At 55.5% G+C, this 68,498-nt stretch overlaps 3 protein-coding genes across 8 annotated transcripts in view; all 3 read left to right on the forward strand.

Moving 5' to 3' along the window:
- Nucleotides 1-6,178: 6,178 nt before the first annotated feature.
- On the forward strand, nt 6,179-36,495 carry Epha8 (EPH receptor A8). 3 transcript variants are annotated; one of them, XM_063235721.1, is made up of 17 exons: nt 6,179-6,298; nt 11,160-11,224; nt 16,157-16,820; nt 22,838-22,993; nt 24,929-25,264; nt 28,333-28,457; nt 28,522-28,684; nt 29,797-29,890; nt 30,536-30,603; nt 31,378-31,542; nt 31,656-31,841; nt 32,087-32,148; nt 32,680-32,889; nt 33,572-33,721; nt 33,801-33,991; nt 34,225-34,398; nt 34,562-36,495. In XM_063235721.1, exons 1-17 carry the CDS (start codon nt 6,205-6,207, stop codon nt 34,674-34,676), a joined length of 3,018 nt encoding a protein of 1,005 aa, XP_063091791.1. In that variant the 5' UTR covers nt 6,179-6,204; the 3' UTR covers nt 34,677-36,495. The 3 variants fall into 3 exon arrangements, 2 of the variants coding, with proteins under 2 accessions (XP_063091791.1, XP_063091792.1); XR_010042993.1 differs by lacking the exons at nt 31,656-31,841; nt 32,087-32,148; nt 32,680-32,889; ... (2 more) ...; nt 34,225-34,398; nt 34,562-36,495 and having other exon boundaries at nt 28,333-28,444; nt 31,378-31,466; XM_063235722.1 differs by lacking the exons at nt 28,333-28,457; nt 28,522-28,684; nt 29,797-29,890; ... (7 more) ...; nt 34,225-34,398; nt 34,562-36,495 and adding an exon at nt 25,763-28,323.
- A 23,903-nt stretch (nt 36,496-60,398) lies between these two features.
- Nucleotides 60,399-63,321, forward strand: C1qa (complement C1q A chain). 3 transcript variants are annotated; one of them, XM_023565706.2, is made up of 3 exons: nt 60,399-60,536; nt 61,393-61,589; nt 62,530-63,321. In XM_023565706.2, the coding sequence occupies exons 2-3, from the start codon at nt 61,430-61,432 to the stop codon at nt 63,102-63,104; spliced, it is 735 nt and encodes a 244-aa protein (XP_023421474.1). In that variant the 5' UTR covers nt 60,399-60,536; nt 61,393-61,429; the 3' UTR covers nt 63,105-63,321. The 3 variants fall into 3 exon arrangements, with proteins under 3 accessions (XP_023421474.1, XP_003471185.2, XP_063091793.1); XM_003471137.5 differs by having other exon boundaries at nt 60,495-60,695; nt 61,423-61,589; XM_063235723.1 differs by lacking the exon at nt 60,399-60,536 and adding an exon at nt 60,774-60,826.
- A 2,495-nt stretch (nt 63,322-65,816) lies between these two features.
- C1qc (complement C1q C chain) overlaps nt 65,817-68,498 on the forward strand; it is a 3,776-nt gene continuing 1,094 nt past the window's right edge. Inside the window, exons 1-2 of one of the 2 annotated variants that reach the window (XM_003471338.5) lie at nt 65,817-65,973; nt 66,174-66,355. In XM_003471338.5, the coding sequence (XP_003471386.1) occupies nt 66,187-66,355 (169 nt within the window). In that variant the 5' untranslated portion in view covers nt 65,817-65,973; nt 66,174-66,186. Of the gene's footprint in view, nt 65,974-66,173; nt 66,356-67,855; nt 68,409-68,498 lie in introns of those variants that run through there. The other variant, XM_023565705.2, reaches the window with a different exon arrangement.

Consider the following 68,498-nt stretch of genomic DNA (forward strand, 5'->3'; position numbering starts at 1 on the left):
AGGAAACTGAACTCTGGTTCCATATTTGCTGCTAGCTGTGCAACCTCAGAGAAGCGGCCTCCTCTCTCTGGGCCCAGCAGTCATCAGCCTCTTCGCTATACGTACATCCCGCACAGGCCGTCCAGCTCTGCCTCCTCTGGGCCCTTCAGCCGTTTGTCCAGGGTCCTAACCCTCTGCTATGAATGGCCATCAGACTAGCAGCTCCCCAGAGCAGGTGAAGTGTCACCCATCACGGACCCCCTTCAGCAGGCCATGCAACATGCAGTGTGCAGTGGAAGGAACGGGATGGGAAAGAGACAAGCTTCCTCTTTGCCCTGTGACAAGGGGCAGGGACGGGAATCTGATCAAGGCCCCCAGACCCAGGAGCAGAGTGCAGCCATCCTGGCCTGGCTCCAGGTGTCAGCCCTGCGCCTCCCTCAGTGACGGCACCCCTGCTCCTTCCATCGCGGCCCAGCCTGCAGGGGGAAGGAGGCAGGTGCAGGTCTCTGGAGTGCCCAGCACACCAGCATGGTCCACGCTGGCATTGCCGAGTTCCCACCTGAGACCTGGCTGCACAGAGGGGAGGCAACTCCCTGCCCCCCTGCAAAATGCTGCCCACAGAACCCCACCGCACACTGTCCCCGGCACTTGGGCCTACTAACCCGTGTTCTCACACTCTCTCTTGCATGTACACACACACATGCAAACATACACACATGCACACAATCCTCTTCCTGTCTCTCATCTCTCCCAAAACCATCTGTGAATCCAGAGAGCTGCTCCTGTGTGTCAGGATGCCACACAGGTTTGTCTTTCCTGACAAGGCAGAAAGATGATTGGGTTTTTTTTTTGTCTTTTTTTTTTTTTTCATTTTTATCGGTACCAGGGATCGAACTCACGACTACCTACTTGCAAGGCAGGTGCTTATGATGCTGAGCTAAATCCCCAGCCCCAAGATGATTGTTTTTTAATATCAGGAATATTAATGCTCCCCTTTCTGATAATGATCTGTGGCCTGAGGAAGGTCTTAGGGCTGGGGCTGCAGAGGTTGGCAGAGGGTGATGATCCATGAGGTCCTTTTTCTTCACAGCCCTAAAGAGCAGGTGGTAGTGTCTCCATTTTACAGACTGAGACTGAGTCTCAGAGATGCAAACTGACCTCCCAGAGCCACGCAGCACCCAGGAAGGACCGGCCCCGGGATCTGAAGATTTGACTCCAGAGTGCAAGCTCTTTACTGCCTGTGGACAAATCTTGAGACTCCCTAGCTCCTGTGGGGAGCCATCCCCTGACTTTTCATGGGGGGCAGGTGACCCTGCCTACTCTGCTCCGGAGCTGAAAGATCAGGCCCAGCCTGGCCTCTCACTTGCCAGAGCCTCGCTGCTCTGTCCTGAGGGCCATGAGCACCTTCGCCTTCCACACAAAGGGTTAAGGGCCAGCTTTCTCCCCTAGACCACCCAGCCCGGCTTAGGGCCCCATCCAGAGTGCTCCCGGCTCCCCCCTCTTTCCCGCTCACACCAGTGGTCTTCTGCCTCAGGCAAGATTCAGTGCCTTCGCTTTGGAGCTAAGCAGATTTGAATCTGCCACTTAACACCGGTGACATCTTGGACAAGTCACATCACCCCTCCCCAACCTGCTTCTCATTTATGTAGAGATAATGTAGATAAGAATAGAACTCACTTCAAAGGATTGTTATTAAGATTAATAAGAACAGTGAATAGTCTGTCAAGTTATCCTAGATGTCGAGAGTCCTCGGAGGCCTCCCCCAGGCTCAGCAGCACCCCGAGAGGGCACGTGACCTGCCACAATGCACAGAGAACCCAGCCCTGTTTGCAGGGCCAGGTCAGCCTCAAAGGAGCCATGGCCAAACACCAAGTGCATCTCCAGGGCTCCCCCAAGCACATGGGGGGGATGTGGGATCCTGATAAGGGCACAGGTCCACCTGGACATCAGAAGATGGCGTGAATCAAGAGGTCACAGAGTGTAGGCAGGGCTCAAACAGCCAAGTGCAGACAGAGGTGGTCACAGCCACGGCCAGGGCATTTCTCCGGGGAAGGGTCCTGAGCTGAGATGGGGAATCCCAGCAGGGGACGGTGGGGAGGAGGCTGGAAGGGTAAGGAGGCAGGGCTAGGCTCCCCCGCCTGCACACTTAGGGACCTGGAAGAGCTCTGCTGGAGGCTGAGGGCGCTGGACAGGTGACCTCAGTCTTGTGCAGAATGGCCCTCTGGACTGCGGTGTGGAGAGAGGCTGCTGGGGCCCAGAGAATGTACCCTGAGACCAGCAATGAGCCACCGAAGCTGCCCATGAGAGATGATCAGGCTCCGGCCGGCTAGTGGAGGTCGAATAGTGGGCTGGAGATGGGGCCCTCGGGTCCTCAGTTGTGGCAACCCCAGAATGGGAAGTCTGGAGGATGGAAGCAGAGATGCAGCTCAGGTTTCTCATTTGTGCAGCTGGGGGAGCCTGGAGGTGAGGGCACGGGAGTAGGTGGAGTTTGGGGTGGGCTGGAGGGGGGTGAATGGAGGGGTGGGCTGGGAGAGTTTCAGGGGGGTGGTGAGTGGGAGAAGGCAGTGGGCCAGGTGAAGGAGGCCTCATTGGAGGCACTGGCTTTGTTTTTAAGGACAAGAAAGGCTTGAACTCGAAGGATGGAGCAGCCTGTCCTCCCACCCAGGCATCCTTCCGTTCTACTCTGGACTTACCAGCAATTCCAAAACCATGGAAGTGATGGATTGTGTGTAAACAGGACGAAGCAATTAGTCTGTGCATGCCCGGCCATTAATGAGCCTCTTATGTATTTATAACAACACCTCACTTACCCTCCAACCTGAGAACAAATATCCTGAGAACGAATATCGCGAGAACAGCCAGGAGTCCGCAGAGGAGCCCTCTGGGCAGCTCCCCCACTGACCACGAATGCACGCACTTGACTTGTGGGGAAATCCTCGCTCCGGACCGGCGGATTCCTGCTTTACGTGCAATTTCAACCCGCAATAACTTCTCTTAAACAGTCCACAGATGAAAAACAGCAATTTAGGAAGCAGTTGGACCCTGTCAGAAGCAGGAACCCTGCGGTACAAAGGAGAGGCAGCTGACAGCCTGACAGAGACCCAGCATCCTGCGGCCCCGAGGGCACCTCGGTCCCACACTGCCCACAGCGGTGGCTCACGCTAACCCCTCGGTGCTTTTCCGCCTCCAGTCAGTGATTCTTTGTTCCGAGTGATGACTGCACCACGGAGAAAGGGCTAAATTAAATTCAGCATTCTATGCTTAAGACTGACTTTAAATATATATTTTTTTAAATTGTAAATTTGATGTTAAGCTTGGCGCTACAGTTTCTGTAACATTCCCTTCCGTGGGAAGGGATTTGGTAATTGCCTATTTATCTGCTTCCTGGTTAGACTGAAGCTCTGTGAGAAGGGCTGGGTCTGGGATGTCTACCACCTCCTGTCGGAGCGGGGCTCAGCGCCAGAGGAGGGGCCGGCTGGGCTCCCGGAATTAGTGGGCTGATTAATAAATTAGTACTACATAGCAGGCAACACTCAGTCAACAAATACATTCTTACATTTCATTTCACTATTTCATTTTACTTTTTAATGTGGAACTAGAAAAAAAATCAGCTTACGTATGTGACACACATTACGCTTGCATCCATTTTCGATGCTCCAGTGCAGGGTTCGGAGGTGGGAAACAGGGTTTAAATATAGTGTCCGAGGTCTCGGTGAAAGTCTCCTGGGGGAGCATAAGCCACATCCTCACGCTGGCCAAGGCGCTGCCTCCTCCAGCCTGGGCTGCCTCGAGTGTAAGGTTGTGTCTTACTATCTGGGAACACAGCACCTGCCCAGCACGGTGCCTGTGCAGTACAGCCCCGCTGCGATGTGGAAAATAGCTGCGTGGGCATGTCACAGATGGGAAACTGAGGCCCCAGTGGGGAAAGGGACATGCCTCCCAGGAGGAATCCAGGCTCTTTCTAAAATCTCCACCAGCTCTGTCGCCCTCCAGGTAAAGGGCAGGGGAGAGAGATTTACATGCAAATGTAGGGACACCCCTTTATCCCTCCCATGACCAAGCCAGCTTTGTGGAGTGGATGGGGGTTTCTCCGTGGGAGTCCAGGCTCTGCTCTGAGAGCGCTGGGGGCAAAAAAGACATCCAGGGCCTGGGAAGGGGGCAGGGACAGGACTCCAGGATGGGGGAGACTTAACCATCCACCAATACCCCCCATCTTTCACACCCATCTTTTGCTTGTGCCTGGAATGGTGCACGCTCGGGGCACTGGGCAGCGCGAGCCTCCTCATCTTAGGTCTGTAAGTACCGTGCCCCGAAAGCTCACTCAGGCCCCACAGCAAGCTGTGGTGGTGACACTATCATTTTATAGCTGAGGGATTGAAGCTCCCCTAACTGCAGTGTCACACGGGGTGTATGTTCCCACTGGTGCCCGGGATGCCCCTCAGAGTGACCCCCAGCCCTGGACTTCTCAGCCTGGAGAACCTTGCAGCGTGAGCTGGCGTCCCACAGTGTGGCGTCCCACTCACAGATGGCCCATGCTGGTGTCTGAATGTTCACATTAGCTGTCACCTGTAAAAGTCAGGAGACACAATGAAAACATTCTAGATTCCCAACTGTTCTTAAAAATGCAGAAAGTGGGTTGGGGATTTTGCTCAGGGGCATAAGCGCCTGCATTGCAAGTGTGTGGTCATGAGTTCAATCCCTGGTACTGGTAAAAAAAAAAAAAGCAGAAAATTAGGCAGGCTGGAGCCCAGACCCTCTCCTGGCAGGCTTCTAGAGGGTGCTTTTCTGACTCATGTGGGTGTTTGCCACTCGGTGCCTACTTGAATCTTCTCCTTATACCTAACCCTGCCCCTTTTACAGTAACCCTGAACAGAGCTCCAGCTACCGTGTTTGGTAGCAGGAGGCTCACTACATTTCCGAGAAAGTCTGAACCGCCAGAAAGGGGCTCCTAGAGGCAGCTGCCTTCCCCCTTTTTGTGATAAGCAAAGATGCAGTGGAAAGGAACAGGCTTTGGAGCTGAGCAGGTCTGGCCCTGAGCACCTCTGACTGTACGACCCAAGCCAGCGATAGCTGAGTGTCATCTTCCTTAGCCGCTCATTCCCTGCAGAGTTGTGTGTGTGACACTTACACTACAGCAGGTGTGTGGATCACCCAGAGCAGAGTGTGCCACGTGTTCTCTGAATAGCCTTCATCACTTGATGTCACCTCCAGCCCTAGGCTCCCGGGAGCTCTCACCCCAGGAGCTGGGAGTGGGCTGGGGCAGAGGGGATCTGGAGGCGGTCAAGGCCTTACCCCTTCCCTCAGGGCATCTACTCCTCAACGTGTTGGCTCATGGATGTCCAGATGCTTAAAGGCGGCCCACAGGAGGGAGCCCTACATCCCTGTCCTGGGCCACAGCCTTCCCCAAATGAGACCCTATTTGTGGAGGTGGAACAGGACCTGGGGAAAGTCAGGGTAGCAAAAAGCAAGAAATGAGCCTCACCCTGCAGTGCACCTGCCACTGACTACCGCTTGGCTGGGTGCCCGCCACCAAGGTAAGCGCTTTCCTGGCCTTTCACTGAATTCTCACAGCAGCGCTTGGAGACAGGACTTCACAGATACGGAAGCTGAGGCTCGGAGCGGTTAAGGCGCTTGCACAAGGCCACACTGCTAGGACTTCCAGCTTGTCTGGTCGGTGAGTGAGCGCACAGGATCACTGCGCTCCAGGGCTCCTTGATCCCTGGTGCGGGTTTAGGGTTAGGTCCTGGGGCGGGGGAGGGACAGAGCCGTTTTAACCAACAGCGCCCCTGAGCCCAAGCCTCCCTGCGTCTGGCCTGGGTGCTAAACTGGCGTGTGCACGTGCGACTGTCACCTAGCAGGCATTCTGTGTGCCCGCGGGTCACGCGTGGAAGACTGCGCGTGCCGCCGGCCTCCGGGGAATCCCCCGTGGGCCCCGGATCCACGTGCGCACCGCGGGCGCGCGCCACCCTGAAGTACGAGCGGCGAGTGTGAGCGTGCGCACGTGCGGCGACGGCCCCGGGCCGGTGTCGGCGGAGCGGGCCCGCGTCCCCGCCTCGGTGCTGATTGGCTCGGCGCCGTGACGGGGCGCGGCGGGCGCGGGTGCCCGCGTGTGGCTGCGAGCCGGCGTGTGCGCCGGGTGTGCGCCGGCCGCCGGCTGCGGGGAGAGCGGGGAGCGCGCCGCCGCGGCCGAGCCCGAGCCCGAGGTGCGCGGCGCCCGCCCCGGCCATGGCCCCCGCCCGGGGCCGCCTGCCCTCCGCGCTCTGGGTCGTCACGGCCGCGGCGGCGGCGGCCACCTGCGTGTCCGCGGCGCGCGGCGAAGGTGAGCGGCGGCGGCGGCCGCGGGGCGGGGCGGGGGCGGCGAGGCCGGGGCGCGGCGCGCGCTGCCTGCGGCTCAACTTCGTTAGCCTCGACCCCGAGCTTCCTCCCCAGTGAGCACCCAGCCCTCGCCCTGGGGCAGAGGCGGCACCTGGCGGGCTGAGGGGTTGAGGGACAGAGCGATGGGCACGGGGACCCAGGGTGACTGGGGGACAGGGGCACAGGACCGAGGGCTGCGGAGCTGGAGAGAAAACTGAGGAGCCAGCAGGGGAACAGGACTGGACAGAAGACGACGGATATGGAGGGGAGAGGGGACGTGGAGAGAGGGATGGGGACAGAGGACAGAACAGGGTGGCAGTCACTAAGGAACAGAGGGACACGAGAAAGGGGGCAAAGAGGGCTGGAGGTGGAGTCGAGGGTCCAGGAACAAGACCTGCGCTGGGAGAACAGAGAACAGGATGGCTTTGGGGGACGCAGGAGTGAGGGGGCCGGGGAAGAGGGTCTTGGGAGTGGGGTGGAAGGGGACAGACCGAGGGGCCAGAAGCGGGGAGAGGGGGGAAGATGGGACACAGAGGATCTCCCTCCCCTCGGACGGACAAACATGGAGAGAGAGGAGAGGACTGGGCTGCAGGGGGCCTGGGGCAGGCTGCCCAGAGAGCAGTGTCTTGTCTGGGTCAAAGCCAGGGTGGCCCAGTCATTCAGGGGCCTGGGGGAGGTGTGGAGGATTCAGGGAGGGAGTAGGGGTGACTGAGTCCTAGGACCAAAAGTGTCCAGGAGGTGACTTCTGATGGAGAGGAGGGACAAGCAGAGCAGAGAAGGAGCACCTATGGTTCCTACCACCACCCCTTAGCCCCAGTAGGCACCCCAGGGCCAGCCGAGGATGCCACTGGTCCTGCTCCCCACACCCAGCCCCTGGCCTGACCCACAGCACTGCCCAGGAAGTCGGCTTCAGAGCTGTGTGCAGGAAGCCAGGGCTGCTGTCGGAGTCCCGAGCTGGGTTCTCACTGGTAGCAGGGAGCATCCAACCCATGCTGCTCTTCCAGCATCAGACTGCAGATCCTGCCTCACAGACAGCCCTGGGAGCTCCCGCCCTGCCCGCAGGCACACACAGGGACACACAGGCTTGTCAGGGTTCATGAGCATAGACAGGGGCCGGTGGAAACTCAGGTTTGTACAGTGCGATCCCCATCACACCTCCACGCATAGGTGCAGCAAGGTGGCCAGTGCACATGTGCACAGATCCACACGTCCATACATGCCCAGATGCATGAACATGCATCCGTGTAGGCATAGATGTGTTGCACCATGTTTATTAGGAGACCTGCAAACTTGCATTCATGCCCATAGAAATGCATGTGCACACTTGTAGTACGGATAAAATCATCACAGTCCTCAGGCCACCAGGGATTGGGGGCTGTTGCAAGGTAGCTGAGAGGCAAGCTCACAGGTGGGCAGGGCAGGACTGGTGGGTAGTGGTGAGGCCCAGTTCCTTGAGTACCAGAAGAGACCTGGGTGAGGGCAGGTGGTCTGCAAAATTGGGTGGGGGAGTGGTCAGTTTTTGGTCCAGTAGAATTCTGAAACCCACAGCAAGGCTCTGGGAGCCCAGCAGTGCACCCCGATTCCTTGTCTCAATGCTTCTCTTTGGGAAAGAGCCAGTACCTTCCCAGAATCCCAGCTGCAAGTCCCAGGCTCTCTGGGGAGGTGACTTTTTCCGGGCTCCCATGCTAAGCACAGAGCACGGGCCTGGTGGGGATTTGTCCAGGGGATGGGCTGTATTTGGTGACGAGGCAAGGTCTGGCAGGAGGCAGGCAGGAAGTCTGGGGAGAGGGGAGACATTGCCCAAGGGCTGGCTCCATGCACTGGTCCCATGTGGGACATCCCAGGTCCTTTCTGGCATTGTCTCTGGATTGGTACAGAAGCAGAGCTGGCCAGGGACACTGTTGGAAATCAGGGAGGAGTCTGGTCTCAGCTGGGGTCCAACAGAGGTCACAGTGCACAGCTTGCCCAAGTTCCCCAATGCCAGGTTGCTCACAGTGGCCCTGATGGGGTCACCGTGGGCTGGGAAGGGGTCCTGCACCTCCAGAGATGCCCTGGGTCCCATCAGGCTCACAGATCCTTATTGTTTTCTGGGGTGTTCTGTCCTCTAATTTGAGGTGATTTCCAAGGCACTGGCATGCTGGCTGACATCCCCTGGCCACCCCGAATTCTCCAGCCTCGCCATCATGCGCTGTGTCCTCGGGGAATGTAAATCAATTTAAGTATTAGTCTCAGTGAAATGGAATGGGAGAAGGTGACGGCGGTGCAGAAAGAAAGAAATCGCATAATGCCTTCCACAGTCAAACAAGGACGGCTTAGGAATTATCTGTGCTGCTCAGAGCAAGAGAGGGACTCGTTTGGCGCCCCCCAGCACAGCCCAGGCAGGCAGGCCTAGGACGCATGCCTGGGGGCATCTTTCAGATGGGGAAACCGAGGCTTGGTGGGGTTCTGGGGTTCAGTGATGTGTTTCATTGAAGGGCCCCAAGAGATCACGGCATCCTGTCCTCCTGTTTTGCAAGTAAGGGGCAAGTCTAGAGAGGGGGATTGACAAAAGGCAGGAGAGTGGCTGGCGGTAGTGACCAGACTGTCTGAAGTCCCAAGGGGACCCAGCCCCAGGCCAGGCAGGCCTAAGCTGAATGCTGTGTGGCCTTATAAACCTTCTGGCAACCCAGGGCTTCCCTGGAGAAACACCCCTCACTACCCCTGGGGAAGGGGCCACGATGTGTCCAGGCATGGGAGGGAGGGACGAAGAGGGCGGGGACAGGAAGGGTCCAGGAGGAACTGGAACAAACAGCCCTGAAATCCTATAGCCCTTCCCCACGCCAGGGAAATCGACGTTTGACTTATCTCTGGATTATCGGAACCCCCTAGCCTGCCGATGGAGAGTTGGCCACAGATGTGACAGAGCTTCCTGGAGGAGGAAAGAGCCCTGCTGGTGGAGGCCCCCAAATTGGGGTTTTCCAGGGTTGAATCGGAAATGACAGGTGTTAACTGAGGCTGCTCCCTGGTAGGGGCAGGCCTGAGCTGGGTTTGTTCCGTGCCAGGAGAAGGGGCCCTCCGGCCCTGAGACCCACATCAGGGATGTGGCTTGGGCTTGGGAGCCCATGGTGCCCACTGTCCAGCTTGGGCCCGCTGGACTGGGGGAAGCTGCAGTGCAGCCCCCTCCCCTCCCCCAGCAGCAGGAGGAGAGCTGCCTGACCCAGATTTCTCAACAGTGCCTGCCGGGGAGGGAGGGAGGGAGGTGGGAAGCCTTCTCCTCCCTGCTTGTGCCCCTAGCGTGGGGTTGGCTCAAGCAGGGGGCCTCCCTGGTGGACATTCACTCCACCCTCTGATCTCACCTGGCCCTGGGGGACCAGGGAGGAGCACAGAGTCCCTTCCTAGGTGTGCCAACCCCTCTCCAGCTGGCATCCAGGGTCTCTGACAATGGGTTGGGAGGGTAGGAGGAAGGAAGGAAAAAATCTGCAAACAAGAGCATTGTCACCCCAGATGTGCCTGAGGACACTTGTCTCCATCTCCCAGAGGGAGGCTCTGAGCTATGCACATCTCAGGGAGGACACCCAGCCTCCGGTGGGAAGGTTCCAAGAGGACCTGCTGAGCTAACCTTCTGTGACTTGCCCATGGCCGCTGATTGGGGTGCTTGGGAGCCCCAGCATTGTTTCTGGGAGGGGAGATTCATGGAAGAGAGAAAACCAGAAAGCCTGTCATGCAGTCAGCAGATTGAAAGGAAGCAGGGGCCCAGAGGTAAAGGATCTTACCCACAGACAGAGAGCAGGCAGAGCCAGTGCTGACACTGGGGCCTTGTTTTCTAAAGAGGTAGTGTAGCTTTATCTGCGTGAGCAGTTAGGCACAAGCAACATGGAGAGAGGCCAGAAGGGTGGGAAGTAAAGGAAACTAGCACTGATGGCAACCAGGCTTTATAGATGGCCTCTTAACCGTCATCTAAACCCTTAAGTATTAACCCACTTTACAGGTGAGGAAACTGAGGGTCACTTGCTAATAAGTGTCTGTGTTGAGATAAGAACTCAAGAGTGTCTGACTCTTTCTCAGCTTCATTGTTGAAACTTCAGGGGCCTTGACTGTGGGGCCTCACTAGGAATAGGCCTGCTGTTTGGACTAGCGCTCTTCAGGCAGGGTGAACTCCCCAGAGATGCCACTTTTCAGGCCCAACCTTCCAGGTGGGCAGTGATATATGTGGGTGCCACAGCAGGTGCTCAGAGCACCAGTCTTGCACCTGTGGGCTTCGAGGCAACCCCTGCACCTCTCGGCTCAGCTGTTTCACCCATTTAATAGAAATGGTAGTGCCACTTCTGTCATTGTAAGGGTCACAGAGTGTACCCAGAGATCCTCTTGCAGAGCCTAGCATGCGGTAGGTGTGCGCTAGAGGCAGCTCTTGTCTTTCTAGATCCTTCCACATCTCTGTGCTTAGTAGGTGCAAGGCACCACCAGGGGGTCAGAGAGGATCCTATAGCAAAGCACTGGAATGCCATTCGGCCACTTAAGAGAGACGAGTCAGGTCATCCTCATGGCCCCAGGAGACAGGGACCACGCTCAGGGGAGGAAACAGAGCTCGGCATGTGAAGCCCCACACCACACAGCTCCCGTGTAGCTCCTGTGTGGGGTTCTGCAGCCCAGCCCAGAAGCCTGAGTCTGGGCAGCTTTATCCTGGTGGGTGGAGGAGGCGGGGCCAAGTAAGACTCCCTCTCCTGGCAGCAGGTTAGTGAGCTGCTGTGTTGGGGGCTGGGCACAGACCCACGCGGTGGCCTGAGCTGTCCCTGTGGGCTGGGAAGAGGGTTGCATGGCCTGACGCCCTCCTGTCTCCTCTTTTACAGTGAACTTGTTGGACACATCGACCATCCATGGAGACTGGGGCTGGCTCACGTATCCGGCTCATGGGGTGAGTGAGGGGACAGCGTCACACCTCTGTGAGCTGACAGAAGCTCCACTTCAGAGTCTTAGCATCAGGTAGATCCAAAAAAGTAGAGGCCCAGAGAAGTGAAGGAACTGACCCAGAGACGCACAGCAACTGGGGACAGAGAGGCTGCTTTCTTAAAAGTTAGTGCACCTTGACCTTTGGGATTACAAAGCCATTTCTGGCTTTGAGGTCCCGATTTGTGTCTGAGACCCAAGATGCAGAATCTTCATGTCTGTAGCTTGGGCTTGCAGATTCTTGACCTGCTAAGGCCAGGCCCAGGGTCACGTGGGACAGGGAAGTGGGGTCAGCAAAGCCCTAGCCGGGCGTGGTCTCCCATCCAGCTGCCATGCCCTCCCCAGAAGCTGCTTGGGCCTCTCCAGGCCTGCATATTTCTCTCGCTGTCAGGACCCCCATGGACAGGCTTCCCAGTCCCATCGGGTCCAGGCCACCAGGTCCCTGTGGCTCCTGTGCTCACTGAGATGCCCCTCCCATTCTTGGGGGGACGGGGCTCCAGGGAGGGGGTTGCATGCTCCACATCCTCTGCTTCTCTTTTCCAATACTATGGCCCCCGTAGCAGAGCCTGGTGAGCTGCACCAGGGGCCCAGGACTTCTTCACTTCCCGTCCCGTCTGTAGAGAGGAACAAGCTTGTGAGGACGCCTGGGGTGCTGGAGGTGAGGGGGACTCCCACCTCGGCACCGCGCTTACACACAGTGAACCCCACTGGGCAGAGGCCCCATCACTGGTAATGTTGGTGTGTGTGACGGTTATTATGTCATGCACGTGTCGCCCCACCACATCCCGGCCCCGGCACCGATGTGAGCCCGTCGAGCACACTGACTTCTTTCAGACGCGTCCAGCTTCCGTGGACTGAGGACAGGACAGTAATGCTAGCAGCAGTAATGATGTGGATGCCAAGAGCTGATGCCTATGAAGGGAATCTTTCTTGACTTGGGGTAATTTTCAGCTGGGCTGGAGCTCAGGACAGAGTCCTGCTCTCCTCTCTCTGGGGGTCTCATTAGCAGGCAGCAGTGAGCTGAGCCCCATCACCACCCCCTGTGCATAGTGCTCTGGGAGCCAGCAGGGTCCAGTGGGTGCTGAATTTACAGGTCCAAGAGCCAGGAGGGCACCTCCTCTCACCTTCCAGCAAGTGGACCTGTGTGGGCCAGTCCTGCCTGAGGACAGAGGCGGGGCCCTGGGGCTGGGTGTCTCTTCCTCTGTGAAACTCTTCTCCACGGCTGTCCCCAGGGATCAGGGGGACTAGAAGAAAGGCTTTGGCAATGTAAGCTGTTGTGGCCAGTGACAGGGGCCAGCCCACATGCTGAGATTCAGAACAGTGAGAAATCCTGCCCTTCACTAGGCTTCAGTGACGGGGAGCTGGGCTCCAGCCTGCCTGGGTCGCCTCTCCACCTTGTAAGTGCGGGTGGCAGGGTCCAGTCTGTGGCCTCACTCAGGGGATGGGCCAGGCTGTGGGGACCGGTGTTGCTCATGGAAGAAAGGAGGCTGCAGTCTGAGGCCTGGTCCCCAAGCCAGGCTCACAGGAGAAATGCGCAGGTGTCCCTGCCCAGGAAGTCAGGGAGGAGCCCGGGAGTCTTGTGTTTAATACATTTTCCAAGTGATTCTTCTGCCCAGCCTGGAGGAGAATCTTCGGTCCTCAAGGCTCTGTGTGCCCCACTGATTCTGCAGTCTGCCCTGCAGTCTGGGTTCAGAGGTCATCAGGGCTGATTACAGTATCACACGATGCCCAGACTGAAGGGCAAGGATTCTGGGCTCCAATGGCCAGTGCCCAGCTTGCTGATGTCAGTGCGTTTCAGGCCAGCCACTGATCTTGCTTCGACCCCCTTTTATACCATCACAGAACCTACAGCCGTCACGGGGTGATTCACAGAAGGAACACTTTACAATAAAGTCCCTGCGAGGTTAAGCCACTCTGGCATCAGGGGAGGCTGGGGCCAGAACCTATGTGCTTAGCCACAGTGTCCCTCCCTGTTCCCAGAACCTCCATCCACCAGGTGCCTGCTCCTTGCCTGACAAATCGGCAGCTACTAAGGTTTGGGCCATGGTCAACCTGATCTGTGCTGCCTCTTGGAGCAGACAGAAGGAGCAGGCAAAGAAATAAACAGAAGGAACAGGTATTAGCCAACCCATTTCACAGATGAGAATAGAGAGAAGTCACCTACTCAAGGTCACACAGCTAGCTTGCCAAATCCTGTTCCAGGAAGACAGGGTTGGGGGAAGAGTGTTCCAGGGTCAGCTGCTGGGTCTCAAGGGGCAGTGGGGGTGGGACTGGCATTTGTATGGAGTAGGCTGCCACAGTGGTGAGCAGGGTACTTTTGCCCCTTGTGCCAGGCCTCTGGGAATCTGTGCCACTCCAGGCGTCCACAGCAGCTCCCAGGGCTGGCAGGCTGGGCCAGACCGTTGGCACTAGTGGAGAGGCTGGATCGGACTCAGATTGAGCTGATTAATTTATCCAGGGCCCTGGCAGGAAACAGACAGGGAGCAGCTGGCAGGCTCTTTGGTGTTCCATTAATTGTGACAATGACTTTAACCCCAGATGTGGCACACTGCTACCCGGAGGCTCTGGCTGCGGTGTGGGGTGTGGAGGACGGGAAGCATAACCTTGCACAGGCGAGGTGAGGTTGGTGCTCCCGGTGCCTCTCTGGATGAGAACCCCTCCCCCACAGCCCTGGAGGCAGGCGGGTAGCCCGGGAGTCCCTGCCAGTTCAGGAGCACATTCGCTCCCTGATCAAGAAGTGCCTGCCTATGCCAGGCCTGAGCTCAGCCCTCTGCAGGCAACTACTCCCCACGTCATCTCAAGCCTCACAGAGGCAGGGCCTCCTTCTCAGTGGGAGACCTCATGAGGACAAAGGGAAGGACTTGTGACAAGCAGGCAGTGTCCACGGTATAGCTGACCCCAACATCTGTCCTTGGCTCCCCCTTGGGGACCTCTGGACTCAGCCCAGTGTCTGCTCCAGCAGGGCAGCCAAGACGGGCTCTTCCCTCCCATTTTTATTTTTTTTTACCGGTACCGGGGATCGAACCCACGACTCTGCACTTGCAGGGCAGGTGCTTGTGCCGCTGAGCTAAATCCCCAGCCCCTCTTTTATTTTTTTGTTGTTCAGTTGTCCGGCTAGGCTGAAACTTGTGATCCTCCTGCCTTAGCATCCCAAAGCTCTGGGATTAAAGGTTGTGTGCTGCCACACCTGGTACATCTTCACCATTTTTAAGTGGCATTAGATACATTCACCATTGCCACCACCCAGCTCCAGAACTCTTTTTTTGTCCACCACAGAAATTCTGTGCCCGTTAAATAATAATTCCCCCTCCCCCTCCCTGCAGCCCTGGCAACCACCATTTTATTTTCTGTGTGAATCTGACTAACCTAGGTACCTTATATAAGTGGAATTATACAATGTTTGTCCTTCTGTTTCTGGTTTATTTCATTTAGCATAATGTCTTCCAGTTTGATCCAGGTTGTAGGGTATATTAGAATTTCCTTTCTTTATAAGGCCTAATAGCATCCTGCTGTATGTAAAGACTGCATTTTATTTATCCATTTGGGCTGATTCCACATTCTGGCTTTTTAAAATTTTTTTACAATTCAATTTTTTTTGCCGGGATGTAGCTCAGCGGCACAGCGCCTGCCCGGCAAGCGCAAGGCCCGGAGTTCAATTCCTGGTACCAAAAAAGCAAATAGTAAAATAAACATAAATAAATAACAGACCCAAAAAATTCAATTTTCTGCAGCACTGGGGATCAAACCCAGGGTTTTACAGGTGCCGGGTGAGGGCTGAGTCTCTGAACAACACCCCTAGCTGCACATTTTAGCCGTAGTGTGGACGTGGATTTGCAAATACTTCAAGACCCTGCCCTCAGTTTTCGGGTGTGGACTGAGAATTGCTGGATCCTCTAGCAACGCTCGTTGTAATTTTTTTGAGGGAGCCTCCATTCTGTTGTCCACAGCGGCTTCACGGAGCACAAGGGCCCTGCTTTCTTCACAATCCAGCGACACTTGTTTCCTGGCTTTGTTTCTTTCTGATATAATAGCCATCCCACTGGGCATGGAGTGGTGGCTCGTGGTGGCTTTGATTTGTATTTCCCCAGTGATTCATGGCACTTAATATCTTTTCACGTGTGATCAGGCCATCTGTATATCTGCTTCAGAAAAATGTGTGTTTGGGTCCTTTGCTCACTTTTTAATTGGACTGTTTGTTTTCTGTGGTTGAGCTGTACGAGTTTTTCCGTTTTTCTTTGGATAGTAATCCCTTATCAGATAAATGATTCACAAATATTTTCTGCCATTGCGTGGGCTGCCTTTCCATTCTGTTGTGAGCGCCTGGTCTCTACCTGAAGTACGCCCAGCCAGCGCCTGGTACAGAAGCAATCAAACCTGATTCCCTTGCTTGCTGGGACTCGATGGGACCTGGGAGTCCCCAGCACTCAAAGAACAGCAGGGCAGAGTGAATCCTCAGTCAGGCAGTCACTCTGCAAGCACTAATACAGGGGGACAGGAGATGAGGGTACAGTGTACACTGCACAGTCCGGTTCATACATTGCAAGGTCCAGCTGGCAGCTGATAATGGAAACAACTTGCCAGTTTCCTTAAGCAAGTACCCTCACCCTAGGAGAGATGGACAAGGCCACTCAGGGCCACAGGTTAGGCTTTGGCATAGGAGAGGCCCGAGTGCCACTGCTAGCTAGGCTGTTTCTCCCTATCTAGGCAACCTCAGACCTGCGATGCATAAGTCTGACGCTCTCTTTTCCTCACCTGTACCAGGCCCTCAGTCACCGGTCCTTGTGAGACCTGGCAGCAGTGAATGTCCCCACTCGCCCAGCATGCGGGGGCGTGCCCTGTGATTTGGGGGTTGGCAGGAGGGCAGGCCCTCTCCCTTAGGGGCTGTGCTCTTTGTCCACAGTGGGACTCCATCAACGAGGTGGACGAGTCCTTCCATCCCATCCACACCTATCAGGTGTGCAACGTCATGAGCCCCAACCAGAACAACTGGCTGCGCACCAGCTGGGTGCCCCGAGATGGCGCTCGCAGGGTCTACGCCGAGATCAAGTTCACGCTGCGTGACTGCAACAGCATGCCCGGCGTGCTGGGCACCTGCAAGGAGACCTTCAACCTCTACTACCTGGAGTCCGACCGCGACCTGGGTGCCAGCACGCAGGAAAGCCAGTTCCTTAAGATCGACACCATCGCGGCCGACGAGAGCTTCACCGGCGCTGACCTGGGCGTGCGGCGGCTCAAGCTCAACACGGAGGTGCGTGGCGTGGGGCCCCTCAGCAAGCGCGGCTTCTACCTGGCCTTCCAGGACATCGGGGCCTGCCTCGCCATCCTCTCTCTCCGCATCTACTACAAGAAGTGCCCCGCTATGGTGCGCAACCTGGCGGCCTTCTCGGAGGCGGTGACCGGGGCCGACTCGTCCTCGCTGGTGGAGGTGCGCGGCCAGTGCGTGCGGCACTCGGAGGAGCGGGACACGCCCAAGATGTACTGCAGCGCCGAGGGCGAGTGGCTGGTGCCCATCGGCAAGTGCGTGTGCAGCGCCGGCTACGAGGAGCAGCGGGATGCCTGCGTGGGTGAGCGCGCCCCGCGGCGGTGGGCCGGCCTGGGCGGGACTTCCGGGGAGGGGCGGGGACAGCATCGTCTGCAAGCAGGGGGCGCATCTGGGGGGTGGGGGAGCTGGAAGGCTGCCTTTCAGTGCTCCAGGCCGGTTCTGTGCCCGAGGGAAGGGGAGGTGGGAGACAGACACTGGACGGTGTGGGGCAGAGCTGAGGGTATCTGTGCGCCTGGGTGTGTGCCTCAGCCAAGGAACGGTGCCACGGTGCCATGGTACCACGGCTGGCTGCGGGGTCAGGCATTGTTGTAGGCTCTTTGCATGATTTAAACCGTTTAATCCCGTGGAAAGTAGGAACTGTTATTATCTGGGTTTTAAAGATAAAGAGACTGAAGCATTGAGAGGCTAAGTAACTTGTCCAAAGTCACACAGCTAGCGAGCAGCCAAACTACGATTTCTACCCACGAAGTCTGAATATAGGGTCTGGGCTGGAAATTGCTAAAGTTCTAGGTAGTGGAGTGGAGGGACGTGGACCAGGGCCCTGGGTGGATGTGTGCAGGTAGGGGGCACTGTGAAGGTGTCCAGCAGGGATGTCTAGGGGAGCAGTCCAGCTGGGTTCGTGTTTGGGGGAAATTGCCAGGTCCTGCTGAGGATTTTTGAGGGTCCACATCTTGTACCAGTGTGTGCCGTGGTTGAACTTGGGTGCACCTATGTCAAGCCTGGAAGCAGGTGTGTGCTTGGGGGAACCCAGACCCCAGGCAGCGTGCATGCCTCTGTGTGTGGGGGAATCACCAGGCACCCTGAGAGCAGAGGACCTGTGGGTAGACAGCTGGTATCCAGCTGGCTCAGGATACGGCCTGGTTTTCCTGCCAATCCTTTGGGCACCCCCACGTAGCCGCTCAGCCACCAGGCACAGGGAAACCTGGCTGTGGAGCCCCTTGATTTCCTGGAGCAGAAAAGGTATAGAAGAGGACATGGTCCCATGTGGGGATCAAGAGAGATTAACATGCCTATAATCCCAGCTCTTTGGGAGGCTGAGGCAGGAGGGTGGCAAGTTAGACCCCAGCTTGGACAACTTAAAGTTGATGAGACACTGTCTCAAAATTTAAAAAGTGCTGGGAGAGGTAGAGAGAGAGAAAAAGAGAAAGAGGGAGACAGGGTAGGGGGAAGAGAGAGGGCGAGCCGGGATACATACTATAGCCTGTCTCTAACATCCTCTGTGAAATCTGGGACTGAGTCCCAGCAAGCACTAGGAATGTCCTCCTTGCCCTCTACTCTACGGAACAGGGCCTGGGGACTGCAGTTAGGGGCAGGGGACTCCAGCCTCCCTGCTCTGCTCCTGACAGGAAGACAGATTTCCTCCGTGCTGTTGGGACTGAGCAAGGCGGAGACTGGACCATCAGGCCACACACAGGCCCGTCTGTACCCAGCCGTGTCCAGCTGGGAGTCGTCTTGCGTAAAGACAACTTCTCCGTGGCCAGCTCTTCCTGTTTTCAGGCTTTCTGGCTTTCCCAAGAAACCTTTCTTCACGCTGCTGCAGCCTTTGCCTGTCCCACAGCCTAAGCCCCGAAGTGCCTGTTTCTGGATTTGTTTTGTGCTCTGTGGCTGTTGTCTAGGCTACTGGCCTCTTGTGGTCTTTATCACAGACATGCTGTGGCACCGACCACAAACATCCCTGTCGCCTTTGCAGTTTATAGGGAGATGCCTCACACAGGTTCACTGATCATTGTAACAAGGCAAAGATTATGATTCCATTTTACAGGAGGGGAAACTGAGGCACAAGATGTGGTACCACCTGCCTGGGTCTCCCTGGGGCTCTCACTGTGTGAGAGGTGGAACAGGAACCTGCAGTCAGAGCTCTCTTTCTCTGCGCAGGTGAAGGATTTTGGCCTTGTCCCGTCCTGTGTCTGGCTATTTTCTGTGCCAGACAGATTTCAGATGTCTGCCATGTGCAGGACTTTTGTGAATAGTCTCATTTATTAGGTCGGTTATCCACTCTGTTGAGCATCTGCAGCCTGGACCCGTCTCCCACCTCTGCAGGGCTTCCTGAGCCCACCCCTGACACTCTGCCCACAGGCTGGTGGGGCTCAGGGCACACAGAATAAAGCGCTGGATTATTTATGCTCCCTTCCCTGGCAACTTCAGAGCTGGAGGTGGTGTTGACCTTGAGCAGTGTACACTGGCCCACCTGATGTCACTTCTGACACTGAACCTGTCACTAACTCTGCGTGTAACCTGGCAGGTGGACAGTGGGCTTGGAAGAAGGTCTGGTGGACAGAGGAAGCCGTTCGGGCCTCTGGAGCCTGACAGCCTGGGATCAGATCCCTACACTGCTCTAAGGGGAGGGCCTCAGTGGCTCTCGTGCACACTGGGACTACAACACCTTTCTGAGAGGCCGTCCTAAGGATGAGAAGCCCTGTGAACTCCCCAGAGTGAGGGGCTCCCTGCTGCAGGTCCACAGCACACCAGAGGTAGGAAAGTCCAGGGAAGGAGCAACAGGACATCCCGAGGCTGGGGGAGGCCAAGGCCAGGCCCACTTCCTGGCGCTGGCCCATTAATAAAAAAGAAGGAAATGCCAAGGCTGGGTTAGGGAATGGCAGCGTATTTTGAATTTTGCATTTAAATCCTAATACAACATAATTATGCCAGTTGCAAGATAATTACAGGTTTTATAAAATACAGTAATTCATAGTGCACTACAAGCAGAACAATTCAGGAAGGAATGCTAGTTTGAAGTCACACAAGGAAGGAACTTTTGCAGGCCTGTCGGTGGACTTCTGTCACTGTGTCAGCACATTTGGAAGGAGCAGCACAGGTCCCAGGCGGAGGCCTGCAGGTGGAGCTGGGCCTGGCAGCCCCTCTGTGTCCCCTTCTTCACCTCACTCAAAGCCCCAGCACTTCCCCAGTGGGCAGCCCGAGAGTGGGGAGGATCCAGCCCAAGCAGAAGCTGGGGACACCCCGGGGACCATCCTGGCCACGTAAGGCAGCCCCTCCACCCTTCCCAGAGCCTGTCTTCAGGAGCCCTCTGGAAGCCTTTGGGCTCTGGCCAGTCTGAGGACCTGCTGCCCATGATCTCTGAGCAGATGGTGGAGAAGATGGGCTGGGAGGGGGTGCTGGCTCACCCACCCCTGGACCCTTCCTTCTAGCAACAAGAGAAGGGACCTTCAGCCAGAGCCAGGGCCAGTACCTTTCTTTCTCTTGCCTTGGGCTTCTATTCTCTCAGCTGTGCTCAGAGCCCCCCATAAAGTGTCACAGATGGAGGCAGTGAAGCCCTGAGGAGAAGGAACCTCAAGTCACATAGTTCTGCGGGGGCCTTGCTGAGATTGCACCAGAGAGGTAAAGTGACCAGGCCAGGGCTGCACAGCAAGGAGTGGTTGATGGCATCTCGAATCTCCCAGCTCTCCAACCAGAAAGCTCCCCACACTGCCGGGGCCTGACCCAGTGACCTCCCCTAGCACCTGGCCACTCTCCACACATCCCATGGCTCTTCCAGAAAGGGCAGGGACTCTCAGCCTCCCCGCATGGAGCACAGTCTGAAGTCTGAAGTCCCTGCTGCCATTTTTCCTGTCACCTGGACACAGAATATAAATCACCCTCTGCGGCCCTAATCATCTTTCTATAAATATCAGAGCCTCATTTCGGAGGGGAGCACGAACAAAGACATCCTTTGCCTTCCTGACTGTGTTTAAAATCTGATTTAGAATTAATTTCCTTTGGTCGTCCACAGGCGGACACCTTATTTGTCAAATCTCAAGCTCTTTGCAGGGGACAGCAGAGAGGTGCCCAGGGCCACGGGCAGCTGTCGGCCTGACAGGCGGCCTGGGCAAGGTGCCCTCGGCAGGGGCAGGAGCCCCTCCTGGCCCAGGGCCCGGTGTGTGGGCCACACAGACTCCGGAAGCATCACGGGTCGGCAGCAGGGCCAGGCCCCGGCCCAGAGCTATTCCATCTGTCTTAGCCTTGAATTCCCAGCCCAGCCACCAGGTCTCGGGGCTCCCTGAGGCCTGGTGATTAGTATTCTTATTAAAGATTATTTTATTTTCATTGCGTGGATTAATCTGGCCTTGACACGGTATAGCCATATGGGTATTAGCTGAGTGTGTGAGAACTGCCGACTGGCAGGCGACAGAATGAAAGAGCCACCTCTAAGCTCAGGGGAGGACATTGCAAGGTGAGAGGGGGGACAGGAGGCAGCAGTGTCCCAGCCTGGCTCTGTGTCCTGGCTCAGCTGAACCCAGGAACCCTGCAAGGCGCTGAAGCTCTGGAAGCAGCTTCCTCTCCAGCCCAGCAGTCACACTGAGGTCAGCTGCATCGGACCAACCATAGCAGTGGGTGCTGGGCACTGCCCCCCACCCCCGCCCAGATCCGCCCGTCTTCTCTCCTGGGCTCCCTTGGAGTGGGGGTGGGGTGCCACAAAACTGGGGTGCGTTTTCCCCACCCCAGCAGCTGTTTAACCCCTTGTAGCTCCTTAGGCCCCATCTCCAAAGCCACTTAGGGGGTTGCTGTCCCTCCCGATGCCAGGTTTTCTCTCAAGTTTGTAGAATTTTAGAAATTAACTCGGCTTTGGCTATTATAATAAAGAGATACAATCAACATGCAAAGAAGAAATGCCGTGAAGTGATGTTTGCAAGTAAAACTCTGTGGCACGGAGGCTTCCTGGATGGTATTTTGGAGTGGAACCCCAGTGAGCTTCCTGCTGCCCCCACTGTGAGGGACTTTGGTTCTGAGGGTGCCCTGGGCACTGCCTGGCTGGGTGGAACTACCTGGGGGCCCTGGGGTCACTCTCTGCCCAGGGCAGACAGTGATGGGGGCCTCTCATCTGGAAAACTCCAACAGTGTTAAGCAGCGTCTGCTCTGAGCAGCCTGTGTCGGTGCTGGTGACTTGGAGATGAGCCAGGATCTGCCCACAGGGTCTGCTCCTAGTCCAGGAGGAGAGTGAGACACACAGAATGTGCGACAGTAGGGACTGCAGCACAGGGAGGGGCATGGTGGCTTCAGGGTGTGTATGTTCAGTGCCTGAGTGTGTATGTGTATGTCATGGAGAGGCCCAGGGCTGCTGCAATGAAGGATTGGCTAAAAATAATACTGAAGGAGGAATTCAACATGTAGACAAAAGTGAAATACCATTTCAGGAAGAAGGCATGTCACATGCAAAGGTCCTGAGGCAGGAAGCATCCTGCTGCCAGTGGTTTAGTTAGGGCTCAGGACAGGGGTGAAAAAAGCTGCAAGTAAGTTTTGCACCAGTTGGTAGGCCTTTGGATGCCAGATTTTTCTTGTCAGGCAGAAAGTCCCCGAAGGGCTAAGCAAACAAGAACAGAGTAAGATGCACTTCTTAGAGATCCCTTCAACCTATGGTGTCTCTGCTGCCTGCGTGGCTGGCTTGTTATTCTGCAGGTTACAACTCAGCCTCCCCTGTTTCCTTGGGGAGGTAGCTCCTGCAGGCATCCTCTGTTTCACTGCTGGACACAATGGCAGCTTTGTTAACTGGGTGTGGAGGCCCCGGGAGTCCTGTTCAGGGCTGTGTCTCAGAGCCCAGAGCAGCCTGGTCGTGGGCCAAGCACCTGATAGAGGAGCAGGTGACTGATCTTGCTGGCGAGCTGGGAGGTGCCCAGTAGGGAGAGCTGGAGGCTGCAGGCCTCATCCAGGTGAGAGAGAAAGCAGGCGACAGTGGCTGGTGCGAGGTCCCTGGCGGCAGTGAGGTGGCAGGGATGGTGTGGGTCTGGCGGGGGAGAAGCCTGTGTCCCATCCGGTCAGCTCTCTTGAGGAGCTTGGCCTTGGCTGGCCCTTCACACTGGGCTGGACATGGGGTGGGAAGGCCTGTTGTAGGAGGAGTTGCGGAGTTTGGAGTAGCTCACTGCTCACTTCGGGGTTGTGACTTAGGAATCAGGGCCCCAGCCCAGCTCTGCTCTCATACAGACCCTTTCTGGGCTTCAGTCTTTTCATCTGTAAATGTGGGGAAGCTTGGGTAATGCTGTCCCTCTGGGGGTCCCACGGAGAGCTGTCCCGCAGCCTGCTTACCTGCAGCTGCCTTCTCTCTCACAGCCTGCGAGCTGGGCTTCTATAAATCAGCCCCCGGGGACCAGCTGTGCGCCCGATGTCCCCTACACAGCCACTCTGCAGCCCCTGCTGCCCAGACCTGCCGCTGTGACCTCAGCTACTACCGCGCAGCCCTGGACCCGCCCTCCGCAGCCTGCACCCGTAAGTACTGCACCAGGCCCAGCACCCTGGAGCCGCAGCCTGGGCTGGCAGCCATACCAGGTCTGTGGGTAGTGCAGGGCAGGGTCCTGTGGGGCCAACGCCCGGTCTGAGGTTGACAGGACGGTGACTCCTTAACAGTGGCCCTGACCACTCTGGACTCCCAGTTTTTTGTCATGGGTCACCTGCTGTCTCTCTAGGAAATTCTCTCCCTCCTGCCCTTGGTTTCTCCTTGCCAATCTAGAGGGCAGATGTCTTCCCAGCACAGAGCAGCGTGGTCATCTTCTGATCCTGACATCCTAGTGATTGAGAGCAAGCCAGGTTTTGACCTGTGGGTGCAGGGGACTCAGCAGCACCTTGTCACCATCATCCTAGATGGACCATTGGAACTGTTGTGTGCTGGGTGCTGCCTGTGTGTGTGGTACATGTATGAGTGTGTGCAAGGAGTGTGTGTGTGTGTGTGTGAGTCTGTGTGTGCTCCAGGATACCACAGGGATGGTGTGACTGTGTCCAGTGAAGACCTCTGTGCAGCTTTGTACCCCTGAGTGCGCAGTGTGCTCATGTAAAGGATTTTTGGGGGCGTTACATGGATGTCAGGATACCTGGAGGGGGCTCAGACGCTGGAGCATGTGTCTGGTGAGCTCAGCAGGTACTGCGTGTGTGTGCACGCCAGGCTTTGCAAGGCCTAGAGAGCAGGTGCGGGTGCTGTGTTCTTGAGAGGACTTGGGGATTCCATCGGCTGCCTGCCTGTGACTGTCTTGGTGGGCTGTGTTGTGGCTCCTCCATCCTGTCCTTCCCTTTCCCCACAGTAGCTGCCCACAGCCCACCCTAGCCTGGAGCTACGGCCCACGAAAAGCACCTCACTTCCCTATCCTGGCTTTGCAGCCCCATCGCTCCCCAGCCTCAGGCCCCCTGCATAGTCCTGTGAGGGCACAGTGCATTCACACCTGGTGTGCCAGCCACGCGCATGTGCCCTCCTGCCCTCCACTGTTCTGGCCAGACCTGTGCGGTGTCCCCATATGGGACCCGTCAGGCAAAAAAGACAGCATGAGAGGGCGAGAGCGTGGCTCCTCAGGCAGGGTGAGCCCGGCTCTCAGTGGTAGGCACTTGTGCACAGCTGGCTGGACTCTAGTCTCTTTCCAAACCCTGTAATTCAGTGCCTGAAGATCCTAAATATCCTGAGACTGTAAAAGCCTGGGCTTTTAGTATTCCACACCCTCCCGATGGCAAACACGTCTTCTCTGCAGAATGTTAGAGCCTGTGATTCTGAGATCCTGCAGTTCTGGTTTCTGAAGACCTCACAATTCCTGCCTAGGAATCTGAGAATTAGGATTCTGAAGTCCAGGCTCCTCATTCCCCCCAAGTCCTCCCAGCTCCTCCCCACCGGGACCACTGTTGGCCCCATCCCATGATCTGCCCAACAAGCTGGCCGCCTCTCTATGCAAAGTCTTCGTGCAGCCCAGACGGGTTGGGGTGGGGCCGCTTGGCATATTTAGCTGTTGGGGGACATATGAGGGACTTCCTGGGCTCCACTTTATGCCATGACAAGTGCCTAGTGACAGTTTACATTAAACCTAAAACAGACGGTAAGGAATGCATGGTGGGGACAAATAGCCAGGAAAGCAGGCTGCTCTGAGCACCCCAGACTGAGCGTCTCCCTCCAGGTCTGGGTGAAAGCTATGGGTCCTGCTTGGTGCTGGAGCTTCAGTTTCTGGGCCCAGCCCCTGACACCAGTCTGATGGCAGAGACACAGCCTCTGTCCTCAGGGAGCTTCTAAAGGACAGAGTATACGTGACTTTATTCTTAAGGAGCTCTGTGTGTGATGGTGCCTTTCCTGTGGGGAACTCCTGGCCCAAGTGCCAGGAGAGTTCTCTAGTGGAGAGACTGGACAAGCCCAGAGAAATACCTTTCTCCCCTCTGTCGTCCTCTGTCCCCCAGGGCCACCCTCAGCACCGGTGAATCTGATCTCCAGTGTGAATGGGACTTCTGTGACCCTGGAGTGGGCCCCTCCCCTGGACCCAGGTGGCCGCAGTGACATCACCTATAATGCTGTGTGCCGCCGCTGCCCATGGACACTGAGCCGCTGTGAGGCATGTGGGAGCGGCACCCGCTTCGTGCCACAGCAGAAGAGCCTGGTGCAGGCCAGCCTGTTGGTGGCCAACCTGCTGGCTCACACCAACTACTCCTTCTGGATCGAGGCTGTCAACGGTGTGTCTGACCTGAGCCCCGAGCCCCGCCAGGCTGCCGTGGTCAACATCACTACGAACCAGGCAGGTATGTGGAGATGTGCCAGCCCCAGCCTCCCAGGCTCAGGTCAGGGTGATACTTGGTCTTGCTGTGGGCTTGGGGCAAGCAGGTGCCTTTCTGGGTCCTGCCTTCCCTACCAGGACCCAGAGCTAAGGGCAATTCATGCCCTTAGAAATGTAAAACATGATCCAGACATGGTAATCCCAGTACTCAGTAATGTAATCCCAGTACCCAGTACTGTAATCCCAGTACTCAGAGGCTGTGGCAGAGAGACCATAACTTCAAGCTTAGCCTGGGCTACTTAGGGACTTAGCAAGACCCTGCCTCAAAATTAAAATCAAGCAAAGAGTTAGAATCGCTTTGATGATCATTTTCCAGCGCAGCTGCTGTGGCTGCCCCTGGGATGGCTCTGGTCGCACTGGTTTAGCCCTCAGCCATTTATCTGCTGCTAGCTGGCCACTGGGCAGAATTCAGCCCCTGGAAGCTCTTTCTTTCCAAACTCTGGTGGGACCTTCCTGTTTACAGTGACCACTTGATCTAAGAGACCACCGAGGGCAGCTTCCCTATGAACAGCCACCCTTGATGTGCCTAGGACCCCTCAAGCTCCTCCCAGCTCTGCAGCTCCACTTGGACACTGATGGAGAAGCCGTGGCCCGGAAAGCTGCCCGGTGTTGTCCACATAGGAAGTAGCAGTGGACACTTGCACCCAGGTCTCCACATTCCCTGTAAAGCAGCCTCCTCTCTGAGTCCAGGCTGTCCCTCCTGATACCCCAGCCTCACCCATCTTAGTGACTTGCTTTGTCACTGGGACACAACACCCACAGATTAAAGGAGGAGAGGTTCATTGTGGCTCACATCTTTAGTCTGATTGTCCACTAGGACAGCATGGCAGGGGGGCACAGTGGAGGAAAAGCTGCTCATATCATACAGCCAGGAAGCAGAGCGGAGAGGAGCCAGGCAAAGAGCAACCCTTCCAGGCCACACCTCCAGTGGCCCACCTCTAGCCAGGCCCTACCTCCTAACAGCAAGTCAGTCTGCACCCCCAATTCAGTCATCTTCCTAAAGCCACACCTCTGAGCACGTGAGGCTTTGGGGGACATTCTCGATATAAACAGGAATACCTCCCCGTGAGATCCCGCCACTAACAGTGCTTGGAGTTTGGCTCTGTGCTAGGTTGCCAGCACCACTGGGACGCAGACCTGCATACTGGTGCTCAGAGCCCTCCTCCTGCTGTCCACAGGGCCACTGAGAAAGGAGGCTGGTAGGCGGGGCGGAAGGAAGAGCAGAACCCTGCAGCATTAGCATCCAGTGCGCCCCTTCTTACAAGGACAACCACAGCCCCCTGAACCTCACTCTTTCCTGCCACCCAGCCCTTCCTCTTCCCTGAGAACCTCCTGGACGAGGCAGCTCTGCTGGGCCCACTGTACCCGCTAGCTCCCTGGAGGGCCCGCTGGCAGCAACCCTGCCAGGCGCCTCTCCTCAGCCACTCTCAGCACCCTGGGTGCATGGAATGGGTGCTTCCCCCCAACTTTTTTTGGCCTCAGTGTGTCTTCCTCTTGCTTTCATATGCCCACTGCACCCACTTTCCACCTCCGTCTGGCCTGTGCATCTCCATCTGTGCAAGTCCCCCTTCTTCTCAACCTGGCTGCAAGGCCTGGGGTCCCCAGGCACGTCCTGGGCCCTCCTCTCTCATGTGCCCAGAGCTATCTCTGCAAGGTGATCCCACCTTCATACCAACAGCCCCAGCTGCAGACCTGTCAGGGGGACCCAGTGCACACTCCTGTCTCCACTCCGAGTGGCACGCAAACCGCACCCCACCTTACACCTCCCACAGGGCCTGGTCTTAGGACAGGGCACCATTGGCCAACAGGCTACTCAAGCCCCACGATGGCACATCGTCCTCTGTAAGTCTCAGGGGCTCTCCTGCACAGCAATCACCTCCACTCCATGCTCAGCACTTTCTGGTCCATGCCCCTCTCATGTGTTGTCTGGACCACTCACGCGCCCCTCTGCCTCATCCCATGAATGGGTCCGACGCATGCCACACCTTGAGTAAACTGTAAAAGTGTAAGTGAAGCCAGACACAGCTAAAGAGGAAGCTGAGGCAGGAGAATTGCAATTGGAGACCATCCTGGCTCTGCAGGGCCAATTTAATGACCCAGTCTTAAAGTGTTTTAAAAAGCTCTGGGGATGTAGCTCAGTCAGAGCCCTTGCCCAGCATGTACAAGGCCCTGGGCTCTTAAATGGCTTCAGACTGAGAGCACATTCACTTTGCCATGTAGGCCTACCTGGCTCAGTACTTCCTGGGATACTGGCTGTGAACGCTGAGGCCTCCTTGCCACAGGGCTTCTCCTGCTCAGGGTTTCTCCTGAGCTGGAGTCTCTCACTTTTGTCTTTACTGTAGCAGAGATTTGCCCCTGTGTAACCCAGAGACAGCCAGTGACTTGACTGGGTGAGGTCCCTGCTAATGAGAGAGGGAGCCCAGTTGTGAGCCCACACCCATCCCAGGCAGGCCCCCAGCCCCCCAGCACAGTTCTGCAGTTGCTTCTTGGTTTTCCAAATACAGAGTCATCCAGCAGCATTTATCTGGCACCTCCTTGTGCAGTCCCTGCCTTCAGGGAGCTCCCAAAAATAGTGGGCAGACAGGACGGGGAGGAACTGGCCAGGTGGGGCAGAGTCAGAAGGGACGGGAGGTGTGAGAGAGAGGGCTGGACAGGGCTGCAGGCAGCGGGCAGTTTTTTCAGTCTGGCCTTGGCAGACTATACGCAACACCTTCCTTCGGGAAAACAGGTAGGGGTGGAGGATGGGTGAGACGAGCTGGGGGACCAGCTGTGCCAGACAACTGTTGAGCTCAGGTGGGAGAAATCCAGAGCATCCACTGCAGCCAGGCCTGACCAGATGAAGCCCACCGCGCATCGCCGACGCGGGCAGGCTGTGCAGACCCGGGACTGACGCAGTCCCTGGCTGTGCGGTGGAGACAGGGGCGCTGGCTCCCCGGGTCCGGGAAGGGGTGATCAGCAGCTAGGATCCTGGGAGGTGGGGACGGAGAAAAGGGCCCGGGCAGAGCCCCCCACCCACCGGCCGCGGCTCCCCAGCCCCGTCGCAGGTGGTGGCCATCAGGCAGGAGCGCGCCGGGCAGACCAGCGTGTCGCTGCTGTGGCAGGAGCCCGAGCAGCCCAACGGGATCATCCTGGAGTACGAGATCAAGTACTACGAGAAGGTAGCGGGCGGCCGGGGCGGGCGGGCGGCGGGGCGGGGCCTCGCTGACCACGCCCCCTCCGCAGGACAAGGAGACGCAGAGCTACTCCACGCTCAAGGCGGTCACCACGCGCGCCACCGTGTCGGGCCTCAAGCCGGGCACGCGCTATGTGTTCCAGGTGCGAGCGCGCACCTCGGCGGGCTGCGGCCGCTTCAGCCAGGCCATGGAGGTGGAGACCGGGAAACCCCGTGAGTGCAAGGGCGGGGCGGGAAAGGGGGCGGGGCTAAAGGGGGCGGTGCCACGCAGGGGTCCTGCCCCGAAGGGCGCTGCTGTCTGTGCTTTTGCTGGGAGGAAATCGAGGCTCAGAGAAGGATGGGTGCTTGCCCGAGGCCACACAGAAGGCCACAGCTCGTTCCCCCTGCTGGGTTTTCCAAAGCATCACTGAGCATCACAAGCCTGTGATGTCTCTTGCCAGGGCCAGGGCACCACTTAAAACGTCCAGAGGCAACTCTGAGATGGTGCTGCCGGTGTTCCCAGTTTAGGAGGAGGTAGAGTCAAAGCAGTAATAGTTTGTCCAAGGTCACAGGGCATTAGAACTTGGTAGGTCTGGGGTCCCAGGTCCAGGTCCTTCTCTTGTGACATCCTGCAGCCAACCCCCAAGGAGTCCACAGATGTGATCTGGGGCCAGCAGCATCAAGTTACCTCAGGGCCCCAACCCTTCGGGTCATGGGGGCCCCACGTGGGGTTTGTACATCCCTCAAGGTGGCTCTGAGGCACTGGGATCTGGGAAAAGCTGGCTTAGAGGTTTTCTCCTTCCCCACCGTATCCTCCCGCCTCCTGCCACTCCCCTGGTCCCTGGGAGTCCTAATCACCCTGAGAGTGGACGTGGAAATCCTGTCCCTTCTGTCCCATTTACTCAGTAGCCTGGAGAAAATTCCTCGAGGTCTCTGAGCCTCGGTTTTCTCATCTGAAAATGCAGATATTGCTGGGCTCTCCCGGCAGGGCCTTGGGGGGTGGGGGATAAGCCAGGCTTGCATGTGCAGTGCTCAGCTTGCTCCATCTTGGGACTGAGAGTGACAGGCAGGACAGGTGTTTTGGGCTCATCTGTATTCTGCTCAGAGAGGTGAAAGTGACTCTCCCCAGCTTACACAGCTCGGCAGCCGTGGCTCCAGGCACTGGAAAGCCAGGCAGCCCCAGGCACAGGGATTGTGGGGGAAGCTGAAAGGGAATGGGTGGGGGCAGAAGGCTGTATCTTGGCTATGGAGGCTGCCCGCTGGGCCCTGGGGTGCCTGGGCAGGCTGGGAGGGCTGTCGGGTGCCAGGGCCTGAGCAGCCCCCATCTTCACCCCCTGACCTCTCAGGGCCCCGTTATGACACCCGGACCATCGTCTGGATCTGCCTGACGCTCATCACAGGCTTAGTTGTACTTCTTCTCCTTCTCATCTGCAAAAAGAGGTAGGTGGTCCTCGTCCCCCAAGCCCTCTTCTCAAGTGCTGTGCCTCCTGCTTACCCCATCCCCCTCATTTCCAAACACATTGTCTTGTTTAATCTCAGTGATGCTTCAGTGAGGCAGAGATGATATGGCTTCACTTTTCAGGGGGGTAAATTGGGGACCAGAGAGGTTAAATTACTTGCAGAAGTCACACAGTGGGTAGACACCAGAGAGGGGACACCAAGCCTGTCAGAGTGGGACCATGCTCTCAGTCCCTGTCTCCTCTCTCCCACTCTGTTCCAGAGGAAGGTGGAGGTGGAGGTGGAATGGGGCTTAGCATCTCAGACAGGAGAGATCAGAAGGACAATGGAACAGATGGAGAAACCAAGGCCGGGGAAGGGAAGGGGTCCGTCAAAGCCATGCAGTGGAGTGAAGTTGGGGTTGGTTCTGTGTCTTGACGGGGCTTTGTTGTGAGGCTCAGCAGTACTTGAGGGTGTGATGCAGGCTGCAGATTTCTCTGTGACTGTCACAGTTCAGCTGGGTGGGATGAGGGCTGGAAGGTGGAGATTCTCCCCTGCAGCCCTCACAAGGGGACTGAGCTGACCTATCAGAAAAGGGGCTCAAAGAGAGGAGCCCTGACCTGTCTCCTGCTGTGACTGTCCTCACAGGCACTGTGGCTACAGCAAGGCCTTCCAGGACTCTGACGAGGAGAAGATGCACTACCAGAGTGGGCAGGGTGCGTGCAGGGCCCAGGTTTGGGGTGAGGGGTGCCCAGGGGCCCCAGGCAGGGCCAGTGGCCCAGTTCAGGAGGAGATGGGTGCCCACAGGAAAGGCCAGGGCCTCAGAGAGAAATACCAGGTGTCACAGAGACCCGGGACCAGAGGGACAGTCTGCTCCCCTGGGTGACTCCCAGACCCCCTCAAGGATGCAGAAGACCTCTCACCCTCCAGAGAAAGAGTGTGGACGTGTGTACCTACACACTTTGCGTGGGACCTCAGGACATTCACACACTCTTGGACAAGGAGATTTCCTACAAGGAGATTTCCAGGATTTTATAGGGATCAAAGCAAACGTGGGGATACCCCAGGACCCCACTTTTGTGCCCATTAGGATTAGTACTGATTCTCACTGGCTGGGATGCAGGCTCCAAATCCTTCTGACCGGTCTTTCAGGAAACTACTGGCAGTCTGAATTGGCATCTGTGATAAAATCCATTTTTGGCTGTGTCGCTACCTAGAGCAGTTTAGAAAGCTCTCAAGGACTCTAGAAGTGACCATGGAAAACAATAGACACACAGCAACCCAGACACCAGAACTACTCCACAGAGGCCCCATTTTCACCTGCACACATTGGTGGGATACCTACTGTTTGCCATTACATCCAGGGGTTCCCAGAGACACCCTTCTCCCCACCTAAGACTCACCCCCGGCCCAGAGAATGCTGGGAGAGAGAACCCACTGACAGCCCTTCTCCTGGACCCGCTGACAGCCCTTCTCCCCTGGCTCCTCAGCACCCCCGCCTGTCTTCCTGCCCCTGCACCACCCCCCAGGGAAGTTGCCAGAGCCCCAGTTCTATGCAGAACCCCACAACTATGAGGAGCCGGGCCGGGCAGGCCATGGTTTCACGCGGGAGATTGAGGCCTCCAGGATCCACATTGAGAAAATCATTGGTTCAGGTAAGCCGGGGTGTAAGGGGGGCCCAGGAGGGAGAGAGAAACTGAGGGGGAGAGCTGGGGAGAGCAGCAGGGCCCCACTGCCCTCTCCCACCAGTCCTTCTTGGGATGTCCAGGGGAGTCTGGAGAAGTCTGCTATGGGCGGCTGCGGGTGCCGGGGCAGCAGGACGTGCCTGTGGCCATCAAGGCCCTCAAAGCTGGCTACACAGAGAGGCAGCGGCGGGACTTCCTGAGTGAGGCGTCCATCATGGGCCAGTTTGACCACCCCAATATCATCCGTCTGGAAGGCGTCGTCACGCGCGGTAGGTCCCGGGTAAGGGCAGCCTGCAGGGCCCCTCCTGGACAGACGGAGCTCTGAGTCCTCCTCTGGGCCTTCTTCCTGCCCTTGTCCCCTTGGTTCAGGCCCTCGGATGACCCTGCTGGGACTCCTAGGCTCCCTGGGACCCTCAGTGCTAACCCAGCTTCTGGGGTGGGGCATGTTGCTGGGGTTACCAGTGAACAGCCCCGTCCTTTGCCAAAAGCCAACCATCTCCCCTCCACCATCCAGGCCGCTTGGCGATGATCGTGACCGAGTACATGGAGAACGGCTCTCTGGACGCCTTCCTGAGGGTGCGTGTCCAGGCCTCACTGCCCACATGGATCAGACTGGGGGTAGGGAGTCCAGCCAGGGTGATGGGTGACGGTGTGACCCATCGCCCCTGGAACAGGGGGAAACAGGAAGGGTCTTCAGGGCCAGCCATTCAAACGCCTCTCAACCCCAAGTCCTGCTGCTCCATGGGGTCTACCTGCCAGGCCAAAAGGGGTGTCTGTGGGGGTCTAGTGCTGCCTACACCACCACCTTAGAAGAGGTGGCTAGATTCACATCCCTGTCCTGCTGCGTGTCTGCATGGGGTTGTGAGGCCTCTGTTTCTCCTGCAAAATGGAGGCTGTGGCCACCCCACCTGCCTCCCAGTGCTGCCAAGGGTGCACGGGGGCCCTTGGACTGCAGGTGTTCCTGTAAGCAAAAAAGGACTACACACCACTGAAGCAGCCGTCTCCATTCTCAAGTGTCACCCATGCAAGCAGGACACCTGCCCTGCGGCCAGGCCCCTCACTGCCCTCCCCAAAGCCCATGACATGCCATGGCATGCCCCTTTGCAGATCCATGACGGCCAGTTCACCATCATGCAGCTGGTGGGCATGCTCAGAGGTGTGGGTGCCGGCATGCGCTACCTCTCAGACCTGGGCTACATCCATCGAGACCTGGCCGCCCGTAATGTCCTGGTTGATGGTAACCTGGTCTGCAAGGTGTCTGACTTCGGGCTCTCCCGGGTGCTGGAGGATGACCCCAACGCCGCCTACACCACCACGGTACGTGGCCCGCACACTGCCCCAAGAGCCAGATGGCATGGGGGGCTCTCCCAGGACACCTGCGGGCAGCAGCTTCAGGGTCACCTCCAGCCTCTGGGAATCTCCCCGCTGGGACACGGGGACAGTTTTGCCTTCCTTTTCTTGGTCACCGGCTGCCTGGGGAATACAAGGCTGGTTCCAACTGTCACTTCCTCCACGTCACACACAGATTCCACATCTTTCTCTGAAAGCAGCTGTATTCTTGTGTGCTTTGTGGAAGCCTGGGCTTCTCTCACTGTACCTTGGAATTGCCGTGAGCAGGAGCCTGGTACAGCTTCTCCGTTAGCTCTCTCCCACTGGGCCTCTAAGTCAGGTTTCCCCAGAGAAGAGAGGCTGGGACCAAAGAAATTCAGGGGAGAGAGAAGGGAGAGGAGGAGTTTAAAAATGCCCAGGCCTGTTTTCCATACTCCCTTATGGTTCAGACCTTGACCTGTTGACTGGCGTTTACTGAGCAGCTACTGAGTGCTGTGCACTCTGCACAGTGTTCCATCCTGTCTTCACTGTGCTTTGTGAGGTCTGCCCCGCAGGACCGGTGTTTCCAGAAGGCAGGGGCCATGTGTCCCCCCTGGCCTGAGAGATCCCCTGACTCAGGATGACGAAGAAGCTCAGATTCAGCTGCCCAACCCTTTCCTGTCCATCACAGGGCGGGAAGATTCCCATCCGCTGGACAGCTCCAGAGGCCATTGCCTTCAGGACTTTCTCCTCAGCCAGCGACGTGTGGAGTTTCGGCGTGGTCATGTGGGAGGTGCTGGCCTATGGCGAGAGGCCCTACTGGAACATGACCAACCGGGACGTGAGTGCGCCCTCGGGCGGGCAGTGCGCAGGGGCCTGGCGGGAGGCGTGGCCTGAGCCCAGCGCTGCTCTCCCTGCAGGTCATCAGCTCTGTGGAGGAGGGGTACCGGCTGCCCGCACCCATGGGCTGCCCCCGAGCCCTGCACCAGCTCATGCTCGACTGCTGGCACAAAGACCGCACCCAGCGGCCTCGCTTCTCCCACATCGTCAGCGTCCTGGACGCGCTGATTCGCAGCCCTGAGAGTCTCAGAGCCACGGCCACAGCCGGCAGGTGCCTCGCCCCCACTCCAGCACCGGCCCAGAACAAGCCTGGACTTAGTCCACTCCCTGAGTCAGCTTGGGCTGACCTTGGACCAGACCCAGCCTGGGCTCGAACTCTATCCCCCACCTCCCTGGGATCCAACCTTGAGAACCCTCTGCCCACTGCTCAGCTGGGAGGGGGGCTGAGGGTCACCAGTGCCGGGGTCCCCTGGCAGGCCACTAACACAGGGCCCTGTGCATCAGGTGCCCACCCCCTGCCTTCGCCAGGAGCTGCTTTGATCTCCGAGGGGGCGGGGGTGGCGGCGGGGGCCTCACCGTGGGGGACTGGCTGGACTCCATCCGCATGGGCCGGTACCGAGACCACTTCGCCGCCGGCGGTTACTCCTCGCTGGGCATGGTGCTGCGCATGGATGCTCAGTGAGTGAAGGGTGCTGGTGGCAGTGCACATTGCTGGGCGTGGGGTGGGGACAGGGCAGGGGCAGGGCCTGCAGCGGGGCATTTCCAGGGGACAGGCACAGGGCTGTCTTCCTGGCCCCAGACCTCCCCGGTCAGCCTGGTCAGCACTTCACTTCCTCTGCAGGGACGTGCGTGCCCTGGGCATCACTCTCATGGGCCACCAGAAGAAGATCCTGGGCAGCATCCAGACCATGAGGGCCCAGCTGACCAGCACCCAGGGGCCCCGTCGGCACCTATAACTCGGGCATAAGGTCATGCCGGCTATCAGAAGACCAAGTCAGCGGCGGTCAGAACATCCCCAGAGCTCTGCCTGTCCTGCTCTCAGGAGCTAGGGAGGCGAAGTCTCCGCTGCAGTACCTGGAGTCACAAGGGTCACATACCTGGACTGGGCCTTTGGTGCTCAGCATGGCCCGGACAGCTGCCTCCTGGGGCAGAGGGCTTCCTTTCTGCCAGAGCCTTGGGCCTCGACTCACAGAGTCCAACAGAGACATTGCTCACTGCCTCGTGTGTGCGTGCGTGTGTGTGTGTGTGTGTGTGTGTGTGTGTGTGTGTGTGTGTGAGTGTGCAGTGGGGGTGTGATCTCATGAGGTTGCGGGGGGCCATGTGGAAAATGTGTGATCACCTGTGTGTCCACAATCAGGTCCCAGCATGCTGTGCAAGTGTTAGAATGTGTGTGCTTGTCCTTGGGGCTGGAGCCACACACGTGTGACTGGGGCGATCATGAATCAGGAACTCATTCATGTGAGCAAGGAACTCAGTGTGGCACTGCCCAGGTCCCAGCACCTACGGGGACTGAGCAGTGGCTCTTGCTTACCCTCTGGCATGTCTGGAGGTTGGAGCCAGGGGCTGCTTCTGAACCACACCAGCACTGGGCCCGCCCTGGTCCCCGCCTAGGTGAGCCCATCCCCGGCTGTATCTCAGGTCCGGGGCCTCCCGCCAGCTGGGGGGCCACCTGCAGCTTCCACCTGGCTCCCACTGCTGCTCAACAGGAAAACAGGGTTCCTGGCCAGTCCCTCTGGCCACCTTTCTCATAGGCATCAGGGTAGAGCACTCAAGATGCCCTTGGCTGGACTTCGGCTGCCTGGCAGGGGCCAAGGGGCTGGTGACTCCCCTCTGGTTCTGGTGCCCCCTGCAACACCAGGTCTCTTCCAGTGGAAGCCCCTTTGCCAACATCTCACCGCCTAGCCCCACCCCATCCCCACTCCATCCTGCCCCGGGGTCAAGGAATATAAGATCCTAGCCCCACCCGCCATCCTGTACCATGTGAGAAGACCCACCCTGGAGAGAGGGACACCTTACCCAAGGTCACACAGCAACCGAGTTTCAGGGTTGGAGACTCCTGCCTCCCACCCCGGGGCTCGGTTTCCCCAGGCAGCCAGCTGTGGTGGGAAGCAGGGGCCTGGGAAGCACCCCTCCCCGACAGACCCTCCCCTTTACGGCCCACCAGGGTATGTAAATATCTCTTTTCTACCATGTCAGAGTATTTTTTCCTCACTTCTGACAATGCAAAAATGTTCTTCAAAGCACATAAAAAACACGCAGGGTGAGAAAGGCCCATCCCAGGGATGTCTGGCAGGCAGGGCCCAAGGAACCCCCCCATCCCCTGCCAGATCCACAGGGCCACCCAGCTTCCAGCCCCTGCCCTGCTCCTCCCCATAGCCAGCACAGCTACCCCGCGAGTCACCAGCACTGAGCCCCCTTTCCCTTCTGCAATAATTTGGGGAGTCTCAGCCTGTCCAGGTGCCGCGGCCAGCTCTCTCCACCTCTATATATTATATTACTATATAGCCGAGCTGCTCTTCCTTCCTATGGAAGTGGGACACACGGTCAGGACTCGAGCAGGGAGGACCCTGTGTTCCTCCCCACCCCACCCCAGTCTCACCCGGTTTGTGGGCTTGGGATCCTCACAGTTACAGGGGTACATGGGGCTGGCACTAGCTGAAGTGTGGCCCCTGCTCTGAGTGGGTTCCTCTCGGGTCCCAGGGGTCTGCCTCTCAGTGGTCCCCATCCTGAGTCTTGAACTTACCCACAAATAGAATAAATTCTGCCTCATCTTTGCTCATGTCTCATGTTTCCCGTCCCTGCTGGTGGGGAAAGGAGTAATCTTGTTCTCACCGTTTCCTCCTGGGCTCCTTGTGTTTCCCAAGAAGTGAGCAGTGCACCCATGTTACTCATGGGGAGGCTGGATCTCATCTAGGTCAACTTGCCTGAAGTCAAACGTGGGGTTGGGGGATGAATCAAACCCGATTTGCTACACTTAAAGCCTGTGGTCTGCAAGGAGGTTCTGTCCTCTAAGACGCAGATGGCGCTCACCACCACAGTGCAGTCCTTAGAGCTGGACAGTGCCCTCGCCTGAGTCCTGGGGAAGAACACAGCTGTTGATGGAAGAAACTACTCATAGAAACAACTTCCCAGGACCACAGAGCAGGAGGGAAGACAGGGTGAGCAGGTCCACAGTTAGGAAGCTGAGGACCACCTTGGCTCCGGGGTAAAAGCCACAGCTCTGGAGCCAGGGTGGTGGCATTAGAGGTTGGGGGGGGGACACAGGAGCAGAGCAGAGCCAGCTGTGCCCATCAAAGCCCATGACTCGGATCTCTGGGCTGATTCCCCTCGGTAATAGAGGTGACCAGGTAAGGTCAGCAGAGGGAAGTCTTCACCTGGGACTGCCTCACATTGGGAGAGTGGGGATAGAGAAATCACTGGGGCAGAAGGATGTGCCATGTGGCAGAGCCATCACAGCCACCACCACCACCACATAAAGTTAGATCTGTCTGTCATCAAGCCTGCTGTGTTTCCCTTTAGGCTCCAAACTCAGTTCCAGTCCCCTCCTCACAAAGCACCATGCTGTTACCTAAGAGAAAAAAAAAAAAAAAACTGAGAACATCCTGGAGAAGGAAGCATTTTCGTTGGGCACAGAGGATAAGCAGGGTTTGGAGGTTCATTTGGTAGGCAGCCCCGGGTGAGGCACATAATGTGAGGAGATAAAGAACTCAGGCTGGGGGGAACCCCATGTGCGGGGATGGCAGGGGGCACCACTTGCAAAGTTAGCTGTTTCCCTCCAATTTGATCTGCACAATTTACTGCCACTAAAAATCACACTAGAGTTTCCCCTGCAATTTGACAAGGTCATCCCAAAATGTACATGGAATAATAAAGAACTTAGAAGAGCCAAGATGATTTTGAAAAAAGGGGAAGGCGGCCTCACCCTAACAGATACCAAAAGTCATTATGAAGATATAATAATTAAGGTGTTCCATTAGATCCCAGAAATAGACCAACAGATAAAAAAATAATAATGCCCAGGAATAGATCCAAATACATATGAGAGCTTGAACACGACAAAAGCAAGTGTGGTCTAGTTAATGGATGACGTGAGGACCACCAAATTCCCTATGGAAAAAGATAAATTTGAGTCTCTGCTCACACCACTCACACCACTCATACGTTCCAAGATGATTAAAGTCCTAGCTGTAAAAAACAAACTGTAACTTTTTAAAAAGCAGAGCAAAATAACTTTTTGATCTTAGAGTAGAAAACAGGACATAAAGCATAAATAATAAAAGAAAACTGATAAATTATTTCATGAAAAGCAAAAACTTCTATATGACAAAAAGATTTTTAAGCCACACACTCAGTATATGAAACCATTTGAAACCTGTGTATCCAAGAGAGAATTGGTTCCCAAAATAATTTTTTAAAATCCTACCAAGAAGAGCTAAGAGTTTAGATGTGTTGAGTACTTGCCTAGCATGCATAAGGCCTTAAGTGTAATCTTCAGGACCACAAAACTCCAAACAGGCAGTTTTCTCAAAACACTTCAGGCCAATAGGAGAAATGGGTCAGATATGACCAAATGACAGAGGAAGAAATTTAAATGGCAAATAAAGGTATAAAAACGATTCCCAACTAGTGGACAAGGAGATGCAATGTATGTTTTAAACTGGTCAACATAGAAATACATATTAAAATACTAACGAGACCACCATATTACATTAGTCTGATGAGTCCTTAACATTAGTGTTTATGAAAGTGTCAGGAAAATAGCAGTGTTTATAACCTGCAGGTGGGAATGTAGATGGCACAACTACTTTGGAGAGCAATTTGGAAGTGCTTAGCAAATTTTAAGACAAACCATCTATAACCCAGACAACTCCACCACTAACGGTTTCCCTAAGCAGAACCTGGGACAGGGATTCTTTTCTTTCTTTTTTTTTCCCTCCAGAAACAAGGTCTTGCTCTGCTTAAGGCTGGCCTTAAACTCACTATGTAGCCTACACTGGCCTCGAACTCATGGCAATCCTCCTGCCTCAGCCTCCTGAGTGCTGGGTTTACAGGTGTGCCCTGCAGTGCCTGGCTTAGGGATTCTTGAGCAGGTGATTTATTGAGGGACAGCTCTCAGGTGAAAGAGAGCAGCGGGAATACACACAGGGTGGGAGGAGATGCTAAGCAATGATGTGTTCTCAGCTGGCGATTAGCTTCAATCTGCTCCCACAGGGAGCTCAGGAGCATTAACACCAGAGCTGATCTGCCTAGGCAGAGACAGCTCGTATTTTGTATGCCCGTAATAGTCAGTGACTCTGTGGGCTACACAGGGATGGGTGGCATAGCTCCGTGGGTGAGGGCATCTCGTAAGAAGGCAGCAGCTATGACCCCTTAGTGGCCAACACTCCAGCAGCTGGGGGATGAGTCCAGGTGTGGGTAAAGGCACCTGGATGGGGCACAGAGTTCCCTACCACGCCTGGACTACCGTAAATAGGATATTCGCTGCATCTTAGTGTGTACTAGAGAGAAGCCTAACTGCCAGTCATCAGGGAAGCAAACTGCTTCATAAGCACGATGAGGTCATCTGCCACGGTTAAAGCGAGTCCGCGGATCAGCACGCGTCAGCACGGGTGAGATTCCACAATCTAACATGGAGGTTTTTTTTTTTTTAAGGAGCATATTGTTCCGTCATTTTCATATGATAAACCTGAAACAAAAAAATCTTACAGTAGAGCGTACGGGTTTTGATTGCGTGGCGGGGTAATGACAGCACAAAACACGCGAGGGGCGGGCGAACGCAGCTTCAGTCCAACTGTACCTATCAGGTTTCACGGATTTTCCTTTTTAAAAAGTAAAACTTTGAAGCAAATATGGCCAAGCGTTAATTTTCACATTTTATTCATGGTGGACACATCTGGGCCAGTTATATTATTTTCTGGATTTTTTTTTTTTGTATGTTGAAATGCTCTATAATGAAAACGAAGCATATTTCAAAGCCACAGGAAAATAGGGATGAGGGGGAACCCCCTGTACCCCCACTCAATTTTTCTGTGAACTTAAAACTGTTGTAACAAATAAGTTTTGTGAATTTGGTTTTAGATTCACCCGGGAGGGGCCCCCAGGGCCGCCCCCAGCTCCAGGGAGGTTCGCCGAGCCTGCTCTGCAGAAGGCGCGCGGGTGGCGCTGTCCGAGGTGCTGGAGGGCAGGCGCGGGGGGCGGGGCCGGCTCGCAGCAGCCAATCAGCCCTCAGCTCCCTCTCCGACCCCTGCGGAGCCTCCTTGCGGCCCTTCCTGCTTCTTGTCTCTCCCCATAATCCGTTCTCCACAAGCAGCCAAAGGGATCTTTCAAAAGCATAAACGGGATCATGCTATGTCCCCGCTTGCAATCCTCCAAAAGCTTCCTATCAAGCTACAAAAATGTCCAAACCCCTGTACAGGCCGACAACATTCAGCGAAGGCTGCTTCTGTGTGTTCTTCAATCTCCTACCTTCTTCCCCCAGTGGGTGCCCTTGCTTTGGTATTTTGGACCTATCAGCTCTTTGCTTCTCTCTTCCCTGTGTTCCAGAGCTCTTCCGCGTCCCCCAAAGGCTCAGCCACCTGTGAACACCACGGAGAGGCCCCTCACCCGAGCCACTGTCCACGCAGCTGCAGCTACGGATGTCACTTGTTAAAGCCCACTGGCGGAAGTTATGTCACTTAGGTGTGTTTACTCGTTTACTTACCTCCCTACCATTCATTAGACTTTGAAAAGGCAGGGACCTCCTCTCATTTACTCAATGCTTTAACCCTGGCACGTAGCAATAGATATTTGTTGAATGAATACACCAATGTTTACAGCACACCTCTTCTGTGACAAGCCCCATGCTTGGTTTTGTGAATTCCAGAGCAAACAAGATAATCCTGCCCTCAAGATGCTCATGGGCTGGAGAGAACAGAGGAGCTAAATCACAAAATCAGAATGTTGGGATAATCCCCTTTGCTCTTATTATTAGAATTAGAGGACTTAGAGTCAGCTGACTCTTTGGTCTCTACCCCCTTCTTGTTTCTTAGCTAAACTAATCCAAGCCTGTGCAAAGAGAGACAAAGCCTCACCCAACTTCACTCAGCACTAGAGGCGTAGTTTGTGTCCAAGACTAGGTCACCTAACCCCTTGTAGTTCACATTTAAAAGAAAGCCCTTGAACAAGCATTGGGCCCACTTCTACCCCCTAGCTCGTCCAGTCACCCCTAGGACAGTAGATTCCCCCAGGGAGAGTGTGAGGGCAAAAGGAGAACCTCATGCCTGGGGCTCCTTCGGCTTTTATCAAACACGGCATCTGTGCTGTCTCCCTGCTCTGCAGCAAGCTTTGCTGTCCTTGGACCTTTTATGAGACCCCTGGGAGATGACTCTCTGGACCACTCAGACCTTCCCAGCCTGGCAAGGAATATTGCCAGGAACCTGGCAATTGGAGGAATCTGGAAAAGAGGTGTCCAAAAGCCCCCAGTGATCATTTCTTATCTGGCCTGTCTCTGAGTCCATCTGTTCTTACTGCCCAGCTATTCCACAGGGAAACCCCGCCCCAGCCACAGAAAGGCAGATGCAGGCACATAATATCCTCTGCCCTTTCCATGCCAGCGCACTGGTTTGTTCCCTGAAAGGTGTTCTTCCTTCCCCTTCTGCCCTGTGCTAATCCCAGCTGACACTGCAGACCTCAGCCTCTGTGACCTCTCACCTAACTTTGAGCTAGACACTCTCCTCCCTGAGACCCCACAGACCTCTGGGGTTCCCAGCTGAAGCACTCACATCGCACTGGGGGAGATCTTGTACCTTGCTGTGGTCTGATTCAGGCCAGAATCATTGCCATGTTAGCTGGGGCTGGCTCATGATAAGAATCCAGTGAGTGATAAATGCACCAGCAAATAACTCAGAATGGGGTTCTAGGTTTCCGCCCTGTCTTGGGGTCGAGTTTATTGTGTGATCTTGAGGACATCACTTTTCTTTGACGCTCATTTTATCATTTATCACATGGGGTCACTACCTATATCTCCCGCTCAGATTTATCATTTTTTAATTTTAAAAAGGAAAAGTCAATAAAAAAGGACACAGAATTTCATAACAATTTAATAGGAAATTAACAATGGTTAACATATTGCATATTGTCTTTAAAGTGGTTGCTCAGATTACAAGATATAGGCATTTAAAATGGATCAGACAATATAAGCACACACATTCTCTTCAATGAGCTAAAAGAAATCAGTAGTATAACTATCTTAGCTATCTTGTATACATAGGTATATTTTTCTTTTTCCCTTTCATCTTTCCTCCTTTCTCCCATTCCAGTTGTTCTTTCCTCTTGAGCAGTTTCTTTCCCTTTCACAATATCTAGTGTAGATTTTAGATCTTATTTACTCTTTCAGTTTCTTACACTAAGGAGCCAATATGATGTTTATACATGCAAATCTGATTTATTTCACTTATGAGTATGGTCTCAAATTGTATCCATTTACCTAGAAAAGTCTCGAGTTTATCCTTCTTTATAGCTGAGTAGTTCTCCTTTGTATAAAATACCACACCTTTCTTATCCATTCCTAGGTTGATGGGCACTTGGGTTGTTTCCAAGATTTAGCTATTACAAATTGTGCTGCTGTAAACATGGGTGCATATATCTCGCTGTGGCCCAGATTTATCACATTAAAGGACAGTAGGAGGATAAGATATGAGAGACAGAGCCTGGCATCTGCCACTGCAATGGGTGAGATTTTAGGAACAGGAAGGGGTGGGTGGCCCTGTGAGCTCAGACACCTCATTAGGATCCCTCTGCTCTCCCCTGCTGGGCTCCGGGTGCCTGGGGAGGGTCAGTGGCTGGCCTGAAATTCCCAATCCTTGGAGGGCTTGTATTACCATGGCTCCCGTGTTTGGGCTGGTGGAAGGTGATGAATAAAAGATGGGGAGGGGGGAGCTCCTGTGGTTCGGAGAGGAATGTGATAAGCATTTAGAGTGGGGAGATTAGTGCAGGAGCTTCTCTCTGAATACCAAAAATGCAAAATAATCCAGAAAGCCACCTTCCTGCTTTGAGGTGGCAGAAGCCCAAGGGAAGAAGGGGCCTGGGGACCTTGGTGGCGGGAGGAGTAGGGATGATGCAGGCTCAGATGAAGAATCCAGAGCCAGCAGGAGAGAAGTTTAAGTGGAAGCTCAGCCAAGGTGACCCAAGGGCTGGGGTTGGGCAGGTGAGGGGAGGGACACCCAGGTGCAGCCTCCTGTCTCCCAGGACTGACATCCTCTTTGGATGCTGAGCGTAATTACCCTCCACCCTTCACCGTCACCCACTCATATGAGAGGGGCTGTGAAGAGAGGCTGTCTGCGCAGCATCTGATGGGAATCTGTGTGGGTGGCTTATTTTTATTAGTATTAATGAGTCCCTATTTACTGTGCTTTCGTCCTGTGCCAGAAACAGTGCCGAGTGCTTTCCATGCGTGATGCTTTTTAATCTGCACAGCAACCTTGAAAGAGCATCACGCTTCTCCACCCCACCTCCCCCTTTTCACCAACAAGGAAACTGAGGACAAGGGAGTCGTGCATTTGGTGAGATGGGAGTCAGGATTCAAATCCAGGTCACCCTGGCTTCTGAGGGGAAAAATGATAGAAGTGGGTGCTGAAGTGGTAATTAGGGGTGTGGACCCTAGATGGAGCTCAGAAATTACCCAGCCAGCCACCATGCCACCCCTGAACATGCCACCCAGACCGTTTCTGCTGCAGAGAGCACCTCAGGCCCACTGGCCAGAGATGAATGATGGCCCAAGGTAGGGGAAGGAACCATGGCTACAGACTTGTGCTGAGATGTAAAGAGATGACCATGAGAAGCTGTGAACACATTTTTAGTGCACATGTTGCATGTGGCTGTGAGAAAGGGTATGCGTGGCATTGTCTCCAAGCATGTGTATGCACATGCCATGTTATGGATCCATGAATGTGGCTGATGGTAAGTGTATTCCATGAAGGTGATGGTGGCTAGGATAATGGGTGAGGTCTGTATAATTTAGGGACTCAAATGTATAAAATACACAAATGTGCAGGTGTAATTGATGTAGGTACATTGTTACATGCATGAATTTGCATGTGTGTGTTTTTCCATGCTTGTGACATGGGCCACTGTGTGACTGTGTGAATGTTGTGCCCATGTGTGTGTGTACGCATGTGTGTGTACATGCCAGCTGAGGTGAATTCCACTGACTCCCTCCCTCCTCCCTGAGTGAAAATTTTGTCTGTTGAGCTGCTCAGAATAGGAATTGCTTTGCTCCAGTGTAGAGTCTTCATGGAAACATCCTGCCAATGGGGCGTCCAACTGCAGATGCTCAGTGGAGTCCAAGTCTCACTCACAGGTACATCTGACTTCTCCCTGAGACCTTCCCAGTGTCCTTTCCAGGCCAGACAGACATTCCAGGCTTTATCTTCCAAAAAGGCAAAGTCTAAGAAGAATTGTACATTGTGTACATATATAATATACAACATACGATATATGAATCCTTCATAATGGAGGAAGCTGAGGCTCAGATAAATTAAGATAAATTGCTTTCCCTCAAAGACTCCTAATTCTCTAAGCTCCTTAATTCCCCCTAATGCTTGTCCTGGCTGCAACTAAGTCAATGAATTGTACACCATTTACCCACAGGTCCATCCAGTGACCAGACGACCTGGCTTGCAGCCTTCCACAAGTGCAGTGGCTGTCACAGGCTCCAGTCTGTACTGAACTCCAAGCCCAGCTGGAGGGGTTCCTGCAGCCCCGCTGCAATGTGGAGCTGTCCCAGGTTCTGAAGTAGCGCCTCTGGGCCCCTGCATCCAGAGCTTGGGTTAAGGCTTTGGGAGGTTGAAAGCATTGCTCCCAAGAAGTCCTCGGGTGCTCGGGATGCGTTGTGGGGACCAGAGATGCTGACCATGGTCAAAGAAGGTGATTTTCCCACCTGGCTCCATCCTGGCTTGGTGCACTGAGCTCTGCCTCTTTCGGAGCCTCTTAAGCATGTGATGAGGCCAACACAGGGGAGACCTTAGCTCAGAAAGTGAAAGAACAGATATGTGAAGGGGGATCACATGGTCTGGGAGCCATAGCCTGGTGGCAGTGGGGGTCAGCAAGACCTAGGATGGGGTGAACCTCCAATTCTGTCTGTATTCAGGTCTCTTGTGTCTGTCCTGGAAAAGGGACTTAGAGTGCTTCTTCCCAGAATCAGGCAGTGGAGGGCTTGGGAAGAGAGTTCAGCTCCACTTAGGACACCCTTTCATGCAGCCAGAGTTCAGAGCAAGATGGGCTCCCTGGAAATATATTCCATTTTTCTAAGTCCTCCAACCCTTAGGCAATCAACCTGCTATTTATTGAACATATTAGATGCCAGCCACAGCCTACAGGCTCATGTATATTAGCTCCATGTATGGATGGGAAATTAGTTCAGAGAGGGGAAGCGACTTGTTGAAGATCATACGGCTAAGAAATAAGAAAGCTGGAACCACATAGGTGTGTCTGGCTCCAATTTTGTGCTCCTAGCTTGGTGCTACAAAGGCTTCCTGTCCAATCCAGCAGGTATAGAATTCCTGCTTCCTTCATGTCCCCAAAGCTTTCTCTCAGCTCCCTTCTCCTCCCTCCCATAAGGTTGAATTTTAAGGAAAAAATACACAAAAAACAGATGAGATGCCTAGCTCAGGTTGTGGGGCCTGATCTGATTAGCACTGATGTTTCTTTCATGAGGGATGGGACATATTCCCCACCTGCAAGTGCCCAGGCCACTGAAGAAAGCTGCTTGTAAGTCACTAAGGCCACCTGCCTCCTAGTTGTGTGGGTTTTCCAGCCCACCCCACTCCGCCATCTGCCACCACCTTCCCCTCCTCCATCACTCTCCAGGGCCGGGGTGGCTCTCAGAAGCCCTCCCAGGCTCCAGTGCTGACTATCAGACAGCAGAAGCCCAGGCCTGGAACTGAGGTGCTGGTTTTGCCTCTAACTGTGAGACTGAAAATGCTATGCAAGCTTCAGCTAGCCCACCAGTACAGTGGGGTGATGCCTGCCTCCCAGGTGTGGGCTAAGTACCTAGGGCTTGGAGTGCAGTTTACCTCTCTTGGTTGACACTCAACCAGAGTTCATTACCTTGATTACTCTGACACTTCCACCTCCGTCACGATCTTGATGAATTGAGGGTTCCTTGCCCTGTGTTTTGATGACTCACAACCAAAAAGAGAAAGGGATGAAAATCAAGGTGTTGGGGCCTCCCTATTCACTCCTCAGGGAGGCCCCAGTTTCTCCTCATCAGTCATGGTGCTGGGCACCAACCATAAGGAGTCCAACTGGCCATCACTTTGCCTCACTCCACCAGACATGCAGCCAGAGTCAGATGGGAGTCTGGCGGTCCCTCTGTGAGACAGAGGGAGCTCGGTCATGGGAGAAACCAGAGTATGTGGCTTATCCCTGAGCGCCGGAAGCTGTCCCACATGCAGCACGTCTGGCCACAAGTGCCCTGGGCCTGGTAGCTGCATCCACTTGGGGAGCAGAGAACATTAGGGTTTCCTGTAGGCAACCTGGCCCCAGAGGGAAACCTGCCCTCCGCACTGAGAGTCCTTGACTTAACGATGCTCTGTTAAATTGGGTCACTGATGGAATGTCTCATGCAGAGTCATGGGCAGTGTCAGATATGATAATGTGACAGAGGGGGGCAGCAGCCTGGCAGACTCATTTCTGGGCTTCCCAACCTGCCAGTTCTCAGGACCAAGACATTTCACTGCATCCAAGCCTCCTGCACACAACTGGGCCCAGTGACCTGCAGAGGGGTCCAGGCGTAGCCCCACATGCCACCATGGTGCAGATTCTGAGGCAGCCCCTAACCTCCTAGATTTGCGTGCCAGATGATGCTCAGGGTTAGGGGGGCAGGGAGAGGAGGCCAGGAGGCCCAGGGCCCAGGGGAGCGCCCCGCACGCCAGCCTCCCTCACGCGAAGGGCTTGACACGCAATGTAAAGACAGCAGCCGGGTCTCCTCCTCCCGCTGCACGTCTCGGGGGCTAGGCAGCCCACCCTCTGCCCCCCATGCCAGCCTCCACTCCCTGCCGCCTGCCAGTCAGGCATCCATCTGCCCTCTCAGCGGACAGACTGGCTGCCTGTCTCTCCCTGATCTCCTTCTTGGACTGTCACTGTGGCCGTCTGTCTGCTGTGATGCTTCCTATGGGTCAGCCTGGATGTCCATCTGTCTGCTGGCCTGTCTTCTGGTCTTCCGCTCCGCCCATTAAGTCTGTCTGTCCACTCTGAGACTGTCTGTTTGTTAGCTAACACTCCCCCTAATGGTCAGTCTGGTTGCTACCTGGTAGTCAGTCCTTCCACTTCCTGTTTGTCTGTCTGTCCAGCACCTCTCCCTATCTCTCTCTCTGCCCACTCTCTTGTCCCCCATTATTCCCTGGCCCTCCACCCCATTAGTCATCACCATCGGTCACCCCTTTGGGCACATGGACCAGAGCTGGTCACCCTGGCCAAGCAGAGCAAGCAGGGTCACTGCCCCAAGCCGGTGCCCTCAGCCTCTGTGGCACGGCCCCTCCCCGATGCCAGCCCTGTCCTCCTCTCCAGCCCTGGAGTGTTACAGAAAGATTTAGCTAAAGGAATTTGGGGATGATTCAGCTCAAATTAATGGTGAAAATAAGGTTTTATGATTCCATTTCAGTTTTGTTCCTTGGCTGATTTTCTCCATTACGGCTGAACGGCAATTGAGCGTGTCTGTTCTCTGCAGTATTTATGGTAATGCAGGTTAATGTCTGAGTTCGAGGAGCTCAATTAGCAAATTCATGGACAAGGGGGTCTGTTCGGCTTCTCTTGTGAAGCCTGGTGATTCATTAGCCACAGGGAGACGCTGGGCTCTGCGGCCGCATACAAAACACCAGCCGCTTTCTCCTGTGTGTGAAGCGTGGCTCAGAATTGGTGCTCCAGGAGCCTGTGCATCTTTTTCCTGGTGCCCACCAGTGCCTGGCACAGTGCAGGGCACCCATACTTGTTTGACACCTAGTGTAGGACACGTAAGAGGTGCCTTTATACATTGAAAGTAAAATCAGTAATCCCCTTGTCCCCAGCTCTAGGCACAGGGCCTGGAACTAAAGAGGTACTTAATAGTTTGCTGAATAAATGATGCATCCCCAGTGTCCTCTGTCTAGGATGGGGCTGCCACATGGTAAATGCTAGACAGGTGTTTGTAGACTGACCAACTAATTGACAATCAGTGCTGCCGGTCTTCAGCTGCACAGTTGTCTAGACCCAAAGAATCCTAGCCTGAGGGTGACCGAAATAAACCAGGCTTTAGGGAGAGCCAAAGGTATCTGTAGGTCTGTAGCCCTGGGGTTTGCTGGACTGGCCATGCAGGTTGAGTAGAATTGCCATGGGGGCACCTGCCTGTCTTCTTCTAGCCCCAATTCCTAGGGCAGGGGAGCTGAGCAGGCAAAGGAACCCCATTCTCCTACTGTCTTCACAAGCCTAACCTCGCTGGAGATTTGCCTCCTCTTGGTGCAAAGCTTGGCGATTAGCCCATTCTGCAGATGCGGGAACTGGAGTCCAGAGTGGGGAGGGTCTGGTGCAAGGTTGCACAGCAAGTTTGAGACACTTGCCTGCCTGCCTCGGCATTTCAGACCAGTGTTAGGCTGACAGCTCCCCAGGCCACCAGCGGGGTCACCTGGTAGGACTGGAGCTAGAGACGTGACAGGAAGACCAAGTAAGGTCAAGGCCCATCCCTGGGCCACTCTCTGCCTGCCCCACTCACTTGGGGCCTTGTCAGTATCAGCAATGGCCTCTTGGTGACATGAGGTTGACATTTGGTGCATAGACTGCCAGGGGCTGCCTGTGGGAGGGGGTGCAGCCCGAGAGCCGCAATGTGCCAGCCAGGGCTCGGAGACTGGCGGTGTGCCCTCTGCATCCAAGAGGTTCACGGGTACAACAGACAGGCCCCAGCCCCACGCCGAGGGCTCAGGAGAGTCAATGCCAGTGCACTTGGAGCGCTTTGCATGCCTGACACCACACTGGGCACCTCACAGCCAGCCTATCCTTGACCTTCACAGTTGCATGAGTGAAACATGGGGAATAGCTCCACAGCACAGTTAGGGAAACTGAGGCTTACAGACATGAAACCCACTGCTGTGGTCCTGCGAGCAGGGTGGCAGGTGTAGGACTGAGCTGTTTCAACGCCAGTACTGTCACACTTCAACAGTCTCAGTTGAAAACTACAGGTCACAGAGAGGCGCTTCCCTCCTGCAGCATGGTGAGACAGGAGAGCGGGCCCTGGCTGGGCTGCTGGAGACACAGATTCAGTCATCCTGCCCCCGCCATGGCCTCCCTCACTGTGTCACCTTGGGAGAGTCGCTTAGCCTCTCTGATCCCTTACAGTGGAGAGTTTAGGCGTCCGTGTCTGACAGGATCATGCTGCTCGGCTGGTGCCCAGAGGCCCCTCTTCCCTCCTCTGATTTCAGGGCTTCAGAAAACTGTCTTCCTTGGAAAGCATCACACCGGGGGCAAATCTTAGCCTGCGAGCTGGTCCTGCAGCATGGAGCCTCACCAGGGATCCGACTGCAGGAACAAAGTGACTTGCCCAAGGTCACAGGGCCCAGCACCATCCATCTGCGAAGGACTTCTAGACCAGCATCTCCCACCGCATGGCTGCTGCAGTGGTAAAAATATTCCAAAACATTTTTAAAGAGCTTTACCTTTGGCCTCTGTTTTTGGTTTTCTTTCCTTCTTTTTTCTTTTTTCTTTGAAGTGAAATAGCACATCGGGATACTCAGAAACTCCTTTTTTTGTCTTTTTAAACAAAAAAATAAGCAAACTCCGACTAGAAGACCCAGAAGACAGAGTAGGATCTTGGCTTCCTCCAGCTACCCCTCCCCACCCGCGGCCCTGTGGCTGTTTCCCCAAGTCCCCGGTGGCTGGCACCATCGTGGAAAGGGCCGCCGGGGGGACTTGCTGGACCAGCTGCTGCATAAACAGTGAGAGACTTCAGACAGACTGGAAAATCAGGCACCACTTCAAAGGCACAATGACAGGCAGCGACGGTGGTGGGAGCATGGAGGTGGCCTCCCCTGATGCCCAGCCGCAAGCAGGAGGCTGGACCCGTGCTGTGTTCTCACCGAGCAGCAGCACACAGGACAGGCGCTGCTTTCCCGGCCAGGAAAAAGCTGTTACAATATTTGTCAACCTGCCATCGCCAGGGGGGCCCCTATGATCCTGCTGGAGTGTGAGGGGACCTGGAGCACCACCAGCCTGGGTCAGGGACAGGCAGGCCTGACAAAGCTCCACCTGAAGGGCCAGTCCCCTAGAAGGGACCTGGGTCAGGTCCCAGGAGTCCAGCATGGCCCCACCCAGTGTGATGGAGGAAGAGGGAGGACCCAGCCTGCTCTCTGAGCCTCTTCTGTGTGCTGGACAGTGTGGGGGACTCAGGAGCCTGTGGACAGTCTGTTCCTCTCCCTCCTACAGAGGGAAAGCTGAGCACACCATCCACGTGAGGTGGCAGGAAGCCTCTCTAGAAATGACTGAGTGGAGCAGAAGTGTGTGTATGTGTGCGTGTGCATGAGTGTGTGCATGTGTGCATGCATATGTGGGCCCACATGCCTGTGTCTTTTTGCACACCTATCTCATGCACACACCTGGCTAGGAGGATTCTGGGTTCACTCACACTCCATCCAGCCCCCCTCTCATCTCATCTTCTCTGTCTTCTCTCTGTTCCTCAGAGAAACAGCAGGTGAGACCACCGGTTCCAACCCAGGCCCACTGTCCCCAGCCTGTGCAGCCTCAGTCCAGAGTCTCAGCTTGCTGCTTGGGAGACAGGTGCACAGCCGACTGCCAGGCAGACAGAGAGGTGGTAAAATCACCCACCTAATATGCCTGGCACACACGGCCCCCACCCTGCGCCCCACTCTCCTCTCCTCAGCTCCTCCCCACTCCTCTGTGCCTCTGTTTCTCCATCTGTAAGATGGGGAGGGTGATATTGTACTTCTCCAAGGCTGATGGAGAAGAGCAGGAGAGACACAGGCCCAGGTTTCTGACCCTCAGTGGCCATGGATTCTCACCATCCAATGCCTGGCACATTCATGTGAGTGCTGACCACTGAATGGCGGGGGAGTGGTATGTGTGTGTGTGTGTGTGTGTGTGTGTGTGTGTGTGTAACTGCTTTCATGGATTGTAAACGTGCAGTGAAAAAGCTCTTTCACACAAGAACACACCCCAGAGACCCCCCCACCTCCTAACGTAGAGCACTCCCAGCCCCGGGATCTCCCCTCCCCTCCATCGTCAGTTAGGCTGGACCCTGCGGAGGATGTGGAGATGAACGGGCTGGATGGGAAGGGGGAACCAGGGTGAGGAGGTCCAAGGCAGAGAGGCTCCCGTGAGGTTTGCATGGCGTGGGAGTGGCAGGATGATGCTGGCTGTCAGAGGTGCTCCCTGCGCATCTCGGGTCTCAGGAGATCCCTTCCACTGAGCCTCCTCTGTCAGAGGGAGAAGGGAGCCCGTGGTTTATGGTCATGCGCATCTGGGGGCTCTGAGCTGGGCCGGCCCCACGTTGCATTGGTAAGACGTGGGCAGCTGCCGCCTCAGCCCTTTGATGTGACAAAGATGGAGACACACACATGGCCGATAATTAATTAATTGTGACTTTCACCACACAGCGGCCGCTTCCTATTGATCTCCTCCCGTCTGGAGCGAGAGAGACAATTAGGAAGGAGCATGGTAGCGGCGGCTAATTACCCACGGAATGAAAACCATGCCTTTCAATTTATTAAACTTTTATCACCAAAATAACCTGGTTGCCCCTCCTGTAGAGATCTAAAAGAGGGGTGCTGTGGAGTGGCACCCCCACTTAGCCCTGCCCACAGGGTGACAGCCCCAAGAAGCCACCCTGCCCAGAACACACCTGGGCTGTGGGAACTAGAGCTGGGAGGAGAGAAAGCTCCTCTATCGTCAAAACCAACTCTCAACGAGGACCTAGAAGGGAAATGCCACAAGGAATCCAAAGGCTTTGAGGAAGGTCTGGGAATGTCCATGACCAGCTGCAAAGGCTTCTGGAGACCAGCGGTCACTCCTGTGCTGCAGAGGCACCAGTGTGTACATAGAGTCCAGGACTCTCACAGGACCTAGTTCTAACCTCATGGAAGCCTGCTAGCATTTATACTGCCATTCCTTGTTTAGCATCTGTGAACACTGTCACTCCCATTTTGCAGATATGAAAACTGAGGCTCAGAGATGTGAGGCCACTTGCTCAAGGCCAAACAGCAGTATGGTCTTACTTATTAAGCCCAGTCTCCAGGTCTCTGTTGTCTCAGTACAGGGCCTGCAGAAAGTGCTGTCGGTTCTGGAACCCCCATTGTTTTCCTGTAGTCTAAGGTGGCATACCTACCATTCAGGAACATTTAGATTGATTAATGTGGGGGAGGGTGTGTGGAAAACTCTTTGCTCAGCATGTTATTTAAGCATGACAAACTGCCATTGACACCAGCCATCGGGAAACTGAGGCTCAAAGATGGGTCACCCAGCCACAGCCAGCATGGGAACTGCAGAGGAAGCTGGGGGTCCACAGCCAGCTCTTTCCACTTCCGACATCTCCCTCTGAAGGAGACTGGCTCTGCCTCCTGCTGGGAGTGGGGACCCACAGCAAGTCCCCTGCTTATCCAGGAGTTATTTCTGTGTCTCCCTCTCTGAATAGAGTGTGAGGTCTCCAGAGACGGGTCTGCGCATCTGTCATTTTAAAGTCCTGTGGCCAGGCGGAACTGCCCAGAATTGACAAATGCCTGGGCAGTGCTGGAGAGCAGGAGTTGAGGTCAGGACCCTGGACAGCTCAGCCAGCTCACCCAGGGAAGGCTCCCCGCAGGGTGCTGTGAGAATGTTGCCAGTGATAATGACAGGAGGAGGGTGACTAAGACCAGGAGGACAACAACGTAATGTCCATTCTAAATTCATCCTACCCTGAGCCACATGGATCAGAATAAGCTAAGCCAGCCAACAAGGAAAGGTTTGCTCATCTTTCCTGCCCAGCCAGTGGTCCAAAAGGTTCTCCACGCAGACAACCAGTGAGCCAGGTCATGTGGGTGCTGTGGCTCCACCTATGGGAACACACGGACTCAAGGACCTCGGCAGTTCTTGGAGAGCACACCACAGTGCTGCTGCTGCTCACATGTGGGGCTTTACAATACTGGTCTTGGGCCCCACTTGATTGTGGGGTGGGGTGATGGTGTGCACAGCTCGTGTTTCCAAGGGCACAAGAGCTTGCAGTGTCTCTAGACTGTGTGTAATGAACATTTCACGTGTACACCTTCTTTCTCGTAGCAAATTCTGGGAGAGTCACTGGAGTAGAGGCCAGGCCAGGCCTCCAGGTTTGCATCCCAGTTCTGCTGGCCTAGCTCCACAGGTAGTGAGCTCCCTGTCACAGAGGCAGATAAGCAGAAGCTGGTGACAGGTTTGGACATCATCATCAAACTAGCATATGAATTCTCCTTGAAGATCCCTACATTTCATTTACTTTTATTTATATTTTATAGAGGTAAAATTTGTAAACAGTGAAAATGCACAGAATTTGAACGTGCTGTGAGTTTTGACAAATGCGTCACTGACACCCACGCCGAGATGGAAACTGTTTGCATGACCTGAGAGAGCTGCCTCAAACCCACTTCTCTGCAGCCCCATCTCTGTGCTTTAGGGAGACATGGGAGAGGGCAGCGACCAGCCAGGGAGGCACCTCTACAGGAGGGGTCCCAGGAGGGCAGCGTGGGGTATCCAAGGGCACAGGCGCCCCGGAACCTGGTCACCTCTGACTCTGCACTGGCTTCTTTTACAGCACCCAGAAAGGGTGTGAGCTGTTCAGGAGGCAGCAGTGACTCTGCCCTTGTGCCAGCCTGAGAGCCACTTTTCTTATCCAAGTACAGATCCAGAATTTAAGGCTGTGCAGGGAAGGTGATGGATACCATGGGCCACTCCTGGAACCTTTGGAATCAGTGTTGCAGAGCAGGCCACACCCCCGTGGGGTGCCATTGACGTAGCTGGATGTTTTCTAGGAAGAGTTGTCACTTACTGAACACCTACTAACTGCAGGGCCATGTTACTGCCCAGCTCTCAGTGCAAGCCTGAAACATGTACATTACTATCTGTTGCAGTGGGGAAACTGAGGCCCTGGAAAGTGAAGGGGCCACTCAAGGTCACCTAGGTGAGGGCAATGGCATTCACAGTCACATTCTGAGTCTATTTCCCCCCCCTCCCCCAGTGCTCCACACAGAGATGGCAGGTGTGCTGTAGCCTAAGGGTGAGTCCCCCCCTGCTCATACTCTGACCCCCCAGCATCTCCCCGAGTCTGGGACAAAGCCCTTAGCCCACGTTCACAGCCAGCCCCATCTCCAGAGCCAGTTGCCCTGCCACCGCCAGCGCTTCCGGCTCTGACAGCCCTTCCCTGCAGCGGCAGGGGCTGCTTTGCATACTACGAGCTCATTTGCATACTACTTAGGAAAAGCCTTCGCTTTTCCCACCTGCAGCCAACTCCGGGCTGATTAGTTCTCCCCACATCGGAGAGTTAATTACTCTCCCGCGTAGGCCTGGTGTTTATTTGTAATCAGCAGAGGGCTGAGAAGAGGGGGAGGAAGGGTAGAAGCAGCTGTCATTAACCCGAATTCCAGAGCAGCTCCTCCGGTGGAGAAATGAGAGCAAAGTTTGTCCACTGCAAGACCTGCGGTCACATTCTGCTCTGCCCGGTGACCCTGGGGGCGCCCTGGGAAGGGAAGCAGGTTGGTTAGCGCTGGGGCCAAGGGAGCATTGAACAAAGGCCTGTGGTGAGCTTGGCAGGACAGAGAGCAGGATAAGCATCCTAGTGGAAAGGAGGCCAGGGACCCAGGACCCTGGCAAAGGGCTGGGACGGGATGCCTTCCGGGACCAACCTGGAGATGGACCTGGAGACTGGACTGGCTCCGCGCTGCGATGTAGGTAACTCATCATCCTCTCCGAGCCTCAGTTTCCACACAGTAAATTGAGGGCAGCTTCCCCAGTCCCCCTGCAGGGCAAACATGAGCCAGGCAGGAGCCATGGAAAGAAAATACAGTTCTACTTAGACATAAGGAATATATCTGGGAGAGCCAAGAAGTCAACCTGCCCTTCCTGTGAGCCGCCTGCTGCAGGCTGGGGGACAAGAGGAGCCCTCCTCCTGCTCCCCACCCCACCCCACCCCCTAGGCAGCTGGCTGATTCAGAGGAACACAGGCTGGGATGATAACAGCTGAGGCACACAAACAATGTAATGCTTGTGTTGATTGATTGACTTTGCAGACCAAAAGCCAGCAGTCTGACCATCTGTTTAGAGGATAACAGTATGCAATATAGAGACTATGGGGGATTTCCTTCTGTCCTGTTTTTGAAATCCAATATTGTTTTCACTGTTTTGTTTTGTTCCATTTTATTGTTTTAGTCATATATATATATACATATATATATATGTATATATATGTATATATATATGACTTCCAAGGTTGGAAATGGTCTCAGCCCCTGCAGAGACTGGTAAATTCTCCCTCTTACCCCAGCCTACAATCCCCGGCCTTGTTGGCCTCCATCAAAACATGGCTAAATCCTTTCTTCCTGCTAGTCAAATGCTCCAGGTCATATCCCAATGTCCAGAAGGGTCCACCCATCACGCCAAGGTTGGAGAGGCCTTAAATTAGTAACAGAACACCAGAGGCAGGACTTGCCAAATTTACACACTTACCTCCCTAACCCAGGCATTTTATACACATCTTACACTGCCGGGCGGTGGGGTACCTGATTTAGATCCCCTGGAGCATCTGTGAAAATGCAGGCGCCTTCCATCCAACCCACACAGCAGGGAGGGTCCAACCATCCCCCTTTACAGATGGGGAAACTGAGGCTCAGGTGGTGATTTTTTCAGGATGCTTACAAGAGTTGCGAGTAGAACCCAGGTTCCCTTCCTCCAACCCATAGTGACCAATTTTTTTTTTTGATGCAGAGTCACTTTGTAACACAGACTGGCCTCAAACTCATGGTGATTCTCCTGCCTCAGCCTCCTGAGTGCTGGGGTTGCAGGAGTGTGCCACCACACCCAGCTACACAGTGATCAATCCTGATAGAAAATGCAGGGAAGAGAGAGACCCTAGAAATCAGCCCGCCACGGAGTTGGGGTGGGGGTCCTGGCCTGGTCACAGCAGCTCTAATCTTGGTGTGGAGTTGAGACTCACATTTCCATGGGAGGCAAAAAAAGAGCCCCACCCTCAGCCTTCACCCCTCACCTCCCATCAACAACACAGCTCTTTCCAGAGCCACAGGGAAGGGGATGAATTACCCCTACAGCTGTGTGACTTATATAGGTTGTCAGAGAACATACAGGACAAATCATTGCATTAATGTAAGTATATCCCAGTCACGCCATTATTTTCCTGCAATTCCTGTTGAGCTAGCAGTCTGTCATTTTATCTATTAAAGCTGGTATCCTGGACTAGTAAATCCCTTCCCCCCGCCGAGCCTCAGTTTCCCTCTCTGAGCCTCAATTTCTTCACCTTTGAAAATGAGCCTTGTGGGGCTGGGGATTTAGCTCAGTGGCATAAGTGCCTGCCTTGCAAGCAGGCGGTCGTGAGTTCGATCCCTGGTACCGATAAAAACAAAAAAGACAAAAAAAAAAAAAAAAAAAAAAAAGAAAGAAAGAAAAGAAAATGAGCCTTGCTGGGTGTGATGGTACACACCTGTAATCCCAGCACTCAGGAGGCTGAAGCAGGAGGATCGTTGTGAGTTCAAGACCAACCTGGGCTACAAAGTGAGCTCAAGGCCAGCCTGAACTGTGTAGTGAGCCTCTGTCTCAAAAAGACAAAAAAAAACCAAATTGAACCCGAATACTGCCCAATAGTGAGAGGACACGTATAAATGTCCGGCTTAAGGAGGTAAGTCTATGAATTTGGCAAACCCTGGTCTGTCCTGGTCCCTTCTCTGCGTCTCCTGCCCTCCCTGCCCCTTCCTGGTTGCCTGTGGAATGCTGTCAGGGAGGCATGGACGTGGTGGAAAGAACAGGACCAGTCACAGCCTCTGCAGCCTTGTGTGAGTCAGTGACCCGCTGAGGCTCAGCTCAGCAAAAGGGGCTCGTCAGAGTGCCAGCTTCCTGGCTGTGACGGATTCCAGGAGCCGTGAGGGGCAGCTGAGGGGCAGCTCTGCCATGGGCTCCCTCAGCCACTCTCCTGCGACTCTCAGGAGCTGGCATGATCCCAGCCCTCTGGGTGCCCGGTCCTCAGGCTACGGGGCTCTGACAGCCCTGGAGAGCCAGGGCCAGCCCTCGGGAGGTGGAGGAGCTCACAGCTGGCTGGCTGCCCCCCAAACTCTCCTAATCCTCTTAATCTTTTCACACCTCACCTGCCAGCTAGACTTGGATGCTGGGGACTTCTCCAGAGCAGCTCACCTGGCATGCCACTTCCTGCTGGGCATCCAGGATGCCACCCGCCAGCCCGAACAACGGCAGGGAGAGAAGGGCTTTATTTCTTCCTGTTTTCTTCCCCTAAAGAAATTGCTTCTGCTCCTCTTCTTTTTACATCTTCCTTTCTAAACTTCTCACCAGTCACCATGCCATGGGCTTCCGACTGGCAGGTAGGGGAAGGAGCCAGGCCTTGCTGGGATAGAGGTCGACACGGACCCCCTGCACCCTTCAGGGTGTCAGCGCCTCTGCAGGACTGCACACACATGGATGCAGGCCGGGGCAGGCAGAGGATGCGCACCACAGAGCTCTCAGCAGCTCTCCATGGTGAACTTTGTGCACAAGCAATGCCGCTCACGGTACACACCAAAGCAACACATGCGACCATGCGGACAGAGTCACAAGCGCGCTCATCAGAGGAAGCCAAGGGGTGCCAGGTCGCAACACCATTTGATTCCACTTAGATGCGGTTCCAGCACAGCACAGGCAGAAGCAGCAGAAGTGATGGGAAAAAGAGCAGCAGATGGGGTGCAGAGGGGAGGGGTGCTGAGGAGGGGGAACGGCTCGGGTCACTTGCTGGACACTGACCGGATGCAGTGTGGGGCAAGGTGCCCGCGGAGACAGCAGCTGGGCCAGAGAGCTGTGGGGTTTACTGGGTGGAAATCATACCTCCATTTCTCTCTCTCTCTCTCTCTCTCTCTCTCTCTCTCTCTCTCTCTCATTCTTTCTTTCTTCTTTCTCTCTATATTCCTCTCTTCCTCACTGTCTTTCTGTGTGTGATACTGGGGATGGAACCCAGGCCTCAAGCATACTAAGCAAGGACTCTACCACTAAGATAGATCTCCCTAACCCATCAAATTTTTTAAATAAAATAAGAACTAGAAAAATCTCAGGGTCCCATTGCAGATACCTTTGACTACCAGCACTTTGCTGAATAAGATTCAAAGAACTAGAAATAGCTATTAAAATAGGGCGAGGGTACAATCCCTCGACCTGGACCCTCTCAGGAGCTCATTTCTGGAATTAACAAGGACCAGGAAGAGACCTGATGTCCCCAACTTGGCCTCAAATCGTGGGAGTCCCTAGCTGACCCCAAAAAACCTTATACAGAGTGAGTCTCAGTCTTCACAGATTTAATTCCCGTGTGGTGTGTTGGGGAGGGGCTGACTGACGTGAGCTGCTTGGTTCTCAGCTAAGCAAGATGCAAATTCTAATGCCATAGCCCAAGGAGACGGCATCGGACTAATTCAAGACAATAATATGGTCCAACATGGCACTGCCCTGAGGTTATTTCCCCAGTGGTATTTTTTCCCCGTACTGGGTATTGAACCCGGGGCCTCAGCCATGCTAGGCAAGCACTCTACCCTCAAGCCACCCTCCAAGCCAGCGGTAAAATTGACCCTATATACAACATTTGCCTCATATGCTGATTCTGGAAAGCAATCCTTGACTCAGATGAGACCACCATAGAGAAGTCGAATCATTGAAAATAGCATTTTGGTTGTTTCTTAGACCCCTGAGTCCACTCTCAGAGTGGACCTCATGGAGGGCGACTCAGTTTAAGGCTCTCCTTGCACCCCTGCACCGCCTGCCTCCCCGCTGGGCACTGGCACTGGGGAGCAGTGGAAAGCGTGCCCGGCCCCCACCCGCCAGCGGAAGGTGTCCCTGTGACATTCACGGGACACTGCTGACCCACTTCCTTCCCACACTAATGACATGTGCATTACCGTCGCTGTGTCTCCTTCCTGGGGAGCTGTACACCCGCATCGGCCTGATAAGTCAAATCATCCTCCTCTTGGAAATAAGGCAAACAGATAACCGGTGTCCTTCCAAAGTCAAGTTCGTGCCGTATCTAATGAGCCCTCCTAAGGGTCACCTGACACTCTGGGGGAAATGTCACTTTGCTGGACTTATTATTTACTATTGATTAGGCCTCAGACTGTAAAGATAGCTGGGAACCAGGAGAAAACTGATAAGTTGCAAATTATTTTTGTCTCATAGTGATGCAAATGATTTCCCTCTGTTAGAGATGATAAGTCCAGCTCTTGCATCGTCCGATGGAACCTTAGCCAGGTTCATACTTAACTCCAGCAGTCGTATGAAGCCTCCGGATTATTCTTGTGATTGTTTTAATAAATTTCTCTCTTCAATCTTTCTCTCTACGTAGGTACATGTGAAATTTTTTCGTATCTGTCTCTTCCGGTGTGACCTTGAGCAGGTTTTTCTGTGTCTGGTCCTTGGTTCTTTCATTAATGAAATTAGGGAGGTTAGGCCAGCACTTCAGGTCCCAACCTGTCACGTTCCCTGCTCTTCTCGAAGGGAAGCGGGGCTGATGTGATGGGAGGTGGACACTAGAAGGGTTGTTGGAGGTTGCTGGGCAACTTGCCCGCCTCCCACCTTCTCTCCATTTTGGCAGATGGAGAAAGAGGGGCTCAGAGAGGTTAAGTAACTTCCCGAAGGTCACAGAGGCGTTGTTCATAGTGATGACTTTTCTCAGTGTGATATCTGACAGTATATATAAACTTCCTCATAAATTCCCATAATCCTATAATAGGCCAGTGAGGAAACTAGATATCACCCCTATTTTACAGATGGGAAAACCGAGGTCCAAGTTGTATAGTTGCATGTGATGGAACCCAGAGATTCCGGCTCTGTTAATTTCCTGGTCCTGGAGAAGAGGAGGAGGTAACAGGAGGGTCTCTGAGCTGTTTACACCACTCATTTGTGACTGGTTGATAAAGGTAAAATCTTTGGGGTGGGGGGCAGATGGGCTCATGGGAAAAAGCAGATATGGTCACACGTTGGTCTATAGTTTAGGGAGACAGGGTCACTCTATATAGAGAAAAGAGTTGTTCCCAGGCGCCACACAAGCTACGATGAAGTGCAGATGCCTCCAGGTAATGAGCTTCGTGTAGCTGAGAGGGAGCAAGTCTGGGCGACCCAATCAAACATTAACAGCAGACATCTCTCTCGGGTGACAGATGACGAGGCGCTCTCCGTGTGTCCACCAGGGTTTCCCATGTGTGTGCCATTAGAAAATTAGGCAAACACCCAAGGTAAGCCCTGTTGTTCCTGATTCACAGATAAGCAAACTGAGGGCCCCGGAGGTTAAGTAACTTCCCCAAGACGGGGCGAGTTGGACGCTAAGTGCTGTTCATCTTTCTCCTTCCCAAAGTACACTTCTCCCATTTTTGTATTTTCCAAATTTCTGGTAACAAACACATGCCGATTTCATAATTGTGCCCAATTACTGCGTGTTACTGATTTTGAAAGTGATTCCTTCCGCCCTGATGTTCTTTTGGCCTCTGGGTCCCTCAGCCCCACCCGCCCCCCTCCACAGCTGGCCACCCTGCCCTGCCCGCACCGCAGCAGTGGCCCTGTAGGACGTCCCCTGTCCTAATCTTGCTGAGATCTGCTCAAAAGTTTCCTGGGTGAGTTCTGTTCCGGGGCCCAAGCGCAGAAGGGGAAGGACGGTTGGGAAGGGATGTGAAACTTGGCCCGGCCACAGCTGCAACATCCCCGCTGGGCTTCCCACCCGGCTCCCCAGGCAAAGGACAGGAGTGTCCAGTCCGAGTGGACACTGGACGCAGGTGAGGCAGAGCCTGGGGGAGGGATTTGGGAACTGGGACGCTGGCCGTGGCTGGCCCGCTGAGCAGGCAGGCTGGTTCCGAACTAGGACAGAGATGGGGTGGGGACATCCTGAGTGGGGGAGCCAGGATGGGTGAGTGGAGGGCTCAGCGCCCGGGTCAGAGCCTGGCGGAGGGGAGAGGTGGTGACACAGATCTAAAGTTCTCGCTGGAGTCCTGGGAGCGGGCTGGGGGAGCCGGGGCCCAGCAGTGGGGCCCCACAAAGGAGACCGAGAGGCCTGAGATGGAGACCGGAAGGGGCCAAGCTGCCCAGGAGCATGCACATGTGTCTGAATTTCTGTGCGCACGCACGGCTCCGCTATCTGGCCCGGAGCGTGTTAATTAAATAAGAAGCAGGTGCTTGATAAATATTTGTTCACAGAGATCGATGGTGTGTGGGGTGGGGGTATCCGAGCGTGTGTGCTGGCAGAGAGAGGAGGGGCGGGAGTCTACGTGGGATGAGTGTGTGTTAGGGAGTGTGCACAGCAGCTGAGTGTGCCCAGGGGTGTAACCAGGTGGCAGCGCCCAGGCCATGAGTGTCGGGTGTGAGTTTGCGTCTTGGGCTGGGGGACTCCTGGGTGCTGTCGAAGGCTCCTGTGTACACACACCCTGCGGGAAGGGCAGGTGTGTGGCGAGTGTGCGAGCTGTGTGCGACCTCCAGGCTGCCCAGGTCCTGTCTGTGTCTGCTCAGGGACATCATGACTCCGAGGTTGTGGCTGCTGGTCTGCGTGCTGGCCGTGTCCCTGTCCTCTGGGGTGGCTGAGGACGTGTGTCGAGCACCCAACGGGAAGGATGGGGCTGCAGGGAAACCTGGGCGACCCGGGCGGCCCGGCCTCAAGGGGGAGCGAGGAGAGCCAGGTAAGCACCTTTGGGGGGCCCTGAGCCCAGCTGGCCTCCAGGCGGAGGCGAGGGGCTGCTGCTGGGAAGCGGGGGCCCACCCGGCCCCTCCCCAGCCCCCACCCATGGCCCTTCCAGTCTGCATTTGGCCCCCGGGCCCAGAGGTCCAGCTGTCTCCTTCACCATGGCCCCAGCCCTTTCACATCGCCCTTTCTCCTCTGGAGAATAAGCTGCCGCCCTCGGTGAATGTGAAAGGCCAGAAGCAGCATCCAGCCTTTGCTCTGTGTTCTATTACCAGAATGGCAAGGTCCCAGATTTTAGGCTCCAGAGCTCCTGCCTTTCTGGGAGACCTTAAGTAAGTTACTGACCTTCTCTGAGCCTCAGTCTCCTCATCTGTAAAATGGAGATCTAACCCTGCCTGGCACGAGAGGGATCAATGAACTGCAACCATCTTTTGGGTTCCTCCCAGCACCCCAACACTGTTCCGGCTTCCCCTCCTTAGCCCTTTTTAGGCTTCAGAAACTGTCTCATTCTAGAAAAGAGGCTTGGGTGATGGAAATGGGAGGAGCTTGTGGCTGCAGCTTGAAGATTCTCGTGTCATCCCCGATCCTCCTGGTCCACAGCAAACCAGGGAGCTTGCAGAGATGGCTGCACTGATTTGTGCCCGGCATCTGCATGAGGTCCCTAAGCCCAAAGATGAAGGGTGCGTGAGGTGTGCGGCTGGGGTCCTGTACCCCACCATCTGATGCCCTCCCAAGGGCCTCCTACACGCTCTCCATGATACAGGTGATACAGAGGCTCAGAGACGGGGAACACGTCTCAGGTCACACAGCCAGCCAGGCCCAGTCTCTCTGTCCCGGGGATTTGCTCCCCTCTATCTCACAGCTCTTGGGCTCTCCGCCCTCCCCGAGACCCGGCAGCCCCTGCATGCTCTCCTCCTGTCTGGTCTCTTTCCCCACAGGAGCCCCCGGCATCCGGACAGGCATCCGAGGCCTTAAAGGAGACCAGGGAGAGCCTGGGCCCCCTGGGAAACCGGGCAATGTGGGCTACCCAGGGCCCAGCGGCCCCCCAGGGGAACAAGGTGCCTCGGGACCCAGGGGCATGAAGGGGAACCCAGGCAACATCAGGGACCAGCCGCGACCAGCCTTCTCGGCCGTGAGGCGGAACCCCCAGCCGAAGAGGGACAAGGTGGTGGTCTTCGACACAGTCATCATCAACCAGGAAGGCCCCTACCGGAACGACACGGGCCACTTCGTGTGCGCCGTGCCCGGCTTCTACTACTTCAGCTTCTACGTGGTCGCCACCGGGAGCATCTGCCTGACCATCGTGTCCTCCTCCCAGGGCCAGCTCCGCCACTCCCCGGGCTTCTGCGACACCAATAACAAGGGTCTCTTCCAGATATCCGGGGGCACCTCCCTCCAGCTGCAGCAGGGCGACAAGGTCTGGATAGAAAGGGATCTCTCCAAGGGCAACATCTTCCAGGGCTCCGAGGCCGACAGCGTCTTCAGCGGCTTTCTCATCTTCCCGTCTGTCTGAGCCGAGTGCCCACCGCCTCTGAGCACCAGCACGGCCGCTGCAGCCGCCCTGGCCTCCCTCCTCCCGCCTGGGCCTCAGCTCACTCCCCCCTTTCTGGGATCCTCTGCTCTACAAAATGGGGTGCTACTGCTCTAGCCACCTGAGTCTGGGGCTGATTCCCAGGTCTCCAGGACCTGCCACCACTGCACCCCTTCCTGGAATAAACGCCATGACTCTATCTTCTGGGTTTGAGAGCATTGGCTACTTGGGGCATTGGGCAGGAGGTATGAGGGGGCCATTTCTGGTGCCTAAGAGGTTATCCTGTTTTAGCATTTCACACAATGCATTTAGCAGGTACCCAGACCCTCAAATCCACAGCTCAAATTTAGGTGCTACCAGCTAGCAGCTGGCTAGTCATGTGCATCTGTGATGACTGCTGTGATCTCAGTTTCCACATCCACATAGTGGGCTAATAACCTGCCTCATGGGTTGCCAAAGGAAACAGATGACATGGTATATGAAAACGGCAGACCAGGGCCAGGGTCAGGGCTATGGGCGTCTGAGCTATGGTCCGACTCACAGGTGGTATCATAACCCTCCTTTCAGATGATGAAGCTGAGGCCGTGCCAGGAGGGCCAGGCCGGTATCTCTGGAGGACCCTACTGTCCCCAAGTCTGAGAGTGTAACTAGCACCCTTGCCAACCTCTACAGCTGTGCTTGGCAAATCCCTCGGGTGCTTTTCCAGTGCTGGCCAGAAAGAGCAGGAATCAGAGAGGGGAAGCAACTGGCCCAAGGGAGTCCAGCAGGCTGCCCGGGGCAGACACGGAGGCTGGGCTGCTGTGTCAGTGGCCTCCTGGCATCCGGCTCAGGCCAGGGTACTTGCATGCTTTGCTGTCATCTGGGAGCCACTCTGAAGTCGTGAGCCCTGCCAGTGGCTTTCATGTGCAGGACATGAGACCTCGAGGTCCATGCCGAAAACGCCCAGTGCCCTGTGCCTTCTGTCTTTGTGCCACACACACACACAGCCCCACGGCTCACACGCTGTTCCCTTGAGTTTCACACGGTCCCATATTCCTGGCTGAGGTGCATCCAAGCCCCACAGAATCTCGGGCCAGTGACACTCTCCCCACACATACCACATACATGGCACATATACACAAGCATCCCTTGAGACCCGTGTGCCAGAGCAGGCACACCCCTCAGGCACCAGGATGCCACCCTCACACCCCAACAGTGCAGGCCCTAGAGATCCTGTGTTGTGAGCAGCACTGATGCTCCATTCCCATGCGCCATCCCCAGGGACACAGGGACAGTCCCCCTATCCTAGAGTCCTACCACACTGCCCCTGTCCCTGCTTCTGCCCTGCAAAGAGACTCTAGGGTCAGGAAGAAGTGAGGGCTTGGGACAGAGCGCAGCTCCCCAGCCCAGGGCACTGCAGGGTCCTCACAGCCCCTCGGCTCCCTTCTGGGGCCCCCTTAGCCCCAGCACCCCCTGCCCTTCCAGAACACAGGTAGTCACATCTGCGGTGCCCAGTGTGAGTGGGACCCCGCTGTGCCACGGAAGCACTGAATCCCAGCAAGGCAGGCACTGAGGCTCGGAGAAGAGACATCTGTCCAAGGTCACACTGCTGGACCAAGACCTGAGACCGGGCTGCCTGATCCCAAGAGGAGTCACCTTTCATTGCAATGGGACCTGAGGATGGGGGCTCCCTAAGAAGCAGGAGAGATGCGGGTATAGAGATGATTCAGGAAGTGCCCAGGTGCCTCCTTGCCCTAAATGCCCCCCTTTTGCACGTTCCCTTGCCCAGTCCAGGCAGAAGCTAGCAGGGTGGGCGGGGCAGGGAGGGCTGAGTGTGGGCCAAGGCTGCCACCTGCTGGAAAACCTAGGCATAGGCACAAAAGAGGCGAGATCAAGGAGCGAGCCCCTGCGCCGTCAGTCAGTCGGCCCCACTGCATAATGCAGCGTCCACCGCGTCCACCCCTCATCGCTCCACCTGCTGAGGATGTCCAGGACCAAAAGCATTCACGCCTTTCCTCGCTGCACGCTCCCCAGCCCTGTGCCACAGTGGGGAGTCCAAGCCCTGAGGGTCACTTGGCCAGGACGGGAGGCCCCTGAACTCCTGCTAGGTCCAGCTATGCTCTGGGAGAGGCTCAGAGTGGTCACCACTCCACAGAGTTCAAGGAGTGGAAGGGACATGTGGTGGCCAGGACCTCAATGCAGAGGGAAAGGCAGAGGCCACAGGGGCAGTAACGGGGGGGGGGGGGCAGGCTGGGAGGAGAAGCCGAGCTGTCCGTGCATCCTGGAATGGCCCCGCAGATGTTTCTAGAATGAAGACTGCCACTTGACAAGTGCTTGTGAGGAGCACAGGGGTCACTGCAAAGCTTTGGACTTCACTGTGGACTTGGAGAAAGGGCTGACATCTTCTAGAGCCTCAGTTTCCCCGCTTGTAAAGGGGGATTGTAACGCCCTCAGGAGGCCTCAGGAACAGCGCGGGCTGGGCGTGGATGGGGCTGGGCATTAGGTGGGTCCAACCTGACTTTGAAGACACCTGGGTGCTGGGGCTCTGTCCACTCACACACATGCACACACACACTCTTAACCACATGCCGTGCAGCAGATACTTCCCCATCTCAGATGCATGACCAGGGCGGAGTAAGGAGGGGTGGACCGGGTGTTGCTGTGGTCAGCTTGGCTCAGAACCTAGGAAAAAGTGTTGAGTCAGGGCAAATGGCGGGAAAGGGGATGTGGGATGGGGAGCAGTGGGGGAGGGTGCCCAGCCCCGCTCCGGGCAATCCTCACCCTGTCCATTCTGACACGGTGTCCTCCTGCTGGGACAGAGGACGCGGAGCTGAAGACATCACTGTGACAAGACTTCTGCTCCCAATCCCAGGTGAGGCTGGGTCCCTGCCCGGTGTGGGCAAGGGGTGATTTCTGGCTGCCCCTTCCTGAAATGTGGCAGGGACCACCAATCACTCTGGTAGGAGCCCAGGCTGCAGGAGGTGGGGTCCAGGGGCTGTGCGGAGCCAGGCCAGGGGCGGTAGGGAGGAAAGAAGGGAGGGACTGGAGGCTGACTCCGCACTCTGCCTCCAGCTTCCTCCCCAAGATGGATGTGGGGCTCCCCCTCGGGCTCCACCTGCTGCTGCTCCTGCTGGCTGTGCCCCTCAGGGGCCAGACCAGGCCAGGCTGCTACGGGATCCCAGGGATGCCAGGCCTGCCGGGGGCCCCTGGCAAGGATGGCCACGATGGGCTGCGGGGGCCCAAGGGCGAGCCAGGTGAGTCTGTAGCCGAGGGTGGGGGTAGCCAGGACCCATGTGTCCACCCGTGGGGCAGGGGACAGCAACTCAGAGGCCACTCTCACTGCGGGGCTCTGTCCTCAGAACGTCCCCCAGGAGACCGACCTGAGCTGCTGCACCCCTTCCCTCTTCTGTCACCATCACTGGGGCAACATGGGAGCCCAGGTCCCCACAGGCAGCCAGAGGCTCACAGGAGGTGGCTCAGGGGAAGCCAACTCTAATGCACCCCATAACTGTTGTGTTTCAATCCCTGGGCCAAGCGCCCTGCCACATGAACACTATAATATAAATGTCCCCAATACACCAGTGGCCAGAGTCAGCCCCAGCCTCACCACTGCCTTGGCAAGAGCTCTCACAAGCCACTAACATCGAAGTGCCTCTGTTTCCCCATCTGTGAAATGGGAATATCCTAGGGCCTACCTCAGGGGTGCCATGGGGGATGACTGTGCCAAACACCTGCAGCCGCTGTCCAGGTGGAGGCCACAGCTGTCGTTGTCTCAGAGTCCAGGTTCGGCTCTCTCCCCAGTGGTCGGGGGGTGGGGAGGGGACTATGGTGTGTCCTGCAGGGGTTCCCAGGTGAGCCCCCACATGGAATTAGGGGCTGAGGATGGAGGGTGCTAGTGTTGGGGCCTGAATTGGGGGAGGAGGGGGTGACCCTGATGGTAAATGAGGGCAGTGAGGCTGGCTTGGGCTGGGCACAGCTCACAGGGGCAGGGGCAGGTGAAAGTGGGGGTGAGGGGCACGGAGGACCTTGGGAACTTTATTTCACAGATGAGAAAACTGAGGCCGAAGTCCTCTGCAGAAGTGCTTTGCTCCCATTTTTCAGTGCCAAAGCTGGGGTTCAGAGACACCGAGCAACTTGCCCCAAGTCACACAGCAGAGTCCTGTGCACCTCCAGAGCTCACACCCATCGCTGCCCCCCATCACCCCATGGGCTCCCCTCCGCCGTTTCCTGCCCTGCTCAGTGCTCAGGGCCTGATGCTACTGTGGGATCCAAGAGAGGACATCACTGTCCGGGCTCACACAGCCCAAGGTCCAGGCTTCTGGACACTCCCGACCCTTAAGCTGTGGGAAGGCAGAGGACAGGAGCCGTGAAGCCGATGAGCTGTGGGGTGGGGCTGGAGTCCCTGGGGCTGCCTGAAAAGGAGTTGCTCTCAGAGATGGCAGGGGTTTGGAGCGGGGAGCAGGCTGTCTGAGAGGCACAGCCACACAGCACAGTCTCATGCTCTGCCTGGGATGCGCCCAACCTGAATCCTACCTCTACCTCGTCCTAGCCGGGTGGCCTTGAGCCAGGTGGCCTTGGGTCAGGTGGCCTTGGGTCAGGTGGCCTTGGGCCAGTGTCTCACCTCAGCTTCCTCATCTGTACCTCAGGTCCCAGGGGCGGAGGGGGGCTGGGCTGACCTGCAGCTGGAGGGAGCTGCACCACTGGGAACGACTTCTACTCGGGCCAACACAGCCGCTCCGGCCACTCCCGGGGCCAGGGCTGTCGCAGGGTGTGCAGAGGTGTGCAGGACCTGAGGGTTGTTCAGAGGATCCTAAGAAAAGGAGGAAAAATGATAGCCACACCCCGTGCTGATCCCAGAGGTGGGAGGGTACATAGGTCTACAGCTTGTTTTAGAAACACACACACACACACACATGCACACACACACATACACACACAAATGCACCCCTTGCCAAACCTGCATAAGCTCTGTGGCCTGTGTGCACCTCAGTTTCTCAGTCTGCTCTCATACCTTAGTTCTGCAAGATGTGCCACTAGGGAGAAGAGGGGAAGAAGGGACCTGGTCCTCTCTGTCCCCCACTCACCCCACAGTTACAGAATTGCTTCAAAGCAAGATGTAAAAGTATAAATCCAAATACCAAGCAAAAGCCCCTCAAAGGGGCCTGATGCAGTGACCCGGGCCTGAAGTCTGAGCTTCGTGGGCTTGCGGGGGAACCTGCCTCTCACTAGCCCGCTGATTTTCATCAAGAAAACCCCCAGCACCATCCCAACACACAAACCTCCAAACCCAGGAGCCTACACTGTCAGGTGAGTGAGTCCTGAATTCGCTAATGTTTAGCTTTAAAAACTGAAAACCACCGCATCAGGCTAACAGAAGAGTCTGGCCTCGGCCATCCC

Source organism: Cavia porcellus, unplaced genomic scaffold, assembly GCF_034190915.1.
Source record: "Cavia porcellus strain 051 isolate PalLab524CR breed Dunkin Hartley unplaced genomic scaffold, mCavPor4.1 scaffold_25, whole genome shotgun sequence".
Lineage (NCBI taxonomy): Eukaryota > Metazoa > Chordata > Mammalia > Rodentia > Caviidae > Cavia > Cavia porcellus.

Bases quoted from the DNA above. Each gene is read 5' to 3' on its own strand.
- C1qa (XM_063235723.1), top strand. From the start codon at position 60,789: ATGGGGTGGGGACATCCTGAGTGGGGGAGCCAGGATGG. The intron at 60,827-61,392 runs GTGAGTGGAGGG...TGCGACCTCCAG, and splicing joins GAGTGGGGGAGCCAGGATGG to GCTGCCCAGGTCCTGTCTGT. The intron at 61,590-62,529 runs GTAAGCACCTTT...CTTTCCCCACAG, and splicing joins GGGGGAGCGAGGAGAGCCAG to GAGCCCCCGGCATCCGGACA.
- Epha8 (XM_063235721.1), top strand. From the start codon at position 6,205: ATGGCCCCCGCCCGGGGCCGCCTGCCCTCCGCGCTCTGGGTCGTCACG. The intron at 28,458-28,521 runs GTAGCGGGCGGC...CCCCCTCCGCAG, and splicing joins AGATCAAGTACTACGAGAAG to GACAAGGAGACGCAGAGCTA. The intron at 32,149-32,679 runs GTGCGTGTCCAG...GCCCCTTTGCAG, and splicing joins CTCTGGACGCCTTCCTGAGG to ATCCATGACGGCCAGTTCAC.